Source organism: Papaver somniferum, chromosome 7 (assembly GCF_003573695.1).
Source record: "Papaver somniferum cultivar HN1 chromosome 7, ASM357369v1, whole genome shotgun sequence".
NCBI classification, from domain to species: Eukaryota; Viridiplantae; Streptophyta; class Magnoliopsida; order Ranunculales; family Papaveraceae; genus Papaver; species Papaver somniferum.
In genome coordinates this window covers 2772272-2844360 of record NC_039364.1, presented here as the reverse complement: position 1 = coordinate 2844360, position 72089 = coordinate 2772272, and the positions used below count along the sequence as shown (strand labels likewise).

The 72089-nt window shown below is 35.6% G+C and overlaps 3 protein-coding genes and 2 pseudogenes across 3 annotated transcripts; 1 reads left to right on the top strand and 4 right to left on the bottom strand.

The window, feature by feature from the left end:
• Positions 1-22833: 22833 nt before the first annotated feature.
• Positions 22834-24417, bottom strand: LOC113293899 (ankyrin repeat-containing protein BDA1-like). The gene is made up of 2 exons (XM_026542343.1): positions 23827-24417; positions 22834-23736 (listed from the first exon to the last, which is right to left on the bottom strand). The coding sequence occupies exons 1-2, from the start codon at positions 24415-24417 to the stop codon at positions 23587-23589; spliced, it is 741 nt and encodes a 246-aa protein (XP_026398128.1). The 3' UTR covers positions 22834-23586.
• Positions 24418-28840: 4423 nt separating this feature from the next.
• Positions 28841-31621, bottom strand: LOC113300473 (E3 ubiquitin-protein ligase AIP2-like). Its single transcript, XM_026549677.1, has 5 exons — positions 31496-31621; positions 30908-31171; positions 30436-30636; positions 30197-30316; positions 28841-29279 (listed from the first exon to the last, which is right to left on the bottom strand). Exons 2-5 carry the CDS (start codon positions 31124-31126, stop codon positions 29199-29201), a joined length of 621 nt encoding a protein of 206 aa, XP_026405462.1. The 5' UTR covers positions 31127-31171; positions 31496-31621; the 3' UTR covers positions 28841-29198.
• A 962-nt stretch (positions 31622-32583) lies between these two features.
• On the bottom strand, positions 32584-33806 carry LOC113292933 (B3 domain-containing protein Os01g0234100-like). The gene is made up of 2 exons (XM_026541741.1): positions 33317-33806; positions 32584-33218 (listed from the first exon to the last, which is right to left on the bottom strand). The coding sequence occupies exons 1-2, from the start codon at positions 33414-33416 to the stop codon at positions 32683-32685; spliced, it is 636 nt and encodes a 211-aa protein (XP_026397526.1). The 5' UTR covers positions 33417-33806; the 3' UTR covers positions 32584-32682.
• Positions 33807-34434: 628 nt separating this feature from the next.
• LOC113300574 lies at positions 34435-44941 on the bottom strand (annotated as a pseudogene).
• An 11806-nt stretch (positions 44942-56747) lies between these two features.
• Positions 56748-60669, top strand: LOC113293898 (annotated as a pseudogene).
• The last annotated feature ends 11420 nt before the right edge of the window (positions 60670-72089 follow it).

The window sequence follows — 72089 nt, the reverse complement described above, 5'->3', positions numbered from 1 at the left end:
CAGCTTTATGTTTCACTCTAAACACCCATTTGAAGGCTACCACATTCTGACTTGGGTGAGGAGCTACTAAGGACCAAGTGTCTGCTAAATTATGAGCAGTGATCTCATGTGCCATAGATAATCTCCACTTTTTCTTCTTATTTTCCTGACTGAAGCATGTTGGTGTTGGATCTGAAATATCGCTTAAGAAATCTCTTGAAAATACATATTTAGAAGCATAATATTTCTATGGTTTAAACACGCCTCGTTTAGCTCTAGTAATCATGTTATGTGCATTAGTAGTGTTGCTAGGTACAGGAACAAACTTAGTAGGAAAGGCAGAAACAAATACTCTAGTGATATCAGAGTCTGGAACAATAGGACAAGAAGAAGAATCTGTTATGGGACATGAAATAGCGTATGTATGTTTAAGTTACTGAAAAGCATCAGTAAGCACTACAGTAGAGGTGGAAAGTGAGAGATATTTAAAGGGGAGAGAACTCTCATCAAAAATAACATGTCTTGAGATATATATTCTGCATGTGGAGGGGTCTATACATTGATATCCTTTTTGAAAAGAGTTGTATCCTAAAAACACACAATGCTTAGTTGGAGTTTCAAGCTAGTGTATTGTCGTAGCGAAGGAAAGCAAGCACATGCAAAATATTTGAGAAAGTTGTAGTCAGGTTTAACATGAAATAAAACTTCAAGAGGAGTGGAAAAAGATATAAATTTGGTTGGAAGTCTATTTATTAAGAAATTGGCAGTATTAAAAGCATAGACCCAGTAAGCATGGGGGAGACCAGATGGAAGTCCAAGAGTTCTATTAAGGTTAATAATGTGTTTATGCTTAGACTCAGCAACTCCATTTTGTTCAGGAGTGTGAGGACAAGTTGATTCATGAAAAATTCCTTTATGAGTTAAGGACTCTTTCAGATATTCATTAAAGAATTCACCCCCTCCGTCTATTCTAATAACTTTGACGGGACATTGAAGAAAAGTCTCTATTTCGTTCACAAAAGATATAAAAAGATTCTTAAAGTCACACTTGAGAGAAAAAAATATTTAGAAAAATCATCTATAATAGCAGCATAATATAAAGATCCATCAACTGATTTAACATTACATGGTCCCCATAGATCCATATGAAGTAAAGCTAAAGGAGTAGAACTAACAATGGAAGATAATTGGAAAGGTTGTTTGTGACTACAACTTAACTGAAAATCATTATAAAGAAGAGGTTTATTCTGAAAATTAGTAAGAGCAAAGCTCTTATTTATGCGTTGAAGTGATTGAAAAGATGGATGTCCAAGCCATCGATGCCAAACTTCAGCAGCGGAGAAGGCTAAGGGTGATGAAGATGTGGGAGAGGAGAGACTGTAGTTGAAGTGGAGAGGATAAAGACCATTACTCTGATATCCCTTGTACAGAATCCTCCTAGTGGAGAGATACTGAAATGTAAAACCATCACAAGTGAAGTTCAAAGAAAATTTATTTTCGGAAGTAAATATATGGACAGATAATAGGTTCTGAGTAGATTTAGGGACTAACGACACATTATTTAGCACATAAGCATGATTATCTAAGTATTTAGTACTAGAGCAATAGTGAGAAATCTTAAGACCTTCCCCATTTGAAGTGGAGATCATCCCTGAACCAGTGAAAGGAGAATGAACAGTTAAGGAACCTTCTTCAGCAGTGATGTGGTTGTTAGCACCAGAATCTACAAACCATGGATTTTCACCAAAAACATTAGCATTAGCAAGCATATCTGATATATTTGAAGTTGTTGCTCTTCCTTAATAAGCAAAGTTGAATCGCTGATAACAAGTGGGTGCCAAGTGCCCTGGTTTGAGACAAAGCTGACACGGTTCCTTATATAGGGAAGTAGAGGCTTGAGCAAATATTGGTGGTCTTTGAGCTGTGGGAATAGGTGACCAACCTTGTTGTGGATGTAACCAACCTTGTGGTGGAGGTTGTCTTGGAGAATAATATGAAGGAGGTACATACTGTGAATGAAAAGAGTTGTATGACTTGGTAAATGAAGGTTTCCAACCACGACTTCTACCACGATGTCCTCTAGAATGAGATGGTGAAAAGGCGCTAGGTGCAGAATAATAGCTATAAGGTGCATATTGAAAATCAGAGATAGCAACAAAAATTTTCTCAGAAGATATCTTTAAGGCATTCAATCTGTCTGTAACTATTATCTCTTCACTAAGCAATAGATTATGAATTTCCCTACTGGTAACGGTGGAGAACGAACTCGAATAGAGGTATCCAAAGCATCATAGTCAGGATGAAGACCATTTAAGATAGTTACCAGAATTTCAGAATTCGAAACAACACATCCAGCAGCAACCAAAGCATCAGTAAGTTTCTTCAATTCAGATAGAAATTGAGAGATAGTGAGACTACCTTGACGAAGAGTCTGAAGCTTAGTGCGAAGTTGAATCACATGTGTAGATGAAGTCTGTGCAAACTTCTCCTCAATAAGTCTCCAAAGATCAAAAGCAGTAGAAGCACCAGCCATATGACCAAATACAGTGTCTGAAATAGTAGAGTTTATCCATAGAATAATCGTTTGATCTTCCTCATTCCACTTGGTATAAGCAGGATTAATTACTTGATTACGTTCATTAACGTGAGTGAGATATTGAGGAGGGAAAACCAGTACCATCAATATAAGAAAGGGCATTGTAACGTTTTAATAAAGGAAGAGAAACAGATTTCCAGATCAAAAAATTATCATCGTGAAGTTTAACATGAGTGATATTACCTATTTGATTTAAAATTGTGAAGTAATCAGAGACATAGGGTTTTGTTCCATAATTGAACAATTTCAAAAGAGGATAAACAACGAAATTGAATTGAATAAATTTTGGAAAAGAGAAATTAAATTTATAAGAAAGTATGAACAATTACCAGATTTAAAACCTAAAAATCAATCGATTTGAGAAGGAGGATCGAATAGATTTTGGAAAAGAGAAATTAAATTGATAAGAAAGTATGAACAATTACCAGATTTAAAACCTAAAAATCAATCGATTTGAGAAGGAGGATCGACACTAACGCTGTGAGGCTCCCTGCTCGAATGATACCATGATTAACCTAACAACAATCTTCAATGTAAAGTGAAAATTATTAATCAATCAATGAAATCTGGTAACATTGTGTATCTCTGACTTAAGAACAGGTGAGAGAAAATAAATCTCACAAAAGAAAAAAATAACCTCTGGCCTACTCATTCACCGACACACCTTAGAGACCATAAAAGGGAAATATCACGTGCGACAAATACACACAGGTAACTCACACAATTACAGTTACAGCAGTTACTGCTAAGTACATTTCACTACACTGAACCGGCCTACTGGTTTGCAGTAGTTGTATTTTTAATTAATGGATTCTATTTTATGTTCAGAGTTGAAGCCTTACATGCATAATATTGAATATGAAACCGATATTGAAGAGATAGAAGTGAAGATAAAGGCCATTGAGGAAATTCCACGTAGGAGACCCATGAGTGAAGAGCAACACGTGGATAAGCTCCTGCAACTTACTTTTCTATTTGGTGTTGGCTCAAGAGATACTACTGCTAAATCTAAGACCATACTGAAAGGCATTGTTAAATATTTTAACAATATAGGTGTTTCTAGAACTGAGAAAAAACAGGCTAAGATCTTTTGGCCGGGAGTTTCGTGCAACAAAAAGCTTGGAAGAGGGAAAAAGACCCTTGCAAAGAAAACCAAATAGAAGGCAAGCTGATTGGGTGTTTTCTGTTTCTCCTTGTTTGTTCCATCTTTTTTCCTCGAACTTTGTTTTCCTTTGTGTCTGGGTTGCTCTTGCAACCCCTCTTGTATGTGCTTTGACGCCTCCTTTCTTTGTATCTTTTTTTCATTTTCAATAAAATTTTAACTTTTTTATTTCACTAAAAGGTATTTTAAGTAATAGATTCTATTTTATATTTAGAGTTGAAGCTTACATGCATAATATTGATATTATTTCTCTCAATAAAATATTACCTAATTAACAGTCAATTAGGTAATATTTTACTATTTTTTAAAGTTTAACATTCAATTTAAAATATTACCTAATTAACGTAGTATCTTTCTCTTAATAAAATAGTACTTTTTCCTTTTTTTTCCTTTTTACCTAGAAATAGACCCAAATAAAAAGTTAAAGTATCATGGTATTTTAGTGACAAATCCTGCACTGCGACGTTAAGAACACTTTCTATGTATATACCCACGTTACCAAAAATATGAGTTTTGGTTCTCGACCTATAAACCTTTAAATAGACGTCTTAAAATTAATATTAAGCACATCCTTCTCATTAACTCATTAACAAGTCATGGCTGGTTCTAACACCGCAAGATTGGTTCTTCTCTTTCTCGTTGTCACCGCTATGTTCTCCCTTCACCAAGGTATGCATGTCACTAGTAATTATGGATTTGTATTTTGCTTGTTTTGTTTTTGTTTTTAATGGTTTTAAAATTTGACAACAGGAAGCAGCAGCGTCATGGCAGCAGATGCATCAGCTCCAGAGGTTGTAAGCAGTGCCATTATTTCTGGGGATCGAAAGTTAAAAATTTATCCATGCATAAGGTGTGGTGGTTTATTTGCGAGAGATTGTTGGTGTTGTCAGAATGCATCATCCGTAGACTTTTGTTATAAGTTCAAGGCTGGCTGTCTTGCTGAATGCAAGTTGAATTAACTGATTCTGTGGCACGAGACTATTATTATTAAGCTCAAGGGTACCATAGTAGTTTTATCTAATTACTTCTTTGTAATTTTTATATTTCTTTTAAGTTTTGATTAGTTTATTTTTCTTTCAATAATTTATTTGGCATTATCATTTATATTGTGATGAAATCGTTTGAGCATATCTCATCAAAACTCCCAAGCAGCCGACTTGATCAAGTTGTTATTCTGAGATTTTGTCCACCGCCACCACCCCTCCTTACCAGCTAACCGATCGAGCTGGTTTACACTGAACTTATCTAAATATCCATAATATGTTTACGGAAAACAATTTCAGAAGACTATACTCGGATCCTTATGCCAAAACTAGATGAAGGGAATGTATTTTTCATTGAAACTTCAAAATAGGACGACCCTTTGGATTTCAAAGAAAGGTATAAATTCACATTCATGGAGTTTGAAGAAATCAAAGTAACCAGAGGATCAAATGTTGTGTGGGTTATGTAAGGGTTTAACACAATTTTTATGATAAAAGAATAATTTTTCTTTATTCAAACTTATCAACCAAAAAATAAAGTGGAATAATAATTTTGGGGAAGGAGAGACCATTATGCTTCATAGATGTCAATAGTAGATGATGACTCATGAGACTATTTTAACCAAACCGAAGAAAAGGTAAATAATGAGTAATACAAACAAACAAACATCACTGCCACTGTTGCGAATCTAAGACTCTTGTTTTTATATGGGAACAACTACGCGGTCTCAATATTTGGCGGTGCTTCAAAGAAAATCAATGAGTAATTTGCTGTGACAACGATAATAAAATTTTCAACCACAGTCAGCATGTTTGAGAAAATTTGCAGGTTCTTATCATGTGGCCGCAACAAATCCAACACATCACTTTTGAAATATAAATTCTTTCACTATCAAGATGCAACCCCATGCATGTGCATACTTATGGTTGCACATGTAACTCGTAGTGGCCAGGACATTGAAAAATGGGCTAGCAAGAGATGCCAATTCTGTGATATAACCTAGTTACCTAATTGCAATTAATACTTGCAGTTATGTTTTATGTACAGCCATAATCTTCCCCTGTCTCTCTTGCAGAGTAACACCTTCAAGGAACCACAGTGCCATCATCTGATCATGGTGGCCTGCACTTAGAGAATCCTTTCGTTATTATTTTTGTATTTAGATTCAAGTTTCTTTATTTCTTTTCTTCTTTACGCATTGATTTTTCTCGCTTACTCATTTTCACTTGGATTACTACGTTAGACTCATAATATCTTTTCATTAATGCAATGGTTGAGTTCATGATTCAAAGCCTTTGTTATTGTTGACTAACTTGCTCAGATATGCTACGTCTAAAATTAATGAGGAAAGCATAGAAGAATTGGATTTGACAGGAATTAACTTCCTATCAATCTACTCAACTAATTTGTGTATCCATCCATTAAAGGTTTATCCTTACTAGGTCAGCATTGTTTTGGATCTTAAAGAATTTGGTCTGAAACCTGAGTCTCAAAACGGTACAGCCGAACATCTTGATGATGAAAAACTAGTCTGGTAGATTACATCTTAATGAAACATGTCGTTTTCACTTTTTTCCTTTGTATTCTAAACTCCATTTATCCATATTATTCCAGTTCATACACAAAAGTAAATTACAACAGAAGATTTTCACTTTCTGAGTTGCATTTGAAACTGTTTTCTCTCGGAATCTTGATTATGTGTAAAGGCAACACAGCTAGGGAAAGGAGGTTTGAATTTTTTTTATCTTATTGTCATAGTCTACCACTTAATTCAGAAATTTCTGGGAAATGTTGATGAGAGTGACTTCTAAGTTATTTTCATTTGATCACTCCTTCTTGACCCTTACCCTTGTACCTGTTCATTTTGGTCATATTTTGCTTTGATTAATTCATCATGGAGTTTTTAGGGAACATCGCCGGCATCATCCTCGGAAGCCTGCTCAATCGTTTTACTAATAATGCACCTCATTTCCTTGATCTGAAAGAAAATGCAAGAGCTTTGGAGATTTCACTACATCCGTAAGAAGTATTCAATGAAGGTGATAAGCTTTAAGTTGTTATTCAAAGATGATGATAGAGACCTTACAAGGGAGGCATATAAAGGACTCTACTAGACAAACTCTAAAAGGATAAACCATCGAATATCCTGTGAGCTAGAAAACAACAGGAACAAATAGAGATGATATGAAAGAAAGGCTTATTAACGAAGAGTCGAACTCTACACAACCGGAGATTCGTACTCATGAAGGATTATTTAAGGAAAGGATTATTAACGAAGAGTATAGACGAGAAACGGGAGGAACATATATACTAGTTATTTAACTAATTCCTTATAATTTAGTGTTACTATGATGACCGTATCATCGAGTGAAGCATTGCTCAAACTTTGTTTCCAAGACTAAACAAAGATTAAAAGTCACAAAATCTCTATATATACCGAGAGAAAATCACATCTTGTTAAACTCCAAATAAACCCATGCAAATGGATATCATGTGGAACCTCACAGCGATGAGAATGTAATTGATTGCATCTTTTATAGTCGCTAATGTATTTAGAAGGAAACATATTTTAGAGAAACTAATGAGTTATAAATCACCATAGTATTTGGAATATTGAATCTATATTGACTCCAGGTATGAAATATTGGGAATTGACTCATACAGGCTTTGACATAACCACAAAGGCACTTTGGTTGTGACATGATGTTTCGTTTTTGAAAGGACTAATATGTACATCACTTTATTTGAGTGAACGAGACAATGGGAAAAAGATTGACAGAATGCGAAGTGACGGCATATATATCTCTCAGTAAGTGTTTTCGAAAGTACTAAATGCACAACCCCCCTTCCCATTATACTTTTAAATAAGAAAACATATCACTTATTTTACAAAGCATACCAATAAGTAAAGCAGGATCGAGACCATCCTACGATGAAAATGGTAAACAATCCATATTACAAAGAAAACGAGGTGATATTTAGAAAAATATCCATGCAGAATGCGGACCATTAAACTGACTTATGACTCTCGTGGATTTTTTTTTTTTTTGGACTAGTTATAGTTCACAAGTAATGTTGTGTTTGGAAAACTACTATCAAATGTTATAATTTAAGAACTCACCACCCCTTGTAAATGCTAGAGAGTATACATCAAAAGGACTTGATGGTTATTTCATATTTAATAAGATCAATGTAGAGCATCATATATCCCATAGTCTCGCAAAGGCTGTCATCAAAGGTTACAGATGATTCCTAAGGAATGGTTATGCATACAAACTTACCTTTAATTGCTTTGGGAATATGCAATATTACACACATCTTCACTTATTCGTTTTAGACCCATAATTGGTCAACCATTCTTTGTGTACCAGTTGGTAACGAGATATAATCCTAACATTTTGTGTTACGCATTTTTGGTTGCACTATATATGTGCCCTTACGACTCCACATCGTACTATGTTGGGTCATCAAAATGATTAAGTAACTATGTTGGACAAGAATTTCCAACAATTATCCGGAGTTTTAAACCTTTTGACAGGCGATCTATCAACTGTTGATTTGCGGATAGTCACTCTTATGGGATAGTCTTCCCGTCGTTAGGGGCAGACAGGAGAAAGTATTTTCCGAGGGAACGACGGGGAATATCACGGTGTGTTCCTATTTTTTCTCATATAGACTCACATACACCACAAATGGAAATGTGAAGTGAAAAAAGGATTATCGATTTTCGAAATGTACACTGATATATCTAAACTAACGATATCACAGATACCAACTGCAAATGGGCCTGTAACGAGATCACATATATTATGGTATTACAACTACACTTTGTGGAAGTGTGATTGAGGTCGTGGCTCCATAAAGGAAGATGGAGAGATCACTAGGTTCGATCAGTGCTCACCTAGAAAGAAAATAGGTGAGTTAAGCACAACCTAATTATATCATCTGAAATCATCTCATAGGATTGTATCTAAATATGTCAATGAATCAAACGAGAGGACGCTCCGAAGTTGTAAATGATTCTAAAGAACAATAAAATCCTGACGGATTATAAGAATGCACATGAGTCAATGGAAAAATCATGCGTGCACAATGATGATATAATCCATAAATAGTTTCTCCAGAAGTATAGCACAATGAGATCAAACCATGCTTTATTTTGATTAATTTCAAATAAATAGCATATTTGGCTTACGCAATCCATGTAGAACTTAGTTCTTCGACAAATATATAGGTATTTTGTGTGGTAGTGCTAACCAAACAAGTGTAAATCCTGTGGGACATATGTGGTTATTTTTCACAAAGTGTAGTGTGAAGAATGAGGTCTTAAGGTATCAAGAATAACCTTGTGGCGCGAGGTTTCTCACAAACCCCTGAATCACTGGTGTGATTTCAAAGTTGTTGTAGTAAAAGATTCGTTGAGACTTGTGAAAGAAATAGATTTTAGACTTACTAAAGCTAAAGAAAACTCAATTCAAAGTTGATTTCAGGATTTCAAATAGACCAAGGCTCCGGATTCCACTATTCTTTCTAATTTATTGGTTAACAATATTATTTCTAGAATTATTGTTAAGCTCTTTTTTTCATTAATTCACTATTGATCTATAAGATGTCCAAATATTAAATTGTAATACCTAAGTATGATTAACAACTAATTAAGAAAACCATCTTTTTTTGTTGATCTTAGTGAATTAAATAAAATAAATAATTAAAGAAATTATAAAAAAAAATTACCAATCATGCATGAATGAATAGTTTCCTCCGTTGCCTCGATAACCGGGTACTTAGCCTCTCATCATGTTGAAAACCTCTCAAAAGAATTCATTGATATTCACAAGTGTTTTACAATTGATGAAAAGGATAAAAAATGGTGAAAATCGAGTTTTGTAACAATTACATTTGTTACGAACCTTTGTTACAGAGAACGATAATTGCAAAGTGTTGTTGTTACTGTAGTATATAAGACTGTCATACAACTGTCGCATTCGCTGTAGCAGTTACGAAAATTCCTTGGTGTCTTATGTTCTTCGTGTTCTTGGACAGCAGCAGCAGCAGAAATTTCTGCAACTTGACTTTCTCGACCCCCTGATGTGTTCTAAACATCTCCAAAGCTCTATCTCCCCCTTTGTATATCCACCAACACCTATTTATACCTAACAGGTGGATGTCTCTCGAGTTAATCACCATGTATCTCCACAATAACTCCTGTATACTCTTCTTTCCTTTTTCAAACCACCGAGACTTCTTTTCTTCTCTTCTTACATGTGAATGAGCTGTAAAAATCTCTCTCAATAAATGGTATAAAATCCAGAGAATATATCCTCCCTAAACTGCACGAAACTTCCACGAATATTCAAATCAAATCCGTAACTTTCCACTTCTCCGTTTTCCCGAGATTACGTTAAAATCTTGTTTATTTCTAAATGTAACTTGATTACCAACCCTGTATTGTAATAAAAGGTCAATACAAATCCTAATCGAACAAGAAATCCCCGGAAATCTCGTACGACAATCTTCCAGAATGTTAGGTAATTAACGACAGCTGTGAAGAATATTTTCCCGCCAAAATTTGATTTCAACTGAAGAAGAAGGTCAGCCCTTATCCAACAGCCGGGGATGTGAATATCAAGTGGGTGCCCCTTAGTAATTTAGGTGTCCCTTAACCAACATTGAGAGTCCGAATAACACGTGTCCTCTGGGTGTTTCGAGCCAATTCTCCACAAGAGCTTATTTTCCGAAAAACAACTAAAACGAATTTATTAGAGAAATAATGAGTCCTAACTAATGTATTTATGGGTTAAAATGCGTCGCACTTTCGTGCTTATCAATCACATACTCTTTTGAAAATCATAATGTTCAGTTAATTAGTTTGCTTATTAGTTTCCAAAGAACTTAAAACATATTAGATGTGGTTATATCTCTGGAGATTTATACTCAAAGATATTTGCAAAAGTGCATGATGGCTTTTTGCTTCCCAAGTCGAATGACTCTAAACTACGGAGTGTGTTTGATGTTACACAGGAATATTCACTTATTGATTTAAACAAGTAAGTTTTTGTGCCATGCGTATTAAAAAAAGTTACTGATTCATAATTATAGTTATCTATGTCGATGGTACGGACATGATAAGTACTCTTAATGCAATCAGAGATCTTATAATTTATTTAAATTATGAATTTGAGATGAAAATCCTGGGAAATTTCAATCTTATCTATGTTCTGAATTAGAAGACCGAGCTTGTGGTATATTATTCCACCAGTTTTCATATGTCAATTGCCATGAAATTTAACAAGGACAAGCATCTTGCTAGCATTCCCATGATTAGTCGAGTTTCAAAGGTACATAAATGACCAATTCGTCTAAAGGAAGGTGACGAAGATGCTTCGGGAGATGAATTTACCCTATCCAAGTATGATACACGCATTATTATACTCAGCACAATATACTCGACCAAATATTACATCCTCAGTGAACTTGTTAGTTAGATATACAACGTCATTGGAATGGTACAGTGACTGTAATCATGTACTTAAAGGCAACCATTGACATAAATTTTATTTAACCCTGCAAAGACATAAAAAGGAATGCTAACGAAAGTGCAATCCAAAGGTTCTTGATTATGAAAGAACAATAATATTTTCTCCAACGAAAATAAACAGGGGGAGATATGGTAAACTATTTCTAAGTCATTACCGATATTCAATTCGAAAATTACATGACAAAAGGAACTGTCTGGAACAACTCTGAAAGTAATCAGGGGGAGATATCGACATATTTTACTTCGAAATTGAAGTTGTGTTCTACTTTTTTCCCCTGTGATCGAGAATAGTTTTTCCCAAAGGGTTTTTTTGTTACTCGACAATGTTTTTAGCGAGACAACACTAAAAACATCAAGTATGTTGAATGTTGAAAACATAAAGATCGCGTTGATATGAATAAAAGAAATGAAACGCGATAGTCTGTTAAGCAACGTAACTTCCAGAATCAATACAAGATCTTATAAAATTCAAGTCACCAAAGTAAAGTGTGTAAAATCCTTTTTCCTGCATTAGACTAATGAAAATTGTCTGACATCAGAGGGAGCATCTAATGGACTGTTGAACTATTTTCCTTCATCGAGGTTGCTTTTTTCCACAGGGTTTTTTTAATCGACAAGGTTTGAATGAGGCAACATATTTGAGCCCAACTATGTTCTAAGTTTGCTTAATATTGTACTCTTTTTCTTTAGTTCCGTTTTTGTTCCTCTGGGTTTTTTCCTGACGAAGTTTTAACGAGGAAATTAACTTAGAATCATAGGTCTTTGAAGATCATATTGCATGTGATGAACTACATGTAAAGTACGAGACAACATGTGAAGTACTACATGTGAAGAGTTGTACCAAGGTTTTTTCCCACTAGGTTTTTTCCTTGTCAAAGTTTTAATGAGGCAATGGACTTCGGCACAAGTCATCAAGGAGAACGACATTTGAAGAACTATATTTGAAGCATTACGTATAAAGTTTTATTATTGAACCGCACAAGGGGGAGTGTTACAGGGCCTACGGCCCATGGATATGTGCGGTCCAACTAGATTCCTGGGGTTGTATATAAAGGAAACTATGTAATGCTTCTACCCTAATATTCCAATAAGATTATTATTTTCATTCCTCTTATCTCTGCTTGTTTCATCTATATTTCTCCTTAAACACTAGCTATATATTCGAATTAATCCATGCATGCATGGTTTAAAGTAAGGATCCAGATCATCAGTGCCAGAGATAGGGTTGTCAATGGATAGATGAATATTCCATATCCGTCCGAGCCCGTTCGAATCGTTAGGATATTATCCGAAATTTCGGATAACGGATAACTATACGCATACGTTGTCGGATATTCTTACTTTAAAGAAACGAATATGGAAAAGGTACTATCTTATAGGATAATATCTGTTATCCGTTAAAGAACGCATATGCAATTTTTTTATTATTTTTTTGAGGAATATATTTAGTTGTTAACTTGGTAGTATATGAAAACTTAGAAATAAAAACATTATGGAAGAAAAAAAGGCAACTAGTTTTGTTGGTTGTGAGAAAAGGGTGTGATGGAGAAGATTAAAAATTTGAGTTTTGTTTGAATATAATTTAATATAATAATTTTAAAGTCAATTTTTTTACATTTGATCAAGGTATTTGGTTTTATTTAGTTGAATTTCCTTAGAGTTTCTTTGATTTATTTACAACTTACCAAATGTACAGAAAGGTTATAGAAAAATTTAAATTATTTTTATTATAATGAATTATTATCGGATGCGATAATATCTGACACTGTTATCGGAAAGGATACGAATTTTTTTTAATATCCGTCGGATATTATCGGATATCGTATATCCGGTAATCTTATTGGTAACAGAGAGGTAGAGGCCATATCCGTTTCGATAGTACCTTGACATCCCTAGCCAAAGACTCTTATGTGTCCTTTGTACTTGCATATAGATGAATGACACCTGTCTATTTAGTTGACAATAACTAACTATTACCATAAACCAACTGGGACTAGCTCAGTTGGCTAGGGACGAACTCTCGAGTTGTTAGGTCAGAGGTTCAAATCCCGCTTGATATAATAATAATAATAAACTAACTATTACCATACTTATCTGTTACTAAAAAGAGGAAGCAAGTTAATAAAATTAAAGAGAATATAAAGGATTATAAAGGATTTATATTTATCACGTTTGTTTGCATAATCTACTCATCTTAATTGTAATTGTACTCCTAAGTACAAGTACAATCAAGATGCATAATATTGGTATCATTCTTCTTCATGAAACACTAATCGCGGGAACAATTATATTTAATTTGTAACTTTCATCTTAAAAATCAATTTAAAATAAATATTACTTATAATAATACTTTGTTTTTTTCCATTTTACCTAGAAATAGACCGAAATAAAAGTGAAAGTATTATGGATGGTATTTCAGGGCTCTGGATCGTCTGCACCGAAAATTCCCCGACACCTCTGCGCTGGCCAATGAAAGGACGCCACGTGTTCGTCTTTCACCAAAATAAGATTTTCTCGGTATATTAATACTGTTAAAACGAAAATATTTTCATAGAAATAAAAATGGAAAATGTTATGGACTTCCTTAATTATCTCTTCTTACTTATACCATATCAGATTTATCGTTATGGACTTCTCTGGGAATTAAAAATGGTCGAGTGCGTCAAACTCAAGGAGTCTATACGCGATGATCTCAAGACATAACTCTCATTTCTTAAATTATCCTTTCTTAAATCACTCAAGTTTGATGTTACTGAATCTGAAAACGAAAAGAGCAGCTACGTAATATGTTTGCTAAAACTCATTCTTCCAATATTATAAACAAAAAAAACAAGAGTTCCGAAACATCGCTTAATTGGGGCCGAAACAATTAGGGGCTTCGGCTATTTTATTCCCACCCCAAAATATAGTGAAGATATCATTTTACCCTTCACTAAACCTAAAACTTAAAATTCTATCAACTCTTAATTTTAAACCCCAACTCATTTTTATTTTTAAACCCAAAAAAATAATCAGTCCTCTCTTCCCCTCTTTCTTGATTCTTCATCGCAATTCCATTAACGACTCAGGCCGAATCGAAATAAGATATGGCCCCAATTAGAAAGTAAGTGAACTAAAATTTACGAATCTACTTCCTATTTGCGTTTAATTGATGTTTTGTTTGCGAAATTCTCTTTTTAACTGAAAAATAGCAGTTATAGAATAAGAATCGTCAACCTCGATAGTTATATACCTTAACGATTTTTCATCTGCATGTTATTTGTATGAAAAATCATTGATGTCTAAGGTGTAGGAGATAACGACCCTTTTTCTCGGTTTTATAATTTTAGTCCCCATAATAGAGTCCTCAATGTATTATAAAACCAATTGACGATCCTACTCCGACGATCCATTTTTATACACTAACGACTTTATATGGCCAAAAACTATCTCTCTGACCAAAAAAATGGAAGGGTCGTCATCTTAATTCAGTAGAATCATCACTGTGTATTTGAGAATCGTCACCAGTATAACAATGAGTCGTCGTTTGGTAGAGTCGGCTATGTATAAAGAAAAAATTATAATGATCCCTTTCTTCTTTGACAAAATGATAACGACCCCTTTCGTTATACATTTGCACTCTTTTTTTCAAGTTTGTTATGCAAAGACCCTTTCTTCTTTGACAAAATGACAAAATGATAACGACCCCTTTGTTTACATATAGATATAAAATGATAATTAGAGTCATTATGGTATAAAATAATACCTTGACAATTTTTCATAACCTGCAATTTTTATAGGTTTGAATCGTCAACTTTTATGACAATACATTGACGTCAACTTTTATAAAATAATACCTTGACGATCCTGATATTAACGACTCTTTCTCTAAGTTGTAATAAGTGTATATGATCCATCTAAAACCTCCTCTTCTTCTTCTCAACTCAAAAAAAACACAAAATTGTTTTTTTCCCCAAATTTTAATTTTAAAGTCTGATTTTAATCTAGCCATACTATTAACTTAATTAAATTACCTATTAAGACTAATCATTTAAGGGCAGTTTAGAAATTTAATTTTTTTTTGAAAAAGGTTTGACTCAAGTTAGTTTTTAATGACTTTCTTTTTCTTTTAGTGTCATGCCCCTAATTTTTTTGGGGGGCCCAATTAATCCATGTTCCAAAAGTCTTTCGGCTGCAATAAAAGACTACCAGCCAAGAGATAAAGAACAAATATGGATAGCGATGAAAAATTTATGAGTGTTGGTTATATAGTGGTAGTAGTTGTTTCGGTCTTCCTTCCACTTGTGGAGTGATTTGAACTGAATCTGATTCCAAGTTTAAATAGTGAGATGGATGAAATGGAATCATAGAATTCATTATTAGAGTATTATCATTGCGACTGCTTTAAGTGCTGCTAGTGAATTATATTTGTCACTGTAGTTTGTAATATATATGTATCATGATCAACCATTTTCCCACTGTAGTTTGTAATAAACAGAAAAGGTTGATTTATATCACCATTTTCCCACTGTATCATGATCAATAAAAAGAAAATGATTTATATCACCATTTTCCCACTGTAGTTTGTAAATATCTGTATCATGGTGAACTATGAAAAAAACAGGGCATATGTTGGCCATTTTATTATGGGGGGGCTTGAGGTAAATGGCTCTTGGCTATTAACTAGAGCCTGTGAGATCAACCATTTTCTGCATGCTACCATCACTATAAAACATCCGAAGCTCATGCCGTCACAAAAGAGAGGAGTTCATACTGCATGCTAAAGGTTAATTGTTTACAGAGAATTAAAGAAAATCTTCGTTATGATGATAAAAGACGGAATGTATTCATGTCCATGCCTAAACAACTCTTGTTATTAAGCTGTGTTAGATAAACTAGAGCAAAATTAAAGTTCAAAGGTAATTAGTAGTTCATGCATACCCTGGTAAACCTTCCACTGATTCCGGAGCTCGTAGTGCTCTAGTGAATCGAATCTATATGAAGGATGTTATCAGTAAACAGTCCTAAACTCCAAATCATGGTTAATGCAAAAATTACGCAACAGACTTTGCATATGGTGATATGTCAAGACAATGATACCTGTTTGGTAGTCAGTGCTGGCTGCCCCTTAAGGCGCTCGAGACGATACTTGTATACAATGTATTCACGTTGACCTATTTCTTCCGAATACTTGACAACCTGTAAATTACGATATTCAAAATCAAACAAAAGTGTGAGGTTGCAAATAAGTCAGTTATTTAACAAAGACTTTAAAAAAAAAAAACGCTGCACAGGTACAATAATCTCCCAAATGCATCCTAAAACATGGTTAATTAATGTTAAGCCTGAAGTACTCACCGTGTAGAGCCCGTCATAGGTATACACCCTTCCGCACAAACTACCAGTACATTCCTCTCCGCGAATGACTCTGACAGGAATTTTATTATCTATGTTATTCTGCAATGCCAAAATGGAGTATTGCATAGGCATCAAGTTAAGCTCCCATTTCAGTTGAGTATTCTTCAAGATGTAAGGTAAAACAGGAAAGAACCATGAAAAATATGAGATTGTTAAAAGATGAAAATCACGTACCGCAAGTGCCAAATTGCCGCGTTTCATCTCTTGATCAGCTATTTGAAGTTTATCGCCCCCTAAATTATTACCCCCTTGGCCAGTATAAGTAATCACATCAGAATTATCTTAATCATCTTCATATTGTCCGGACAACACAATTGAAACTGCCATGGGGAATTTATAGTTAGAGTTCTTACATTGAAAAGGAAAACTTGATAAATGGCAAGGACATTCGAAGCGAGGATTAATCACATATGCGCAAAAATAAAAATTACTAACTCAAAATAAAAAGGCATTACCATTTTTTCATATTTGACACCCATGTAATCAATTCCACCTGACGGCTGTCCGTGAAGACCCAGGACATACATTTCGGCATGTGAATGAAATTCGTCCCCCACATCAATACCTATATGAAAAGTAGAATCATCCTACTTTAATCAAATTTATTAACAGAGAAACAAATATGTATTAAAAGTAGTACAAGGGTATTCCATTGACACAAAATAGTAGGAGAAAGAAATGGTGTTGTGTGTGAGGGGAAGCAAGTCTGGAAGATGACCAGCTCTTTTCCGACGGTATATAGTAGTATTGGTGTTTATCATCTGACGAAGAATCAAAATAACAAGTTAGAAGACATTTGGATCAGATGACGTATATATAAACGATCTCCATGTTGGAATTCTAGATTAAACCCAACCTACAAAGATAAGCAAGATTTTAACTTAGTCATAAGTAAGAACTAGTCACTCACTAATCTGTTAGTGGGACTACGGAACAGGTCAGTTGTCCTTGTCCTAGTAATTAGGAGTTATATGTGCAACGTGCACTTGTTAGTCGAGTCCAGATAGGGAGTTCTGTTAAGGTTTGTAGCCTATGAAAGGCATAGTTCTTCATTGATTAAATTACATCAAGTTTACAGAAATGTAGTCTTTAAATTCTTCTGTGTATGTATCCTCTCTGCTCTCTCTCTATGTCAAATTCTACATTCCAATGGGGTTGATAATAAACGAAAATCTCGATCAGGTGACGTATATATAATATGGCTAATGATAAAATTTATAAAGAAATGATCAGATATACGTACCTTGGTCATTGCCTTCAAATCTGGGCATTTCAAAGGGTTTTTTGCACCTGTCTGCATATTTGCAATATAGTAAAGAAGTTTTAACTTAGTAAAGTAGAAGTAACTGATCAGCTAGATTCACATTTGCAGCTAACTTAATATAGCTTAATAATATCCCACAAATTTCCTATTTCAGCAGGTATCAATTTGATTCATTGTTTCAGGATCATCTGTTTGTTCTATAAGGGATCCCCTCGCGTAAGTGCGTTACAACCTAAATTATTCTATAAGGGATAAGTAAACTGAAAGAATGTACCATCATGAGACACAATCAAGAGATATGGCATTCACTTAGAATGCACATCATCTGAGGTAGGGTTGTAAATGATAACGGTTATCCGCTAAAACCGAATTGAACCTAACCGATTAGAAGAAAACCGAATCGAGCCATTTATTAATGGTTGGTTTTGGTTTAAAAAGTTAAAAGAAATTGTATAAAACTAATGAGCAAATCATGCTAAATTCAAGCATATAATTATAGCATCTTCGTCGGTTTTGATCCCTAGTACAAGTTTTAGAAAATTTTCACACAAAAATCAACCTAATTAACTAAAGATACTTGAAATGCATCCAATGCTCCATGATAATAATAATATAGAGATCAAATTATTTTTTTGTAACACCCCGAGTTCCGGACCATGATCAAACCCATATGGAGATCCAAACTTGAAACGTTATGGGTCGGAAAGAGACTTATGCATATATTTTTCTTACTTAATTTTTTTATTAAACATGATAAAAGCTTTATGAAACATGAATTGATGAATTTTAATTTAATTTAAATCTTTGACAACGTTTTAGTTTAAATTTACATTTCAAACAATTACAAGACAACAACAAAATCACTAAGCTACTCATTCCTAACTTCCGCTGCGCAACTCTGATAAATCTGTAAGGATGTCAATTGGGGTGAGATTATAGCACAATAGGATGCATTCCCAATTCTCTAAAGATGCGCAAACGTAATCATTTTATCAAGGAAAAACATACGATAAGAAAGACAGTGCAACTTCAACGTATATATTCAACCAACAACATTACCTCACAAATATTATTTTCACTAAATCATCTAATCCATTTGTTCAACCGTGAATTCAAAATACCACTTTTGTTTCTAACAAATCATTTAATTAAGATTTCAAAAAAGACTTCACAATAACACATCAACAAGTCATTCATCAATGGTTCAACGCATCTATTCACGTATTAATATAGTCACAGAGAAACCACGAGTTCACGGTACGAAAACCTTGGTTCGTACACCCACCTATCATTTATCGGCACGGAAAACCTCCATCAATAGTCAGTAACAGAAGTTCCTATGGGGATCATACCGATCTGCTCTCGGGGACCATTACCCATCTCATTCACGATACCAAAACCTTGGTTCGTACATCCACATATCGTTTACCAGCACGGAGACCCGCCATCGATGATCGGGAAACACAAGTTCACATGAGGATCATTACCCGCTGTTAGCATGAAACCATATTTCATCTAACGGTAAAACATAAACTCATTTTAATTTTTGAAATCATTTTTACAAGCAACCATGGCTTAACAACATGAATTTCTTTCAAACATTTATGCAAACAAATTAACCGCTGTCATAATACATTATATGTTCCAAGGTAATAACTTCATCTGATCCTCTTCAAACTTTACAGGAAGATTTTTCGCACATTCATATATCACATATCCAAAATTCACACCAAACCAATGGTTCAAACAAAATATATTCATTTTATATGATCATTCTAAAAGATGGGTAGATAACATCATATAAGAAAAATATTCACAGTAAATTCATATTAATCTCAAATAAAGCAAATCCAAAACAAAAGGAAACATAAGATATTTATGTATAACTTTAGTTAAGACCTCAAAGCATTTTAACATCAGTGAGAATTCCTAAGAACATCAAAACCACAATAAAATCAAACTGTCCAGAATTTCAGAAACTATCACCCATATTAAAACAAATATTCAACGGTGAATTAACGGTGGATTAGTCTCAAATGTTAACCATAGATACCTAATAATTTTATAAATAGATATTAAAAGGATGATCATCAATCGGGTGAATAGAACTACACAGGTGAATTTCAGAAACCTAATGATACAAGATTAAGCGAAATGAAAATCAAGTATAACGAATAAAGACAAAGAGAAAAGGGATTAAACATTATACCTTTTAGTAGATATAATCTCCTCTAAGTTCTCCATAGAATTCTTCTCTAAAAACCTAGCTTCACCTCATTCTCCTTCTCTTTCTTTCTAGCATTTCTTTTTTAAATTATTTTATTTATCTTTCCGTTTTCCTAAATTAATTAATTCATCTAACAATAATTAGGTGATTATATTTACACCCTAACTTCTTAATAAGTGATAAGAGAATGTCTTCTAGAAAACGACTTAACAAAAGCCCAAATCACAAGGTTAGCTATTTAGTCGGTAAAATTCTATCCAAAACCGTACATAAAAATACCGGGTATTACAATAATAATACCTTGTTCTTTGAAGCTTCCTTGGTTCTTTTGGATCTCAATTCTTCTTTCTGTACCAAAAAAAAAAAGTTTATAGTTTGATTGTATAGTTTGCAGTTTATACATACATTATTAACGTACTGTACTATTTCTTATGTTCTGATTTTATAGTTTTAGATGAGATGTTTTAATACTTACTTGCACGAAATGAAAATAGTGCTTATTAGAAGCACTAATTGTATCTTCAACTTTGGCATAATAATCATTATTATTCTTCCTGGAATAAATCTGGTTTGTGGTTTTTTAGATTTTCTTGTTCTTAACTACTCTCTGTTGTTCTTCATAATCATCATTGTATCTGATCTTTTTCTTCATGGATAGTATTTGGATCCTTGAAATTCTTCGTCTTCCATCTCCCTCCTTCAATTCCATTGCCATTATAAGAATCTGAAAAAATTTCATCCTTATGGTTTATAAAGATTTTAGTTCCCATGAATATACCCGTTTGAACTGAAGTTCAAGGTAACCTATTAGTGGGAATAGACGATCGTAGCAGGAATACGATGGGAAACTTTTGAAATTCAGAACGCAATTTGGGCAAATTTTGCATAACTGCTAATGGGATGCCAATTTTCTAATGGGTAAACACAATCCCTAGGGATGTACATCGGGTCGAGCAGGCCAGCCCAAGCCCGATTGTAGTACATGTCGGGCCAGACGAGCTTGTAGTCTTTACTACCCATTAAATTTGACAAGCCAGGCTAGGCCGGGCAGTAGCAAAAATTTAGTCCCCATTACCCGTCCATACCCATAAAACAATACATGTCAGGACAGGTAGGGCCGGACAGGCCTCGGCCCAAGTGATAATTCAAAAATTAAAAAAGAATATAGTTTTTTTTAGCTTGATGAATGATGATACATCTCTAAGTTGTTCAAATGATAGTTCAAACAATTCATATTCATTACTGTGAAATGTAAGTCAAAATTTTCTTCAACCTCGATAATTTTCCACACTTGAAATTTAATTCATAGTGAAATCCATCACACTACTAGAAAACTTTATTTCATGTTATCGGACAGTCAGGTCGGGCAAATAAACAGGCTACCTGACAAGCAAACAGGTCGGGCTCCAATTTTTTTAATAAATATCCAGGTCCGCCCACTTATAATTATCAGACAGGTCGGGTAAGCCCATGACCGGCTGTCGGACGCCCATGAACTCCTTCGGACCCGGTCGGTACACAACAGGTCGCAGGCTTCCGGATATTTTGTACAACCCCAGTGTTGGATTGGTGCACCCCCAAAAACATTTATACCCTCAATTAGCAACGTTGAATTTTTTGATTGTGTTTTTATATTTTTAATTTGAAAATAAAATGATATTCAAAATTTGGTTTGAAGTTCCGAAAAATTTGGAATTTCAATTCGTTGAGCTGCCGCATTTTTCCATAAATATATATGAGTCATATGGAAATTCCTATGATTTAGGCAATTCCAAAGATTAGCATTATCTTTCTTGGCAACGGGTCTTTTCTGTTTGGAGGATGGAAGAGTAGTGGGGTAATGCCACTACCGGAAAATCGCGTGAAGTAGTGGGATAATCGGAAGTTATGCCGTTTGGGTGGAAAAAAAGTTTCCACTAAAACGGCGTAACTTTCTCCCACAATTGGAAAAAGAACAATATTCGACTACATACATGTACATTCTTCAAACCATCGATGGACCTACGAGGGTGTTCAAGTATGGATTAGCCTTCTAGTGCACCAAGTCACCAACTAAATTTTATAGCTTAGAGGTAAATGATAGGCTTCTCATTTTTAGCTTAGAGTTTCGCTCAATGTAGTCCATTTTCCGATTTCGTGTAATTAATACTGTTAAATGATCATCAACATAGTCTCTTCTTAATTACATATGAAACAAACAAGATGCAATAAATTATTCTTAGCTGAGGCAAAAAATGAAGGCTATGGCAGTGGAGAAACAAGAAAGAGCTGAGAAAGCAGGAAAGACTATGGCATTCCTTCCAGAACAATATTAGGTGGAAAAGGGAAGAGACGGAGATGACTCCGAAACTGCTTATTTGATGTCACAATTAGTCTATATATACAATGCTGGAGAGCACCTACTTTGAGTTTAAAATGTTTGTAACTGGAGGTGACGACTGAACAATAACTCTTACATTGGAAGTCAAATAAATGAATAATAGTAGCACTAAAATAAAAATAAAATAGAAGCTCTAATACTTTGGATTTCGTTATTCGAAATCTGGCCCTTGATTACCAGCTAACAAACCTAGCACGAATACAATTATAACTAAAGTTATATATGAAAGAAATATAAATGTAATCCCTTTCAGCGAATCCCTTGCATCTGCATTGAAAACCAGTTTAAGGTATTGAATGACTCCAACTGGGCATTTCCTTCGTGCAGTAGCTATGTTATACATCAAAGTCCACATGAAAAAAACGACTGTGATGGCGCACCAGCCCCAAAGTATATTATGATTGTATAACCAAAAGGGTAATCTTGAAAGAAACCCGGCCTCAAATCATGGAGTACTGTTAAATAACCAATGATAATACATCCGATTGAAATGCTCATCAAAATAGCAAGAAGTCGAACTTGAGCACGACTGGTATCCTTCACCAACCCACAGATGACCATAACAATTATGGATAGAGATACTAGGAAAGCAACTATGTTACTATTCATGTAAATCATGTAGTGATCTGGATACTTACTAGCTAATATAGGGGTTCCAGCGTAATGCATCAGGTAGAGAGATGAAGCATTAGTATCATTGTAATACGAAACGTTACTCATACGCTCGTCATCGTTCATAATCACATCACTGGAATATGGGGCACCTCCTCTTGGTAATTCATTGATAACATGATTCAGAAAAATGTTCTCTTTGATAACAGTTTCATTATTAAAGTATTTGTAACCAGAGTAATTATAGATGGCACCAAGATAATAAGAAAATGTAATAGGGTCTGTACCATATTCAACCTTAGTGTCTTCTTGCCAAACACCCCCTGGTGGATTCATAGCACCTTGAAAAGCAATTCCTGCTATCAATGTTGCTACTACCATCAGCGCATTCACCCTCTCTTTCAGCCATTTACGGTCATCTTTTTTCGACAATTTTGCCTTCTTATGTTAATTAGCACTTCCATAGCTATCAGAAACCCCAAATTCTAGATCATTCCTTTCAGTTTGTGATAACATATCGAAGGCTTTGTCGCTGTTGTTGTTGAAGGCATTTATCTCAACTTTTATGTGTTTATTGCTAACTAAGTATCCCATAATCTGCAAAAGTAAAGTAGTAATTAAGTATTAATCTCGATAAACATTTATGAAGATGAACGCTAAATGGATCAGTTTTGGTGATGTATATACCTTCATGTTCCTCGTTTCTGCAGCAATGTGCAATATTGTGTTGCCAGCATCATCCCGAGAGTTGACAGACATAACATTCCTGTCTGTAGGTTGTGCACCTATCTGGTATTCGAGCAAAAACTTCAGGGCCTCAAAACTTCTATTTTTAACACAATAGTGTAGTACTGTCTCATTTCGATCAGTCATTAAGTGAACAGCTTCTGGTCTTCTTTCGATTAACAATTTCAGGATGCTAACCTCGTCTTTCATTGCTGCCAGATGCATAGGTGTTCTTCCATCCTGATCTTGAATTGTACAAGCATCCACGTTTGCCTTTAACAACAGCTTCACCATCTCAGTTTCTCCAGTTGCTGAAGCCAAGTGAAGAGGAGTAAGTCCTTGGGAGTCTCTTACAGTTGTGAGAACTTTCTTCATATCCAGAATTGCTTTCGCAAATTTGATATGACCATGCACAGCTGCTATGTGTAAAGGAGTTCTAAGGAAACTAGTTAAAGCTACATCTTCAAGACGAAGGCGCCGATCTAGATTAAGTATCTTTTTAAGGGATTTAACATCACCTTTCAGCGATACCTCATAAAGCAGCTTCTCCATTCTCCTTAATTTTCCTAAGCTGAACCTACCGGTTTGCAGTAGCAGTAGGTATTTATATATGGTTTGAGATTAATCCTGAACTTCAAATTGTTGGATATTTTCATTTATTTTTTCAACGGAAAATTTTATTAGAAAAGGAAGAAGAAAAATATAGGAAAATAATAAGAAGGGGACATTAAGCAAAACCTTGAGGGAGTTTTAGAACCTAAAACGATACTCACTCGGTACCTATTATACAGGAGGAATATTGTATTTTTCTTGTACCATTAGATAGGCGGAGTGGTAGTTTCAAGATGACTTTTAACCATTTTATCCCTATTTATATTATTTTGTTATCCTCATAATTAAATTTATGTCTCTAACATAGGAAATATAACAAAGGATAAAACAGGAAAAGTCATGAATATTTATGAAATCAAAAAAAAAAATCTTAATCCAAAAGAATTGGTCCCTCCAACTATATATGTGGTATGGAGGGAGTAGAATGGAAGCCCTACACGGTCTTCCCCTATATTTCTCAAGTCAAAGATATTTTCATTTCCAATATACCTAAAACCCTTTACAAATTGTTGCGAAGGCTTTCTCCCATTTCAACACAAAATTCTCCGATTTCTTTCTCTCTAAGCATATCATCAAAATCTAATTATTGTGTGTTCTTGATATGGTCAGACAATTCTTCAATCCAACAAAGTTGTTAGAGTTTTATTATACCCTGATAGCATTATTTCACTGATATTATACTCCCCAATTATTTGAGAAGAATCGAAATAATTGTTGAAAAGAATTGCAGGGCCTTAAAGTCGGTGTTACAACAATCTTTTATGTTCGTTGAATTTCATTCTCTGGTACCCAACTTTCCAAGACTCAATGCAAATGCTGCTAAAGAATAACTAGAAGTGTCTTACCACATACTCGTACGCTCTTCTGTTCCAAACTCGTTAGCTAAATTGTACGTGAAGTTTTTAATAGATCAACAAATTATCTCATGTTGGGGAATTTGAACCTCCAATCACGCTTAGGACGTGACGTCCCAATAACTAATCACTTAACATAGAAGTTGTTTTCATGATTGCGGATAATTTTCCAATTGCGGATAATTGTCAGTATACGGAGAAGTCGTAGGTCCGAGTCAATAAAAAAGTAAGCACGATCATAGTTTTCTCGGCTTGTCCCATACTCTCCTCTTCTTAGTACAATAATTGAATTATGGAGCATTTTGTGATAACATTTTAACGACTCACTTGAATCTTCAAGTTCCCATCAAGCATATATAATAAGGGACCCATATTGACTTGTAGACTTGGAATTTTCGTCCGCTTGACTAGTTTTTTTTTTTTCTTTTTAAGAATAGAGAATTTTATACAGAGAAAAGAATATACTAGAGATCGATGCTACGAGATAGAATACTTGTAGACTAGGTAAAATATAATCACAAAATAATGCAAAAACTGAATCCCAATTAAAGATAGAACTTGTAAATTGAAATGAACCCAACGACCACGCACCAGCTTTAGCCCAAGCAACATCCAAGGACTTGGCCTTAATACCGAGATCTTTGTCAGCTTTGAAGATGAAATTCTAATGGTATGAAGAAGAGATGTAGGTGGAGAGTCAAGTGCGTGTCACACATGGTTTTGTTCAAGTCTACCAAGGACATAATTCTTTCACACAGGGTTTCTACTTTGCAGTCTTTGGAAAAGCAAGTGTCAAAACAGAATCATATACCAGATATATATCAATTGCAAGAGAAGATTATCATTTGCTAACTAAGTTGATAAAAATGACAGTGCATGAGTATCACTCGACTGTGCCAATTACTTGGGCAAGAAAAGGCTCGAGGCTTTCAAACTGTGTTAAATCCGAAATTTAAGGACAGGTACTTACCACTCAATCAAAAGGACAACAAAAACAATGACCAAAAAAGAAAGCCAAATAATCCTAAAACGTAAGCTTCCTGCAGTCAAGTGCACCACAATAGCACAGCATATGCTGAATTTTACCCTCTTCGTCCCCAATTTCATGCTTCTCGCAGAAATATGCTTGACGGAAACTGACCCATATTTTGACACAAGTTTATGCCATCGAAATCTGCTCAACGTCTGTAGTTGCAGGAAATCCCACAACTAATACCCCTTAACAATTTCTATAGATCTAAACATATTAGACATGAAAATGAAGATGAAATGCTAAAAAATGTAAAATGGGCACAAGGATTTTTTACATGGTTCGATCAATATGATCTACATCCATGGTTTTCACTATGAGTGTTGAAATTATATGAGTATTACATTTAAAATCTCCACTACTGGGTTTTTTTGGTAGAGCTCTAGATCTAGTTTTAGGTGATGGAGGAATAAGATGGTGTGCCTCTATACCACTACAACAAAACATGGTTTTTTCAATGAAGAATATCGTCACAAATATTTTATTTTACGTCACAAATATATTTTTCTGACGTTTTTTTTGCTGTCGGGCAGTGCGTTATAAAAACAGGTGTGCAAATAATCCAACCGACGCTAAAAGCGTCACTTATTTCGAAGGTTTTTTTCAGTAGTTTTTTGTGTCACAAATATGTTTCTTCGTCGCAAATAGCTTATGCGTTACAAATACTGTTTTTTTTTTTTTTATACTGAAAATTCCTTTATGTGACATTCGTGTATGTAACAAAAAGTTTGTATTTATAACTGATTGAAGGTGCCACAAACAATCCTTATTTTCAAGGCATTAATGCGTATAAAATTGGCACATACGCAACGGATACATCCGTCTGCAAGACTTGCATGGAAGTTACACCAAGATTTCAAAAGAAAGAAACAACTTTATAGAGAAGACTTGCAGAATTTGAAATGGCAGTCTGCAAGACTTGCATGGAAGTTACACCAAGATTTCAGATGAGAAACTGATTTGTTATGGTATCCTTGCATAAATAGGGTTCCAAGATTTGCACGGATGTTATACCAGAGTTCAATTGCGGAGAGACATTGGAAATTGGAACCCATTTCTGCAGTGATATCATATCACGTCGGGTTTTACATAGTTGGGAGCGCCTTGCGTGAATCTTCTAATCTTCTACTCTTCTTTGCGTGAATAACCAGCCACGGCATCAAACAGAGAGTTGAAGAGTTGAAGTTTTCTACTGTTGTGTTTGTTAAAGAGTTTTTGCTCTTAGGGGAGGTGTCTTGACCCTCATTTTCTTCACTTTTATGTCTTTGGATCTCTCAGTTGCCGACAGCTTGTAGCACTGCAAGTGCTTTAACTTCAACAACAACAACAACAACAACAACAAAAAAATCGTCAATTTTTTCTTCAGATAGAGTTCATCCTGGAGGAGGGCAAGAAGGCATGCTTCTGATTCAACTGGCTGATAAGACTAACTGGAGAACATGACCTTGATAACATGCCTAGATTACAGCTGGAAAGAGACATTAGAACCCGTTTACGCAGAGATATCATATCAGGTCAGGTGTAAGATCGCTGGGAGAATGCCTTGCGTGAATCTGCACTTTTTCCTTCAGAAAAAATTCAGCATAGAGGAGGCCGCAGGGGATGAAGAATACTTGCTACTTATTCAACTTGCTGAGAAGAATAAATGGAGAAAAGATGGAGGTTGCAAATAATACGTGGAAAAGACGATAACTTGCAGGTACGTAAGATGATCAACTATTGCTTAATTAAGGGTTTTCTAGTTCTAACTTCTATGAATTAACTCCTTTGCTAATGTTAATTTTGCTCGGAGGTGTAGATCATAATTTTGCTATGGCTGTGGAGCCGACTGGAGTGACACTCATGAAGCTATCTGTTAAGAGAGTCTAAGATTCCAAATGTCAAAATTGGTTGGACTATAAGTGCTTTAGTGTCTCTGCTGTTGAAGAGAACTATGTCAATAGATTAGTTGTTTATGTTATCCTGAAATTTACATTTTAAGAGATATCTGATTGTACTAGTATTTTAGGTCTCCTATCAGCTATTGTAATAGGTTTCGAAAATTCAGTAGATTAACTGCTATACCAAAAAAATTACGATACGACCTACAATAAGAACGATAAGAGCAAGCAAATGTAAAATTCAGTATTTGTTAACGAAGTGCGACTCCATGCCAAAATAGTCATTGGTGCAGCAACAATAACAATGGCAGTCCAACCTGCAGGATTAACATAAACTGCTACCCAAGGTTGTTCCAACAAGATTCGCAGATGTAGGACAAATTCTGCTACCAAACAATGCAAATGAATGATGGATGGCAATCAGCATCATTCTCCACTGTCAGATAGTCTAGTAACTCTAGTCTGGCTGTATTAAGTCAGTGAGATTCATACATTGTGAGAGTGAAAGTAAAAGTAAAAGTCCTTGTCATGAATATTCTAGTAGGTAGACAGAATTTAAGCATTTTCTTCTCCTTAAATAAATTCTAAACATTTTCTTCCTAGATCTCTGCATTGGGAAAAGGTTTCTTAATTAAATCCAGTTTTCCTTCCCAAGAATTCAATTAAATATAAATTGCATACAATGAATCTTATACAGATGACCTTTCATTATCCAGCAACTCAACAGATTGGTTCTCATTGTGTCTTTTCAGTATATAAAGATGTCTCAGTTTAAAGAAGTTATAACCCAAAAGAAATAAAAAACTTAAAGAAAATACTTATAGGGTCTGTAATGGCAGAAGGCAGCAGCAGTAGTGATGATGATCAGTGTTCTTCTGGAATGAGCTTTTGTGATATTTGTATCGAATCTAAAGCAAGGTGTGAGACAAGGCACAGTACTAGCGAATGGTCACACATTTATTGTTCTGTATGCATCACCAAACACATCACAGCTAAGATACAAGAAAACATCAGCATGATTACATGCCCAGATTCCACCTGCAACGAGACATTAGAACCTCATTTATGCAGAGATATCATATCAGGTCAGGTGTTAGATCGCTGGGAATATGCATTATGCGAGTTTTCAGTTCTTGCTTCGCAGAAAATTTACTGCCCATTCAAGGACTGTTCAGTGATGCTGGTGAACGATGATGATGGGGTGATCGTAAGGTCGACAGAGTGTCCTCACTGCAATAGGCTGTTCTGTGCACACTGTCAAGTCCCATGGCATTCTGATTTGACATGTGATGACTTTCAGGAGATAAAAAGAGGAGGGAAAGATGCAATGCTGTTGATTAACCTAGCTAAGGATCAAAAGTGGACAAGATGTCCAAGTTGCAGGTTTTACGTTGAAAAGGTAGAGGGTTGTCCACAAATAACCTGCAGGTATGAAACAATCACTATTGCAGAGTAATGCTACAATAAAGCTTCTCTAGTTCTGATAACTAACTTCTGCGTTTTTGGAATGCTCTGTTCACAGGCGTCCATTTCAATTTTGCTATAAATGTGGACGGAGGCTGTTAGTTAGGGAGTCTGAGATTGCAATGTCTGACGGTCGTAAAAAATAGTACGGCTAAGGGGATTTTAATGGGTTATTTATGTAATGCGTTAACTTATGCTTTTTCTGCTAAATCTTTGTATAAACTAAATTTTGATGCTTAACGGAAGTTCAAATTTAAGAGGGTGTTGGTTTTTGATGCATCATTTTGTTCACAGTGCAAAGAGAACAGAAAAAGATGTAGTTAAATTCGGAAAGGCTCATAAGTTATGCAATCTTAAGATTTTATGTAAATAAGAGTAAACTCCAATACTAACACAATTCTTGGCTCTGCTACATCTATTGTAATTTCTTTCGAAAAATTCAGTAAACTTCTATACAAAGATCATCTAAAGTTAATTGAGTCTCAACATACAGAATTTGCAGCATCCCTTCGTGCTTTTTCAGCCTCTTTCTCACTCTTTTTCCAGCTCTCATATGCTTCATTATCCGTAGGAAGTTCGTGTCTGCAAATCGGGCATGAGTTATGTTTGTCCTGTAGCCATTACACGAAAGTAGATCTTAGAGTCTGGTAAACCACCAAAGTACTGAAAACTTCAAAATTTACAAGAGGATCAAGTAAAGTTCATAATGTGATTAAAGGGGACTAATTACCAGCCATGGCGTCAAACAGAGAGGGTGAAACAAGTGCTTGCAAGGCAATTCCTGCATCTTATCATTTATAACCAAGTTATCGCTGCAAACAGCACATTCTGCACACCTCATTAACGTTTCTTCTGTCACGATGATTGTTGGAAGGTTCGCGACCACTTCCTTACTTGCTGGTGGCACTCTCAGAGGACGAGAACCGAGACTCTATATCATCAGACAAAATAACGAGGTTACATAAGAAACCTCCAAATATATTGACACAGGACAACAATGCAGTGCAGATTAAGCTCCTTATCCTACACCACTGAATTAGCTTAACCTGCACTGCACTTTCAGACCAACTTAGACATAAGAAACTCAAACCAAACCAATTCCTAGTCTGTTAAAGACGAAGGGAATTACTTCCATCAATACCAAATCCATATCAACGGAACACAAAAGAGAGAAACATTTCAGCAAGAGATCAATACAATACCTGCAATGAAGCTTCTACAGCTTGATTAAGTTCTTGCAAGCGAGGGAATCCTTCTATGTCACGAACAAACTCATCCAACAATTGAGATGCTCTCTCCGACACACTTCTATTCTGACCAGTTGGTGCTAAACGCAAGAGAGTATCAAGAAGCTCTTGTGCGTTAAGCAATGATTGTCGTACTTCAGAAATCCGAATTGACCTATTATCAATATCCTCCATGACACGAAAACCCTAACAATGTCTTCAGAATTTTGTTTTGGGTACCTGTAAAAGCACAGAATCAGACACACAATTAGGTTTTTCTTTCAAAAGAATAAATTTATTGTACAAAAAAGAAGAGGTGGACATAAAACAATGAAACAACTACAGTCCACAGAAAACCCTTAAAACCTAAGAAATCGAAGATCAAAGCAAAGCCCCAGATATCAAAATTAAATTGGAAGGAGAAATTGTGTTTTTTCTTAATGTGGGTTTCTAGTATTAGATGAGAATTAATAATCAAATGCTCTAAACAACAATAAACCCAGTATCAAATTCAGCAAAAATCAAAATCATAATTGAAAACTTAACAAAATTGAGACCACTTACAGAGATCCGAGCTGATCAGAGAACGTAAGATGAGAGAGGGGTTTTGTGTTGTTTTAAAAACCCCAGAGGAATTGCAAAATCTCTTGTTTGATTCTCAGAGTCAGAGCTGAAAAAGATTTCTTTTTTATAGAAGAAGAAGAAGAAGAGGAGTAGAAATATAGAAACTCCTTCTTAAAAAGAAAAACCTGTCGGTTCCCTAAATCCGGCCAACATGTACCTGTCGATTCTACATATCCGACAACTGGGACCATACTGGAGAATTGTACTGTGTAGTTTGCAGCCCTACAGATGAAACCTAGGTGGCAACTGAATGGGAGATGACAAAGGGATTTTTATGGATGATTGAGCTCTAAAACTTCGAGAAGGTCACCTGATGCTATAACGGGGTTCTGTGTACATTGTGAAAATAGAAACTGGGAAGGTGATTAATTCTCTGGTTTCTCACACTGGCTTGGTTGACTGCATTGGACTTTCAGCTTCTAGGTTTTGTTTAGTTGCAACGTCTGGCATTGATGATACGCTCATCATTTGGGACCTGACATATTGAACTGCGCGCTTCACTTGTGAGCATGATGGTGGCGTAACCTGCTTGGTATGGCTGGGTGAGTCTCCTTATGTAGTTAAGACATTGAGCTGCCATTGCGATGTCATTCAGTCTGAAATAGATTGTAACAATTGCATGCACAGACAATGTACAACTGATTTTAGACATATGTATGCTTCGAGTATTATTAATGGCAACAGAATCGATTTAATGGTTATTTTTTGTTAATGATGATATGAATTCATGTTACTAGTTCAAGTTTTTGACAGTCAGCGTTGCGCTACTAAATTTCTACAGAAGTTGGCTAATTTGCAGGTGCATGAGTTCTGTAATCTATGTTGTGTGAGGTGCTAGGCGAGGCGCCAAGCCCGTGACCTCGCCTCACCTAGGCTCGCAGAAAACAAAAAAAAACTGTAATAATGACTCACATTGTGCGCCTTGGGCATTTTATTTTATTTTGCTAGGCTAGCCTTTCACAACATAGTCTGGAATCATAGATTTCCTTTGCATTGCTCTGTCTAAAACACAAAATTTACGCCTTCTGGTCAAGAAACAAAGGTTTACCATGTGGAGTCATTTCAAGTATTTTATCAAACATCAAAAAGTCTTGCAATACAGGGAAGAAAAAGAGAGAAGAAAAAGATCAAACAAACATGTAAGCTACAAAATTGCATCGTTCCTGGTAAATTTGCTGATATGGAAGCCTTCTCACAGCCCTTTCGGATAGTTTCTGAAGTTCGTTTAATCTGGGAAATACAAAACCCACGCTCATGCCAAGCTTCTCAAAGGCTTCCAATTTATGTCTCCACACTGTCAACTCACCATTGAAAGTGTTCCAGAGTTTGCAAGACCTGATGCCATGAACAGTTTCGATAATCATACCCGCAACTAAATTAGAATTGTGGCCGGGACGAATATTTGTATGAAGGATCGAGTTATGGGTGTAGCAGAGCTCGTAATATTTAGCCATTACGCCCTCGGGCATTTCAGAGTCTCCAACTAAATCGTTAACGATTTTCGTGAAACTCTCAAAATCTGCAACCACTGAATCTACCACATCACCGTTGTCATCAGGTTGCTGCTGACTTCCATTTTCATCCCGAAAAGCAGCTGAAGGAACACGCCTTTGGCGTTTCGCTGCAGGATTTTCCTCCGGCTTCAAATTCTTACCAGCATCATCTAGTTTAAACACCAGCAAAAAAATGCGCGTCAGTACACTAAATTAAGAAAATTTTATTTTCAGCACCAAGATTTTTCATTGGACTTAAAATTCGTACCGAAGCATCGAGCATCAGCTGAAGGAATACGCTTTTGGCTCTTCACAACACTTTTTCTCTCCCGCTTCAAATTATTATCAGCATCGCCTAGTTTAAACATAGCACCACAAGGCGTAAGTAACTAAACTCCAAGGCACCACAATCTAAATCTAATGCATTACACAAACTGAAAAAACCGAATACAAAAAAAATCTGACAAAAATAACTTGAGTACTTTCCTGCGCCTGCGCTTTCAGTTCCAGGAGGCTTATATCACCATCAGTATCTTCTGTACCATCAGTGTCTGCTCCGCCATAGTGTCTGCTACACCATTTTCCCTTACAATAAAAACCTTAAATGTCTTAAGGTTAACCAGTTGGAATAGCACTGCATCTCCCATTCTTAAATTGTGATCCTCAGCAAACCCTTTCCATCCACCACTCAGGGCTGTACGTTCAGCAATGTAAGTTACGTTATACATTTCTCCTTTCTGATCCACCAGTGTCATTGAAATCTTAGCTTTCGACATAAAAGATGTACTGAAATCCTTCGGGATCCCCTGTTAACGAAGTAAAGTAAATAACAATTAACGCGAGAAAACTGTTAAATTTAAAAAACACATAAAAATCAGACTCAAACTTACTAGCCAGAAACATCCACTAACATGCGAACGCTGCATAAGATTTTTCTAGATCTAAAAGTTTATAACCAGTTTCTTTTTTTTTTTGAAATATAAATAAGATTTCCGTTTTTGTAGTGGCATGAATGCACGATATCCTGGTTCATATACCGGTGATTGTGGGATATATACCACTATCTTCGTGTACCATATCTCAAGTACTGGCCTTAAAATGTGTGGGTTGACTGGTTTCTCCCAGGATCTCCACTGGTTAATATTTGTTTACAGTCTTCCAGCACTCATTGTATGTAGATGCTACCGTACTACTTTCGTTTCAGAAAAAAGGGATATTTTCTCAAAAATTTGGAAAAAGCGAAGATATCACTTTTCCCGAAACAGAGGGACTACCATTTTCTGTAAGGAGAAACAAAGACTTTCGACAGTTCATCAAAATAATTTTGCTAACAGTAGTAAGATAACTGCTAAAGGTTTTTACATATCTGCAGCCTAAAAGGGAAATCTGAAAACAAGCTACTTGAACATCTAAACTTTTACTAGAACACTTCAAAATGTTATTTTCACATCTTTAAAGACTGGAAAAATATAAAAGATGACACCCTGAGCAAATTTCCTACACCCTGAAACCACGACTGTTTCTCTTTCCTCTAGCTTTCTCAAACTTACGGCCCTTGGAGCGGACGTACAGTTTGCTGTGGCTGTGAGGTACTCCGGGAGCTCCAAAGTGCTTAACTGCCTCTCTTGAGTTCTTGGGTCCTCTCAAAAGATCCTGATGATAAGAAAACAACAGCACCTAATATTCATCTCAAGTTTGTTACGAGGTTTCTGTTTGTTGTTAGCCGCTTTCTGTTTGATGCATTTCACACTCAAACTACGTGCAGACTTTGAGGAATAACTACACAAAAAACACAGAAGAAAACCGAAATGGAATATAAGAATACATACTGTGTGCTGTCCAAGGGGTGCCCTGAGAGCAAGTTGATCAAATGTCAAACATTTACCACTGCCTTTCTCAATTCGAGCTCTTGCTGTCTCTGTAAACCTCAGAGCAGCAACCTTCATTGCAGGTACCTCATAAACCCGTGTATCATCAGTAATTGTACCAAGAAGTACGGCAATCTTATCACCCTATAAAAAAAACAAGCCATGATTATCAGCACATAGAATCTAGAGAAGAAATCCAGATAATTAGGTCTATCAATAAAGATGTTGGCCTAGCACTACTATTAGGCATTCGCACATTTCGCATCCACCAGGCATCAAATTGATAACAAAGCAAATAGTCCAAGTGCTATAAAGCCAAAAGAAAAACAATATTTGTGTATCAACAACACAACACATTGTTGGAAGATATTAAAGATTAGATTTATCTTTTACGTCTTAAGGTTTTCTCTGAGTTGTGTTTAATGTGTGTATGGATAGTGGCAGAATGCCTACTTACTCTGTAGGATGTTAGCAAACACACGCTAACCAACTCAAACTAAGCTCTAGGAAATAACAACTAAGCTTACAACACTCCCAACTCTAGCGAAAACCATTTTGCTGTTACAAATAATGAGAACATTTTACATCACACTGGTTTCAAGAAATGCAATACCATATATTAGTTTGAGCCAAAATTCTGGATCCAAGACCTCAATTGCCATTCTTCGACGGTTAGTGGGTACCAAGGTCAAGAGATTCAAGATAAATTCAGAACTTTCTATCATAAGTTCTTTACAGCTCCAAGGAAAAAAATACAGTGGTCCTAGAAAGACAATAGAAAAAACAACACCAAAACCGATTCCCATCGGGAAATGGGGAACTCTTTTTGGGTGTGGTGAGTCCTACCTGAACAGCCATGAGACCCACTATTCCATGTGAGAATGGATTTTGGTGATGTTTTTTCCATTGTTTGTTAGGAATTATTGAAAGAATTAAAAAAAATATTCCCCAAAAGAACTTTTAAATGGACATACTAGATCCAACCCTTATGACCCATGAACATTCACACCCTCTAGGGTTAATCAAGTTCAGAGTTTCCCCAAATGGTTGGTCAACCTTAGAAGGTACTAATGTCACATGTCATAGGGATAAGTTCTGGCTGACCCAACCAAAGCTTTCACAAATTAAATATGCAAGGCACCTAACCACTACAGTTAACGGCAAAACTAACAATCATGGGAAGCACATAAACAGAATTTGACTGTTAATATTATCACCCTGTTTAAAAACAATGAGGCATCATTTATCAACACACAGAGTCTACCGAAAAACTGAGAATAATTAGGTGTTCATAATAAAGATCCTAGACAAGCAATAAGAATATCACATTTCTCACCCACTGTAGACCAAATAATCTCAGCGCAATATAAGCTACAAAAACAACATTTGCGAAGCAGTCAAACAACATATGGACTAATACGAATCCCAATCCACATTTACAACTAGTGTCATAATAGTTCATTACTAAGTACATAACAAGGATTCATGAACATTTTTCTATTTGACCAAGTTTCTTTTTTCGAAAAAAAGGTTAAAATGATAACACTGCTAAGAAAGCACAAAGAACTTGTGATGCTATTATTAGTTTAAGCTAAAAATCAATTCTACTGACTTGCACGAGAACATAGCTATCCAAGAAGACAACCCAGAATGCAAACCTACCTGCAAGCAAGCTGAACTGACTCCTACGTAGAAGCCCTAAACCTAGGAAATGGTGAACCTTTCAAACTTCATGAAAATAATCCAATAAAACTGCTTTATTCCCCTTTAGATTTTCCATTAACGTTAAAAGAATCCACCATTCCCCAGATTTTAGACCTATACACAGGACAGGAGCAACCCAGAACAGCTGTAACTTGCAAGTTGACCTTCATAATGGCTCACTACAAGCACTAAGTACTTAATCTATCTTCTTCAAAATTGCGTGACACTATATCCACTGACTAATTCCTTTTGATTTGTGTAATGTAAGCTTTAGCTCAAGATTCTCACTTCGCAAATAGATAATTCAGTCCTCTTGATTAAAAATCATATCAACAGCTTAAATGTATTATTATCAAATCAAATGTTACCTTGTTGTCCATGAAAAGAATCAACCGAGAGAGTGACAATAGTGCACAAGGTAATTCTTCGATGGTTATCCAGAACTTCTTACCAGAAATTCTTTACAACTCAAAAAGAAAACATTCCTAGAAAAGCTTTCTGAATGCACAAGAACCAACCATTGACCAATGGCATTCACATCCTATAGGGTTAATCAAGTTTAGAGTGTCCTCAAATTGTTAGGCCTTAGTCACCAGATGCGTAAAAGCCTCACAAATTTCCCTGAGACTTGCGAATTTGCATAAAGCGCGCTCCTAACTAGAGAAAAACGCATTCCTAACAAGGGAGTACAACTTCCAAGTTCTGTATTAATGTCTTTTGTTTGCAGAAAACAAATTTTGACTTCTGTTAATCAACCTAGAAGTTTTAAAGACATCTAAAACTCTATGTATATAACCCATCAAAAGTTCACGTGCATCTGAAACTAGAAAGTAGTCATTTTATTAAGATTTTCTATATCTATTTTGTTCATTTATTATGAAGATGACTTTCTAAAATGAAATATGAGACGGGCAAAAATAACAGTCATGGTAAGCACATAAACCGCATTTGGCGGCTAATATTATTGAATGATTCTAGATTCACCGAGAGAAAATTCCGTAAGATTTACCGAGTGAGAGAAAAATGTGTCCCCCACCCCAGTGATTAGTAGGGTGTGTTTTAAATGCAAGTGGGCCCACTTTTTTCTCTCACTCCCGAGGGATTTTCGTTCGGAAATGTGCCATCATTTATCAACCTACAGAAGCCTACGAAAAAAACTAAGATAGAGATCGTAGCTCAGCAATAAGCAAATCACATTTCTGATCCACAAACATCAAATTGATGACCGAGCACATAATCTCAGAGCAAAAGAAGCTAAAAAAATATATGTGAAGCAGTCAAAAAAGGGCTTTTTACAAAAATAGGCCTGTTTTTTTGGTGCTTTTCAAATCTATGCCACTTTTTTTATTTATTACTAGACTAGGCAAGCTTTGACCAAAAGTGATGGATGGTACGTTAGCACCGTTAGGTGTAACTAAAAAGACCCAAAAGTCCTTTGTATCACTGATTTAATGTTATATCATTGATTTAACTCAGTTAAATCAACATGAGAACTGTACACGTGGGCTCGGATATGCCATGTGGATTGCTTACGTCATCGCCGGAATCTGCAGTGAGTTAAGCCAGCCAAGTCAGGTTGAGTCAGAGAGCTTGTCAGCTAAGTTAGGCCAAGGCCTAACCAGTGCTGCACCTTTCATTCCACCTGAATCAGCTTCATCTGTACTACCACATTAAACATCGCCACACTCATTCTTGCAGCCACTGCATTTTCTGTTCAACACCTCCATTTCATAACACTGCACACATTCTTTGCAACCTGAGCTCATTCTCACTGCCTCAAAGCCATAACTGCCATTATTAGCTCAAGCCACCTCATTCACAACAACACCACTAATCCCTTCTTTTCATTGCAGTAGCTTCTTGAACCCATATTGCTCAACATTTCTTCTACGTTGCAGCTACCACTGCCATTTTGTAGCTTCATCTCTTATTCCACCTGCTGATCTTGTAATTCTCAGCTGCACTTCAATTTCATCACATTCCCAGGCAGTACAAGCATTCACAAATCCATTCATCAGTGCCAGTTAACTCCAACTGTATATGCACCCGCAACTTCAGCCGTAGCTCAGACAGCTTCTTCTTGTACCACCAGGGCAGCCAACACCACACCAAGCACTCAGCTTCACCTCGAGCCACTATCTATCCACTTGAGCACCACCAGATTGCAATCACAACTCCTCTTGTAACAGTTTCAACCATCGCTGCCACAACCAATACTTTATAACAACTCCATCCTTCTCTGTAATGCATCTACTGAGCTCCATCCACTTGCAACAGTTCATACACAACCTTCTGTAGCAGCAACTCCAACTGCCTGCACTTCACTTCTTCCATCTTGTTCTCAGGTTCTAATTAAGTTCAGCATACACCTGCACTGCAACTCCAGACATCTTAACGCACTGTCACAAATTCACCTCCCTTGAGTAACTTGATAACCACCAGGACTGCCACCACCATATATTCAAATCCACCAGCTCAATCGACTGCCAGAAGCATCAACACCTCAAGAGCACTGCAAACCCATCTTATTTTGAGCAAATCACAGCACCAAAAATATGAACCACCTTCTTGTGTACCAAACACAACACCTTACTGCTCCAATTCTATTAATCTGCTCCTCTCCAGGCCAACCAACACTGTCCCCTTGCTGCCAAACTCAAATCCCTGCATCTCCTAGCTCAACTGCAACCTCAGGCATCACCTAAACCTTCTCTGAGTTCACCCTTGGCAACATCAGCACCATTAATCCTTGGAGCACAACAACCCAAATGCTCTTTTCTCAGCTTCATTGCAACTCAACACATGACCACCACAGCATCCATCACCAGCAGCTCAGCTCATTTCCAACAACAGTGACACCTTTCTCGCAATTCATATACCACCAACAAACCATCTGGCACTCAACTGCAGCTGCAACCAAACCATTAACCTCAACTGAAATCACCACCTGCAAATCTCTACATTTCAGTTCATGTCACACTACAATGAGTAGCAGCATCAGATTCCTCTTAATCCACATTAACAGTATCTTCTCCTTCTTCGATTGACCTGACATTGAATCACACACACAGAACTTCAATTTCTTCCATTCAATCCCAACGGTATCCACCAAATCAACAGTACCCAGTTCTTCATTTACTGCTCAGCTTCTCAATCCAAACCCTAACTTCATATTCTGTCAATCCATCTCCAATTCGAACAATCAACACAAGCAGAATCATTCAAAACCAGCACCAAGAACCCAATTTTAGTTCGAATTCAACCCTAGTCTTCAATTATCGAAACCATCACTGCCAAACACCATCAATACTTTCTTCACAAACTGAACCTTAATCTACTTTGCTTCTCAATTTCTATCAAACTCTTTTTCTCGAATTCCCATGTTCAATCAATTTCAGAACCATCATCAATTTCTTCCTACAAATCTTTTCAGTGAAACCCTAATTTAATTCCAAATCCTCTCTTCACTAATTTGAGCAGAAGAAAGAAAACGGAAGGAGAAGAAAACAAAGAAGAAGAAGATAAGAAGAAGAAGAATGAATGAGATCGAACACGTGACTGACACACACGTGTGAAGGAAATTTCAGTAATCTTACCACATGTATGAGATCTCCCTATATGATATTTTGGCGAGATATTGACAAGTCAACGCGATAAATTGACCGAAATGGTTAAAGTGGATGGAATCCGTTTAACTTTCCTAGTTTTGCAAGAAATAAAAAAAGTGGCCTAAAAATGAAAGTGAGGGTCCAGACCAGACCTACTTCTGCATATAATCCGTCAAAAAACTACATTTGGAATTTCGGATTGACACAACTCCCATTTCTCATTGACAACAAGTGTCATAAATCTTTCATTACTGAGTACATAACAAGGATTCATGAACTTGTGTCACTTTTTATTAGTTAAAGCTAAAACTCAGTTTCAATGACTTGCACGAAAACACAGAAATCCAAAAAGACAACTTCTGTTCACTATATTTATATCACAAGTTCAATCAATGGTTAGTCCAAACCTAACTGCAAGCAAGCTGAACTAACTCCTACGTAGAAGCCCTAAATCTAGGGAATGGTGAACCCTTTTGAGCTTAATGAAAATAATCCAATGAAACTGCTTGGCAAACTTGTTGCTAGCAAGCGGACGCGGCAATCTGATGCTGTATTCATCTTTATAATTTCCATTAACGTCACAAGAATCCAACACTCCACAGACTTAAGGCCAATACATAATAGAGGCAACCCCATAACAGCTGTAACTTGCACGTTAACTTCCATGTTGGCTCACTATTAAATCAAAATACTTCATATATCTTTCCAAATAAGCAATAAGGCAAATCAAGTGACAATAGTGCTCAAGGACAGTCTACGACGGCTAGTGGGCACAAGGTCAAGATACATCCAGAACCTTCTGGCAGAAGTTCTTTATAATTCCAAAATAAACATTCCCGAGAAAGCTTTTTTAATGGACACACAAGAACCGACCCATATGACTCACACCATATAGAGTTGATCAAGTTTAGAGTTTCCTCAAATGGTTGGTCAACCTTAGAAGGTGCTCACATGTCATAGGATAGATCCTAGCTGACCCAACCAAAAACTCTCTCAAATCAAATATGCTAGGCACCTAACCACTACAGTTGACAGGCTAAACCAACTAACAGTCATGGTAAGCACATAAACCGAATTTGATGCCCAATATTATTCCCTGTTTAAAAAAAATGTGACATCATCTACCAACCTACAGAATCCTATGAAAAACTAAGATAATTAGGTGTTCAAAGTACGGAATGTAGCTCGGGAATAAGGAAATCACCCAACATCAAATTGATGAACCGAGCAAATAATCTTAGAGCAACAGAAGCTAACACAACAATATATGTGCAAGTAGTCAATGTGAAGTAGTCAGAAAACAACATATGGACTGACACAACTCCCATTTCGAAAAGACTGATGATTCTTTCATTACTGAGTACATAAGGACTGATGAACTTGCATGAAAACATCTATATCCGAAAACACAACGTCTCTTCACTATAATCATATCAAGAGTTAAATCAATGGTTGGTGCCAACCTAACTGCAAGCAAGCTGAACTAACTCCTGCGTAGAAGCCATAAATCTGAGGAAGGATAAACCCTTTTGGGCTTAATGAAAATAATCAAATGAAACTGCTTAGCACACTTGTTGCTAGCGAGCTCACGGAAACATTGATACTTTATTTGTCTTTAAATTTTCCATTAACATCAAAAGAGCTCTTTATTCCCAAGATTTAAGGCCAATATATAGGAGCAACCCAGCACAGCTGTAACTTGCAAATTAACTTCCATGTTCGCTCACTATTAAATCTAAGATATTTCATTGGTCTTCATCAAACGAGCGATAAGACTAGAGCTGGCAAACAAGCCCAAAACCCGCGGGTTCACCCGGCCCGACCCATAAAAACCCGACACGGTTGGTTTCTAAACAACAACAACAATGGTTTGCGACTAGCGGCAAGTAAGTAAATTCGCTGATTTTGATGTTTGTATGCCACTTTGTTGTTTTTTTGTTCATCTTAATCGTGTATCATTCATGTATGGTTTGTGGTTTGACCGTTTGATGTTCAAATGTTTGTTATCTAGTGTTTTCGGAAGTGGGTTTTACTTAGTTTGGTAGTTAATGTTGTGCATTTGTAGATCTGTGTTCTTTTGAATCTTTTGAGATGATGACTGATTTGGGGTTTTAAATTTTAATTGAGGTTATCTGATTTTGATGCGAAATTGTGAATCATGAGATACAACTTGAGTTATTGTATGTTTGTTCAGAATCAAGATGATTCTTATTTTGGTTCTTATTTGGACAACTTGATGTGAACTCTTTAATCTTTAGTCAGAGTGTATGGTTGTCCAAATAAGAACCAAAACCGGAATCAGCTTGATTCTGAACAAACATATAATAACCCAAGTTGTATCTCATGATTCTCAATTTCTCATCAAAATCAGATAACTCCAATTAAAATTTAAAACCCTAAATCAGTCATCATCTCAAAAGATTCAAAAGAACACAAATCTACAAATACACAACATTAACTACCAAACTAAGTAAAACCCAATTCTGAAAACACTAGATAACAAACATTTGAACATCAAACGGTCAAACCACAAACCATACATGAATGATACACGATTAAAATGAACAAAAAAACAAAAAAGTGACATACAAACATCAAAATCAGCGAATTTACTTATGCGGATGGCGAAGTAAGTTCTTATGCGTCTAATTAGTATGCGTAGATGCATACTTCTTCAATATAAAGCGTGGTAAATATGCAAATTCCATGTTTTTGATTTGTTTCTTTTTTTTGTTTGATTTATTTTTGCTTGAAATGACAGATTCATAATGATTAGTTTGAGCAACTCAAAGATAGACATGGAAAATAAGAATGTTTCTTGGACAAACAGTTATCACAATGTCTCCAAATTTTGTATAGAAAAGAGACTGGAGATGTTTTTTGGACAGTTATCAATTTTTGGTTTAACCACAATATATATTTTTTGAAGTTAATATGGTATGGTAAAATGGTAATATGGTATTACTAGTTACTACGGTCTCGATTCTCAAAGGGTATTTTTCTTTGTTGAACTATGTAACTGTGTTCCTTTTAAGGTGCCACACTGCCACTGCCAAATTATTAAACCGTTGTTAAGTTTTTCAATTTTCTTGATCATTTTGTTTCATTAAATTTTTAAATTTTGGTAACGTCAGTGTGTCACAGACTCACAGTCACTAGTGAATCTGTTGATTAAAATGAATCCAAATATCAAACGAGTTAGATGAATGTTAGGTTGCAGTCTTGCAGAGAAAGTGCTTTAAATAGACCAGAAATAAGTGTAAACTCTGTCCAGAGCTGGCAAACGGGCGGGCAAACCCGTGAACCTGCAAGTTTAGCCCGTTAAGGGTACGGGTTGAAGAAATGACAATCCGTGAAGAATTTTCACCCGCGGGTTTCGACCCGTATTAACCCGAACCCGTAGAACCCGCAACGGGCGAGCCCCGGCCCGCCCGGTTGCCAGCTCTAGATAACACAAAAATTGTGAACATAGTTCAAGATTATCCCTTAAATTACTCATTCCTCATTTACAACTACTGTCATAAATCTTTCATTACTGAGCATGTAACAAGGATTCATGAACTTGCGCCACATTTATTAGTTTAAGCTAAAACTCAGTTCAAATCATATCCACAGTTAAATTAATGGTGAATGCAAACCTAACTGCAAGCAAGCTGAACTGACTCCTACGTAGAAACCATTAAAAATTAGGGATGGTGAACTCTTTGGGGCTTAATGAAAAGTAATCCAATGAAACTGCTCCGCAAACTTGTTGCTGGTGAGCTGAAGCGGCAATTGATATTTAAGTATCTTTAGATTTTACATTAACGTCAAAAGAACTCACCACTCCCTAGACTTAAGGACAATATATAGGAGCAACCACAACACAGCTGTAACTTGCAAGTTAAATTCCATATTGGCTCACTATAAAATCTAAATACTTCATTTATATTCTTCTAACAAGCAATAAGGAAAATTACGTGAACATACGGAACGTGACAATATACCCGTCAACTGATTCCTTTTGTTTTGCATAACGGTAAGCTTCAGTCTAGATTATTGCATCGCAAACAGAAATAAGCACATGCATAGTTCAATCCTCATAAATTTTGATCAAAAATCATATTCATAGCTCATAAGTGTAAATGCTCAAGAATTAAGAGGCTATTACTGTCAAATCATAAGTTACCTTGTTCTCCATGAAACGAATCAATCGAGAGAGTGACAATGGTTCCTTGTTAACCTTACTCATAAACAATCTCTTCAATATAACTGCACTAAATTACTCCCAGTCCTCCTCACCAAAAACCTGTAATAGCTGAATCCAAATACACAACAATCATTAAAATAGACCAAATTCAATACACGGAACAGGGTCATTACCAGTAAAACCAGGCGATTCAATTCATGAGTCAAATCGTCCGATTCAATCAGAAAATGCATCGTCATAGATTATAAATCAATTAATCAACCAACCATAATAGCTAACCTTGACGAGAAGCTTGAGATAGATATCATCTGATTTAGGAACTGTTCTCTTTGTTTTCTTGCTCTTGCCTCCAGCAATTAGATCTATGCCCTGCAAAAAAAAAAACACAATTTCAGAAACAAAATTAACAATCAACCAATCGAAATCTAGAAAACGAATGAAGTGTATTTGGGTTTGCTTACCATTTTGGACTACTTCTTCTCTGAGAATGAGAAAATGCTAGGGCTTTTTTATCAGGGAAGCAGAAAAAGGAAAAGAAGAAACAAACTGGTAAAGGAAAGTGTAAACATCATTATTTAACTCAGACATCGTTGCCTTTTTGGAGGAGACAAAGAGTGGTCCGGATGGATTGAGGGAATGACAAAGAGCGGTTAGGATGGTATAGTCCAACATGGAGGAGGTCTCCTCCGTCCGTTTCCTTTGGGTATTCAATGATCCACCGTCCTTTGTCTGCTAGAACCTGGATGCCTTTTCGCATCAAAATAAGAAAGGTAGGCCTGCCAATATATGTCCGATATCCGGAATCCGTTTTCTATTATTCGAGATCCTATAGGATTTTATCCGTTTTATCGGATGTCGGATAAAAATATTTATCGGATATTTCTTCCTTAACCTATCGATATCGGATTAGGCTATACCGTTTGGTTAATATCCGATATCCGATAGAATTAGGGGTATAATTGTAAGTTTTTCAATTCAATCGATTATCACTCGATTCAGTCGAGAACCGAGTCATTTCCTTTTCTTTTTTTCCTCTTCTCTTCTCAGTTCTCAGACCGTCAGTCAATCACTCTCTCAATCAATCATTCACTCAGTTGCTTTGCTTATCAATCACTCACTCGCTCAATCAGGTACTGATTATCTTCCATGTTCGATTTTTGTGTTCGATTGTCATGAAATTAGGGTTTATGTCTTGTAAAAAATTAGGGTTTGATATGACTTTCATCTATGGATGAAATTAGAGAAAGATTTGAGATGGGTTTATTCTTAAATAAGAATACGAGGCATTGAGGTTGAAGAATAACTCAATATTGATAGTTATTAGTTTTAGGGTTTGGTTCTGTTTATAAGGTGGTCATGAGGTTGAATAATAACTCTGTATTTATGAGTTACTGAACTGAATCAGATTAAAGAAGAGATTGAATTAATCTAACCCAAGGTTGAAAATTTTAAGCTCAACAGTTGTGTTTTTAAATTTTTCTTTTGTCTAAATTAGCTCATAGCTAGTGTTTAATTTTGTGTTGTAAACAAGGTTTGATCTTATTCTTGTGCAGGACATCATAAGAATGGAACTGAAAAAATGAAAAAGCATGACAAGTACAAAGAAGTGAAACCCGAAAAAACATTAGAAGCAACTGATGTTGTGAAACAAGAATTAGAAGATACTAAAGGTAAGTAAATGTGGCTATTTGATTGTCAATACTAGCCCCCTAAGTAAATGTGGTTGTTTGTTTTTTGTAACCTTTGGTTTGTATTTCCTATCTTCGAATTGTTGTTCTGTATGTCATTTATATGAATCATGTTGTCAACTTAGGCAGCATTTAGGTTCAGTTAGAACCTTAAGTTTGAATGCTAACCTGCTAGGTATTGTAATATAGAACAGTGACCACTCATAGGATGTTCTTGAACTGTATTTGATCTTAATTACTCAGTTTGAGATGAATGCTTTTTAGTATTTACTGTTGATAGTTATGAATGATTACTCTGTGTTTAATTTTAATATAAGCAATTGCAAAAATGTTTAAAAAACCAGCCAAGGGAAAGACAGTTGCAACCTCAAAGTCAACCCCTTTGCCTCAAACTCAATCAAATGCTGTCATTTCTAGGGATGGTTCACAATCAGAAAGTGTTCAAGCTTCAGCAATTGGATCAACACCTGGTACTAGTAACATTAGGAGATCAACAAAACCAGAAGAGAACCCAGCTGATGATAACATGCCAGGCTCTCATACAGGTGATGAAGATAGAGAAGCTGGTGAGGATCCACTGATAACTGCTCTGAAGAAAAATCTTAGATCAACAAGGTCATCAGTGTGGTATGAATTTGAAAGGGATTGTAAAGTAAGATACAACAATAAAAAGAATGTGAGGGAAGCTGTTGTACTAGGTACATGCCATCATTGCAAGAAGATAATTGATGCTGGTAGTATCAGTGGTACTGCAAGGTTGTCAAATCATCTAAAAATTTTCCGAGATAGACCACAGAACAAGGCTGGACAACAACAGATTTCTACTTCACTGAAAACAGCAGGTAACAAAGCTTTAAAACTAGCTAATTGGAAGTATGATCCTGCAATTTCTAGGGAATACATGATTAAAATGATTGCTAAGCATGATTACCCTCTAAACATGGCTCAACATTTTTACTTTAGAATGTATTGCAAGTCTTTGAACCCTGCTGCTAAGATCATGAGTAGAAACACAACTAGAAGTGATTTGATGAAGTTTTTTCATGAACAGAAAAAGAATTACAGTTAGTATTGGATAAGTTGACTTCTATATGTAGTCTTACAACTGATATGTGGACTGCTAAGCATACTAAAGATGGGTATTGTTGTGTGACATGCCACTACATAGATGATGAATGGAATTTGGTTAAGAAAACATTAGCTTATATTCTAGTGCCATCACCACACACAGGAGATGTTCTCACAGAATGTATCAAAACTTATACTCTTGAATAGAACATAGATAGGAAATTCCTTGCTTTAACTGCTGATAATGCTGCTTCCAATGGTGTTATGATGAGAAATTTGATTTCGTGGCTAAAGAGTAAGGATTGTCTAGTTCTTGATGGGGAATTGTTTCAAATGAGGTGTGCCAACCACATTTTTCATTTGGTTGTCCTAGATGGTATGAAAGTCGCTGCTAAGTTTTTTCAATCAATTAGAGATTGTGTTAAGTATGTTAAAGCTTCACAAGCTAGGAAAGAGAGGTTTGAATTGGCAGTGCCACAGGTTAGGTTATCTGGAAAGGCAGTTAGTCTAGACGTGGACACTCGATGGAACTCAGTTTTTGTTATGCTTAAGAATGCAATCGAGTTGAAAAAAGGATTTGAAAGATTAGTTGTCCTTGATCATGAATTCGACTGTATACCAAGTGAAGATGAGTGGGAACAAGGGGTAGTTATTTGTAGGTGTTTAATGATGTTTCTACCAGGTTTGCAGGGATGAAGTATCCAACTGCAAATCTGTATTATAATGGGGTCTATGAAGTTAACAAGTGCATCAAACAATGGGAAGACAGTGATTATGAGTATATCAGAAAAATGGGGTTGAAGATGAGGGAGAGGTTCGATGCGTATTGGCTTGAAAGTAATTTAGTTATGGGCATCGGAGTTGTGTTAGATCCTAGATACAAGGCAAGATGGGTAGAGTTTCGTTATAAGAAGTTGTATGGAACTGGCTTCGCAGTTGAGTATAACAAATTCAAAACACAATTGACATCTCTTTTCAATGCGTATGATTCACAAAACTCAAATGCAGATGAACACTATTTTGGCGGCCGCAGCTCTGTCTCTAGCTCAAGTATGATGGATTCAGACAATCCAGATGAAGTATGTGATTCTGAATATGTTGAGTTTATGATGGAGAACATTGACTTTGAGGTGCAGAAATCTGAGTTGGACAAGTATTTAGAAGAACCAATGCTTATCAAAGGCTCACCAAAATATGAGTATTTGTTTGAAATCTTGAGTTGGTGGAAGCTAAATGCACCTAAGTACCCAGCTCTTGCAAAGATGGCAAGAGATGTCTTGGCTATCCCAGTCACCAGTATGGCATCCGAATCAATGTCCAGTGCAGGTGGTAGAGTGCTTACAACACACAGAGCTTCATTAGATCCAGAGGTTGTTGAAGCATTGTTATGCTTAACCGATTGGTTGCCAAATTTCATTTGTGATGAAGGTAACATTTTTTTATTCTTAAACTCAGTGCATATTTTAATCTATTATTCTTCTTAGTTCCTATTATTACTAGTTAGGCAATTGTTGTGTATCTTATTCTTATTCGAATGTTGACTTGTTATAATGCAGATATGGAAAATTTGGAAACCGAAGACGAATGAAGACAAGAGAGTCAGAAGCTGGAGATGAGAGAGACAGAGACACGGAGTAGTACTTATCATACTTTGAGAGTACTTATCATACTTTGTGTTTCCAAGTTTTTACTTTCTTTAGCATTTTCTTGTGCCTATTTGCATGTATGTGTGTGAGTAAGAGACTTACTTAGAGACATAACTACTTAAGTGTAACGTTTTAAGACTGTTTATGTGTTTGAAGACAATTCGGACGGTATGTATGAGAATTTTTCCTCAGATTAAAGATTACACATTACAGTGTAACTTGAATTTCACCTCTGATTACAGATTTTTTTGTCACTACAGGATATTATCGGATAAATATACGATATCCGATAGCTTAACCTATCGGATATCGATATCTGATTTTGATATCCTATAGGATATTCTCGGATATCGAATATCCGATAGTGCTTAACCTGTCGGATATCGGATATCCAAATATCCGACGGATATTCTTCCATTGACAGCCCTAAAGAAAGGTCACGATTAATTAGAGAAGCAGATGAAGAATGGCTGGGATGTATTTTGAAGTCTAAACTCTCAAGTTATCTAGGTTTATCCTAAAAACTGGAGTACGGTTTCTTTAACTTTCAAAACCAACCCCTGAACTACAATAACTACAATCTTCACCTTTCTTATAAATTCACTAACCGCTTTCTTTCATCCCCGTTGCACTATATTTTTTGAAATAAAAACATGAAAACATCCTTCATCTTCCCATTCACTGGATTCCTTCTCTATCGGTATGTTTTTTGTTTTTGGGTGTCGTTGAACCTCAGTTTAACAATCTCATGTCGTTCTTATCTTTCTTTGGTTATGACACAGATTGATATGAAGGAACTTAAATTTTACTTATTTTTCTTCATCATCTGTGAGTGTTTTCTAATTCTGACTATTAGGTGGTTTCCTTCGTTGCAGGTTCGTTTATTGGGATTTTGGGTTTCTTCACTTATCTGTACTTTTACGTTCTCTAATTCATTAAAAGTTCCATAACTATCAATCAAATCTTTTACTTCCGTGTTTTTTATTTTTTTGGGTACCATTGTACTTCCGTTTCGCTTGGTTGTGTTTATGTATTTCATTGATTAATTCATTGTTGTGTTTATGTATGGAGCGCAGCGGAAAAAAAGAAGCTTCACGTGAAGAGGCTAAAAAAACAGATGACAAGAAGTTGGAGGTAAATCTGTAACTCCAACTGCTATATATCTTACAAGCAATAATTTGTTGTTCCTTAAGGAAAGATATTCAAAGACATTATATTTTGTTTAACATGTGCTGATTTTTCTTAGTAGCAGACAGTAATCTCCGTTACTTTTAGTTCAAAAACTTGATTTATAATTAACGGAAAATGGGTTATTTGTCCAAATATTTTTAAATCACGGTTCAAATGGACGGGTAAAAAATAGTTTGGGTGAAATGGCCAAAGAAAAAAAATAGTAAGGATGAAACTGGTTTCATCTTAGCTCAAATTTAAAAAATAGCAAGGATGAAACTAGATACATCCTGTGTAAATTAAAAATAAGAAAAAATATTTGAAAATGGGCACGATGAAACTGGTTACATCCTGCCTATTTTTACATTTTTGTCCATTTAAACAGTATCAAAATCTAACTATCCATTTCACCCAGGAATTGTTGATTTTGGTCTTTTTAACCAATTTTGTGTATAATTAAGTCCCAGTTTATATGAAGTTTTGTTTTTGTAGATCATTTTGATAGAACAGGTTAATCGTTCTATTCTTCATGTGGTTTTACTTCTAATTTATTCTTCATTTTGATAGAACAGGTTAATCGTTGTCTTTTAGCTCTTAAATTTCTTTCTTTGAGTCAAATACATGTACAATTGCATCTACCGAAGACCAGAGTACAAAGAGATGGTGTTAAGAGTGTGCCCGTCACTCAGTGATAGCATAATAAAATTTCTGGTGGTGAAATATATGCAGAGTTCCGTCTACAAAATCTAAAGCACAAGAACCTGTGGTAGTGAATTGTAGAGGCACTTACTCTTTTTTTTCGATGCAGACATACACTGGCAGGGTCGGTCAAATCATCCGCATATACATAAACTGCTTGAATAGAAGTTATAGACCCCTCTTTGGTAAGTCATATGAATAGAAAGCATTATGAATTTCCTGTGGAGAGCAAAATCTTTTTATGCTTTGTAAGGGCAGATAAATGTTTACGTTCGACTTTTTTTCCCCTGTTTGAGCTTGCTGCTTTTATGTTTCACTTTAATCATTTAGCGGTACGTGATAATGTCTTATTTATGAGCTCTACGTATGACTAATTGTTGATCCCTTAAGCGGAACGCATCCAGACGCGCCGAAGGCGCACGAGCGGTTGAGCCCAGGCCGAAGGCCTGTGTGATACCCTAGTAAAAGACAACGCTAGGATTTTGCCCCACTTTGGTGTTTTGAGAAACTGACATGTGCTAGAAAAAAAATGAGTGGGTACAGTTGTTACGGGGCAATTGCCTCCGAACCTCCATAGGCCATTAACTTAGATTTAGATTTATATTCTTCCAATCTAGCATCTAGATTGTCAGTCCAGGTTAGTTAGAATACCCACAAAAATTTTATGGTCATACCAATCTAGTATCTAAATGTAAGGAACCATTCCGTGAAAAGTAGGATTTGGTCGCGCTGAATGGAACAGCGCAACCATTTCAGCCGTCGGATCAAAAAATAAAACAATCTCGCTGAATAATTCCGCGAAAAGTAAAATTTTGGTTGCGCTGAAGCGTAACTATCTGGCTACTAGTTAGCTTTAAGAATGTTGTGTTAGATATTATGCCACACTAGACAAAGGTTGTGAAAGAAATTATAACAATATAAATAAGAGTTTTGCAGGATTTTCCAACTACTCTAACAAGTGCAGTAGTAGTGCTATTCACAACCATTAGGAAATTTGTGTTATAGAAGTTTACTACACAGATTAAATGTTGTGAAATCAAGTTTTACAATGTAAATAAGAGTTTTGTTAGGCTTCCAAACATGAACCACAACTATGTTTACGACTCTTAACTCGAAGTCGTTGTAAATCGGGGACATTCTACAACCCCAACCCCCCTCCACAACCCATTGAAAAGAGTCGTCGTAGGTCTACCACAATACCTGACAGGGGTTGTCAAAGTATGTTTTTCCCGTAGTGTATCCATCCTGAAAAGTCATGCCCGCACCAGATATCGACATGGTATTCATCCTAAAAATCATGTCGGGATTAGTATCGGCATGGTATTTATCCTGAAAAACCATGCCGGCACCAGATATCGGCATGATATTTATCCTAAAAACCATGTCGTCACAAAAAACAGTAGGGTATTCATCATGAACACAAGCTAGGAGTGGATTGAAAAGTTTCAGTTTATGATTCTAACCCAAATGAAGTTTTAAGACAACAACAACACTTTAAATATGATTGGGTATCATGTACCTTCTCAATGAAACCATTTCTTCTTCTTCTTGCTCAATTTAACATATCTTTAAGAACTTGTTAGGATTTGTTTTTTATTTTGATTTTTAGTTTTAAATTTTAATTTAGATGAAAGGGTATTTTAGTATTTTCCGCCCCCCAAAAACATCCCTTAGCTGACACTATTGGATGGGGTTACTAATTCATATCCCGCAATTAATATAAGTATCCTCAATCGCACGTTCTTTTAAAGATCTGTTTGGTTAGATAAGATACTTATTTTAAATGGGTTATGGTTAATAAAAGCATGGGCTATATTTAAGAGAAGCCAAAAAAAAAATCAAAAGTTCAAAACTCTAGCTACAAGTCATCAAAAAAAAAAAATCAAAAGTTCAAAACTCTAGCTACAAGTCATCATAAACTTGCACGAGAATACATTCCATCACAAATTCGGTTTTGATTCTTGCTTGAATCAATTTTTAAAGATTAATTAAGAACAGAAAATGACTCAATTAACTAATAAAGTACTTAAAAAAGGTTAAAGGAGTTTAAAAAAGTGAGAATCTTTTAGATTGCTCTTGTTGTTAAGAAAAAGATCATATTCTTTGATTAACTATTGTATGTACGTATCTTGTTTGCTTCATATGTAATTAAGAAGAGACTACTGTTTATGATAATATAACCATAATTATCTATCAAATATGAAGAGCACCATAGGAAATCGGAAATGGACGACGTAGAACGGGATTCCGACGGCATAAACTTGTGTCAATATTTTTCACTTACGAGGTGTTGTTTCTTTCTTCTGTGTACAGTTCTAGCCGGAATTGTTGCACTCGTTGTTATCTTTGTTGTAAAGCCTAAAAAACCCATCTTCGCGCTCCGCTCAATAAGATTGGATACGCTCGATTTCAATTCTAGCAGCTCGAACATTATTTATGCAGCATCAAATATTTCCCTGAACTTGAAAGCTCAAAACTCGAATAAGGTCATGGGTTTGAGCTCTCAACGTTCGAGTTTTTATGTTCTTTACGAGGGAATTCCAATTGGAAACATCGAGGTTTCTAAATTTTACCAACCTCCTCGCAGCACAAATGTGATTAAATGTTACGCATATAATCGCTAATCTTCTCCCTTTAAATAAGAATTCCTCGAAGAAAAACAGCAGTATGATTACTAGCCTTGTTAAGTTGCGCAGCCGCATCATTGAGTTGCGAATCGTTGGTTATATTGCTGCTCATGTACACCTCTGGCACATTACGTTTCCGAAGATTAAGGTTTAATCTCCACTCCATAGAGTTCAAGACTGAGATGTCTCAAATGGTTAGTTAGCATTTGATAAACATGAGCTTACTTTATTATATGCGTTCGACCATGCAGGTTGCCCTTGATTGCCAGATGAGTATTGATTACAAAAGACTTATATCAAACCATGGAATTCGCTCAACCATGAAACAGAAGAAGGTATATACTCAAGAACTCCAAACTAATGTATACGTTAGAACAACTGGGTCTAGTGAAATGCTTATATGAGGTTGTTACTCGGATTTTGTAATAAATTTTTTTGTTAAATATTTATAAATGTTCTTTCTTTTGCAGGGTGTAGCTTCGAAAAGCAAGACGAGTTTTCCATCTTTCACCAAGAAGTGTTCTTTAGCTATTAATCTATAGTTAAACAAGTCCAAATTGAGATCAGCAAGAGGTTTTTTAAACGGAAATTGGGTCAATTATCCAAATATTTTTTAAATATTGTTATAATGGACGAGTAAAAATTAACATAGCTGAAACGGACACAAAAAATAGCAAAAATGAATCTGGATTCATCCTGGCTTAAACTTAAGAAATAAGGAGGGTGAAACTGGATGCATTTTGATGTAAATTAAAAATAACAAAAAATATTTGAAAATGGATAGGATGAAACTGTTTACATCCTAACTATTTTTACATTCTCGTCCATTTAAACAGTATCAAATTTTACATTCTTTTTCATCCAGGAATTATCGTTATTGGGTTAATCGATCAATTTCGTGTTTTTTAAATACTTAAAGATGGGACGGACTCACGAAGGGGCTTACGAGGCTATAGCTTATCCCTGATTTTGGCCCGCTTAATTTAACTCATTTTTTTTTTTTGCTAAGGAAAAGAGATATAACATCGCGGGACGAAGGATTACTAGTTTTGGCTACATTCATCCTTCTCTATACTACTAATTATTCAACTTTAAACCCCCTGTAATCAGAGGACTAGTCCTTCAACCTTGTTTAAATATGAACATAGGTCTGTTTCTCTTCTATAAACTATAATTTATTTTTCCTGATCTCCATTCGGGCATCAAAGGTAGCTTGGACTTGGAGGGTATTCAGAAGCTCCTACGGGTCAAGAAAATAAATTTGGAATAAAACATCAGTGGCGGAGCCAAGTTTTAAGGTAAGGGGAATAAAATTTTTTTTACGAAATGGGTGGTCTAACCTCTAAGAATTAAGGTAATAGGGGGCTAAACACACGAAATACTATAAAGCATGAGGACTATGAAGCATGTTGGTTTTCCGCTGAGGTTTCTCGATGGATCTAGGCATCTGACTTACGCTACAGAACGGTTACTCGTTTCTCTAAGGAAACGACTTGACCTTGGTACGTTTTCCAAGTTTTAGTTCCTTGCTAATTTTCCCTTGAAAGAATCTGCAGTCTGTGTGTTGGCTAGAAAATTTTGATGTACGGACGAGAGTGTCGGTGATGGAATTGATATGCTTGTCCACGTTTTGAAGCTTATCCAACCATGGAATTGATATGCTTAATCAACTTTTTAACTTCTTATCCACTTACTTGACTGTGTGCAAGATTTTTTTCAAAGCTTATCAACTAGGCAGATTCTTTTATACAAATCAAAGGAAAAACAAGAAAATTTCTGTAAAAAAAAAATCTAGCAAAGAAAATAATTTGTGATCCATTGAAGACCGTAACTAAGTAATTGTTCCCAGGCTTCTTGTGCACTCTAATTTTATCAGATAACCCCAAACTCTTAGCACCAGATTCATTAAGATATTGCCATAAACAAGACCATACCAAAAATTTTTTTGTATAAACTATATAAATTCGTAGCCCCAGTTAATGTAAAGTAATACTTCTGATATTAGAATGTAAAATTGTAACAAAACACCGTGAAACAAGTAGAAAAGAATCTTTACATCTTAAGTACAAGTAAAAGAAGTTCTCAAAAAACATAAAAGACGACCTAATATTGTAAGTTCTCATCTTCTGATCTCTTATTGCTAATCAATCAGAACACTTCTTCTTCTTCGGCATTGTTAACACGCTCACATTCATCAATCCATTCGTTGTAGATGTCAATAGGCTCAGTTAACCTATTGATTTTGGTGCTGTAATGCGCATCACAGATATAACATACTGCTGAACCAATTCTAAGGTTCATATCGATGACACTTTCAAAACCATACATATGATTGCAGAACGGACAACTGAATACTTTATCAAGCTTCTCCAATAATCTCTTCTTTGGTGCTGGTTTCGACCTTGATTTCCTTCTTGCCATTCTTCTCAAACCTCTCAGATATATTATTTTTCTTCTACAATTTTCTCTGGTCGCTCTCTCGAGATAGAAAAAGAAAAGCCCTTACTTTGCTTGTGTAAAAATTACTAGATGTGTGTTTGGCATATGAGCCTAGGCCTGTGATTATATAGGCTAAAATTACTTGGAACTCATCGCAATATAGAAACTGGTACCGATTCCTACTAAAACATGGAAAACGTACCAAGATCCATAACCAAACAAAGATCAACGGTTCTCGTAACTTCAAAACCCTAAATTCATAGTTGCCCACTAACTACATAACTCTTTCCACTTCCAACAAAGAAATTTTCCACGACCTACGATCAGTAACGTTCCAGTATTTCCTGAAATTCTGGCTTGACAATATTTTTTTACGAACCTCTTAAAACTTCTAAGAGAAACACCCCTATAAAAATATTTGGGTTTTTTTTTCATTCCAAAAATAAACAAATAGAGAAAATATTCTTTAAAGATTATATGCTCAGGAAAATGGTAGATTGACAAGAGAGAAAATCTCTGAGGGTTTTCACGTTAGAGAAAGTGGTGGGATTAGTTATCCCATTTCTCCACTACTCAAATACTCCCAAAAATATTTTTTTTCTTATTTCGCCAAAATTACGTTTGAATTTCAAAATTTCCCCTACGTATTCCTGCGAATCCTGCCCAGTTACCTATAATTTCGGTTAAAGAACGGCGTGTTTAAGGTAAGTAAAACCTAAAACCTTTATAATCCCTTTAGAACTACTTACTCGTATCATTTATCATCTTCTTCTTCTTTACTTTTAACCCAAAAAAAAGAAGAACAACTCAGGCGGTGGAAATGGAAATGGAAGAGGGAGAAAGGAGGAGAAGTAGTAGAATAAAAAATCAAGTTAAGAAAAAAACCTACAGAGATGATTTGTATGATGAAGAAGATGAACATAGAATGGTGAAAAAGAAGAAAAAAACCTGCAGTTCTAAAAACAATATATTAAAAAGAAATCTAAAGAGGAGATGAAATCTATAGATCTACTCAATGTATCTGATGATGGTGATTTAGGTGATGAAATTATTAATGTTGTTGATGCTGAAAGTGAAGTGAAGGTTGGTGGTAGTGAAAATGGTTTAGAATGTATCTGGAAGAAGAACGATTGTGATAAAGTCCGTGAAACTATTAAGGATTTCTATAAACATTACCGTTGCTTTGTTAAGGTAATAAGTCACACATTCATTTTTAACACTTTAATTTATATTTGATTACGAAATACTTTTTGCTGATATATGTTTATTTTTGTTGTGCAGAAAGAAAAGCTCGGGGTTCAGAATATCCAAAATAGATCAAAGAACAAGGTACGTATATTTTTATTATTATTAATTTATTTTTATCATTTGTTAATTTTCATTCATCCAATGCACATGAAAGATGTTATTTTTGTATATATATGCTTGAACCTAACATGATTTGTTTTTTGGTTTTTAAACAATTAACTTTTGGTTAATAGCTTGACTGCAGTCATAAAAACATATGTAGTCCTACCTGGGATGTTGCCGTAGATATCAAAGTGAATCCATAGCATAAGCATGCCATCCTGATTGTGTCCCATGAGCGTGCATAGTCATGTTACATATCCCTCTTAGAATAAACTGGATTTTGGTGCACTTATGCTCGGCTTGTTGCTCTGCAAGATGTCTAGATTTCCCGAAGTGAGGAAATTTGTGGGATCTTATGTTTGATAATCTTTATCAAATTAGTTGCTTTTACTTCTACTTTATGCATTCCCCTATGATTAAACTAATTTACTATAATGACAAACGTGCAGAAAGTCACTGGAAAAAAACCTTCAAAACGTCCGGATTTGAAGGCACTGACCAAGGCATGTAACTCTCACTTCAATCGCCATCTGAGATGTCCATTTATTATCAAGTCCGAACTGGAAACCAGCGGAATCCAAATGTCTTCTAACTTGTTATTTTCATTTCTTTGTCAGATGTCAGACACAAAAACCATCTTATACCCTGAAAAAAGACCTGGTCCTCTTGCAGGTTTGCTTACAATCATACACATACTATTCCCGCTCCTACTTTTTTGTGTCAATTGAATAAGTACTGCCTTTAATACACAGGTGTTGCATTGGGGCACAAATTCTTTTCACGTGCTGAAATGGTTGTAGTGGGCCTTCACAGCCATTGGCTAAATGGAATCGGTTATATGGGTGAAAAATTCAGAAAAATGGTAATGCATTTTAAGTTTCGGTTAGTCACTTTTTGCGTATCTATGGTGTAGTGGATATAATATGTGATCAATCCTCGCTTTCGAATATCCTAGCAATTTATCAAGTTTTGCTTTTCAATTGCTGAGTGCAGGCACAATATAAGAAGTACACCGCCTTCCCCATTGCAGTTTCAATTGTGTTGCCAGGAGAATATGAAGATGATGAAGATAATTATGATGTAATTACTTATACTGGACAAGGGGGTAACGATTTGCTTGGCAATAAACGTCAAAAAGCTCATCAAGAAATGAAACGCGGCAATTTGGCTCTTATGGTTTGTGATTTTTTTCTTCTTTTAACAAAAACTAAATTTTAATTATCTCATATTTTTCGTGTTTCTTTTCTGTTTTAGATATTAAATAATGATGTCGTTATTCTTCTTTTTGCATTGCAGAATAATATAGAGCAAAAAGTTCCTGTCAGACTCATCCGTAGGAAAGAAATGTCGTGGTAGTTACTGCGGGAAGATGTATACCTACTCTGGACTCTACAGTGTGGGTACTTCAGGCTTAACATTCACCTTCATATACTCAAGAAAGCTTTTCTAGTCGTCAATTTCGATTTGATTTTTTTATTGTCAAATGTACTGCAATGCTGGTCTAAGAAAGTTGACTCAATATGACAGAAAACCACTGAATGCTAATGAATAACATTCACCTTATTTGCAGGTTATTGAGTGTTTGCCCGACATAGGTGATTCTGGATATAGAATCTATAGGTATACACTTGAGCGCCTTGAGGGTCAGCCACCACTAGCGACCAATCAGGTATCTTTGTCTAGACATATAAACATGGAAAAATTGCGTTATTATTGTATGTAACCATGATTAGGAATTTACGATTGTTTATTGCTATTATCCTCTATAGGTTCGATTCAGTAGAGCACAAGGTTGCGAATCTGTACCTGGATATGTACTAGTAGTAAATTCAAATTTTAATTTTACTCTAGTTTATCTAACGTACAAAGCTTTATAACATGAGTTTATTGGATTTTCCAAAAAGTTGGTCTGTCAAGACATAAGTGGTGGGAATGAAAACTTTCCTATTCGAGCCATTAATTTGGTTGATAACCCACCTTTCGCTCCTGCTTGTAAGATCAAGTTAATGATTATTTGGGAAGGATATTGAGTAACCACTGTGCCCTTGTATCTTGAATCTAATGGGTTTCAATTGTGTAGGTTTGACGTATGTCACCACTAACCAAATTTCTGCAAATGTGACAATGCCTAAAGCTCCCACTGATGCAAGTGCAAAGGAGCATGTACCGATCCAAGGACATGTGCCTGTGCAAGGCTTAATGGTTCAGACTTCCCTTATGAATCTTTTTAAAGATGGCGGCAGGTGAAAAAATTCACCTTTCTTACTAACATGAGCTTATTTTTAATCATTTTTTTTTGATTCCGTGAGTAATCTTACCTTCTTCGTTCTCTGATTGACCGAAACGAAGGATGTCGTATATGAATGTGGGCCCCATAGTGGTTGTGGACCTTCCTGTGTAAACCAAGTATCTCAGAATTGACTGAAATACAGTCTTGCAGTTGCCTTATTACTGCGTATTTGATGCAATTTTCTCTTAATCTTCCCAGTTATCTTTATATTTAGGAAATTATATATGAAGTAGCCTGAAAATGGTGTCATTTGGTGTCTCTTTGAAGGTATTTCGTACCCCAACAAAGGATGGGGGGTAAGGTCGAGGGATTTCATTCCTGTTGGAGCTTTCATCTGCGAATACATTGGGGAGATAAAGAGGAGTGATGAGACACGTGATCCCGAAAATTTCTATATAATGGATATTTATTGCCTTCAATCAATGAAGGGACTTGGAGGAAGAGAGGTACTGCAAGCAAGACATTGCTATTTTGTTTATATTGTTAGTTCTTCATATATTTATGTACATGCTGGCTGGTGTATCTTGATAAGTTTGGATTATGAACTACTTTAAACCTTAACAGCGATCGATCCTTAACCTAAATCAACTGAACTTGCAAAGTATACTTAGATAAACTATTATACTAGATGGATGACTAGTATTTTGTCCAAACTGTACGTCTCCGAACTCTCGACTTATCTTTAGATATCAGAGGGCAGACAGTACTGCAACTAGTCTACTACTACTCTATCATATGGAATTATCTGTAATGTGCATATATACTTGTTATGCGAAGTAATTCATATAGATGCTCATAATAATTTAATTTCCTTGGTCTGTATTACAGAAGAGATTCAAAGAAGTAGCCATAAATGAAACTGCTTTGTTGGATAAAGAAGATGATAAAGTAGACATCTGTATAGAGATTCCAGAACTACCGGTAACATTACCAGGTATATAAATCATAGTTGCGCGCCAATCTCTATGTTCAGTGTGTGTTGAGCGACCATCATGATCCAGGATTTGCTCGGATTGTACTTTTTACAAATGACAATATAGCTCCTTACCAGGTAATATGCTTGCTTTGTCTTTATAATGTTCACCAATTTTCAAGAGATTATTCTAACATTTACCATTGCTATCTTAGTTATTGATATCCATGTTATGTCTTTTGTAGGAGTTATCTTATGACTATGGGTACAGCGCTAATAGTGTGGTGCACAAAAATGGAGAGTTATATGAGCAGATTCGGTGCTCTTGTGATGCACCTGACTGCAAAAAGCACATGTACTAGCTAGGCTTATTTGGGTTTCTTTATGGATCATATCTTTTTGTTGTCCTTTTGACTGAGTGGTGCATACTTGTCCTAAAATTTTGGGTTTACCACAGTTTGAGTAACTCGAGGTTGCACGTAGAAACTCTTTTAATTAATACTCGTTAAATTAATTATTTTTTTAAAATAATAACATTTGATGATCCTATCTAGGCTTGCACAAGCTAAAATTTAACTCGCTAAATTAATAATTTCTTTAGATTAATAGATTTCTCTGGTCACAGGGCTATTAATTTAAAGAGTTTCTACTGTATATTGCAATGACAAATTTCTTATTTTAGCCTATAATAAATAGTTAATTAGATTACAATAAACTTTCTAAATAAAAAAAATACATTACCATTAATGTTTGAAAAGGTTAATTATAAGTAAAAACAACTATATATTTTATTTTTCTAGATACACAATTGACAATTATAAAATGGTAACTTGTAAGTCTTTTTAAGAGAATACTAAATGATTGAAGGCATAAAGAAGGCTTTCAGGACGGGTATCAAGTCGGGCATCATAATTAATTGCATTGCCCGAACCCGTCCAATAAACTAATCCAGGCCAGACCAGGCAACCCCTGACGGACCATAACAGGCTTTAATCTACTTCGGGTACATGCAGGCTCAGACGGGTACAGGCATGCGGAATATTTTCGCCCGGGTATTATTTATACTTACTATTTCCTAACAAGTCTCCACAATGCCTCCGCATTCATCGTTTTGTTATAGAGAAGCTATAGACTTCGTGATGACCCCATGTGCATGGATGGTGCATAGATGCTTGATTGATTTTTTTGATAATTATCGCATGTTTATTTGATTGGATGTTAGGGCTTCGTATGTGAAGGAAGCTCTACCTGGAGTGATTGAATTTGGCGCACTCTCGAATACAAGGCAAGTTTATCTTTGTTCTTCTGGTTCTGGGTACATATAAAGGGTTTAAACACATGGCTAAAAAGTCACAACTATAATCCACGTCCTAGGTGGTCTAGTATTTTTTATATGGTTGGTCTCATTGTTAATTAGATTTTTTGTCGTCGGTTTATTAATCTGCTTGATTTCCTTTCTGCTGTGATTGTTATATTGCTTTTGAAGTTTATAAAAATGGTTTAGCTTCAGTATGATTTGTCGATGGACAAGGTTTCACATGTGTTTTCTCAATGGTCATGACCCTTGAAAAATGACATGCGAATCCTAATTCTTTTTAGTTATTTATATTTTCCCATGACGAAGTGGAATTGCTTGAAGTTTAACCCCCTTGATAATTTTTAGGTTTTATTAGGAGTTGTGATTTGTTCTTGTTTCTAGCGGATGTTTGGAAGATATCGATCCGAGTGTGGATATTTATACTTCTTGGTTTTGTATTTTCCTGAAATTATAGTTACGATGCAATAGGGATATTTTTTTAAGTAATTTATTTTCGGGAATTCAAAGCATTTGCGAGTAATTATACCGACTTTGAAATTAAGATCATTTTCAAAAATTTTAATACCTTTTTATCATAAACGCTTTTCCTTCCACATAAAACCCTATAACGGGATCAGATCCCTTAATCTCTTGTGGTTGCATACATTACTAAAAAAATGGCATATTTTCAACGTAATCATTGACCGTGGTTACGTGGGAAGTAGGGTCGTTACGTTGACATTGTCTTTATCCAATGGAAAATTATTCGGTAAACATAGACAACTTTTGTGTTCACTGCTTGTAAACTCGACACTGTAGTTTTTGGATCAGATCACTTGGAAACTGCACCTAGTCATTTATTATATTTAGTGTAAATAGGCTTGAGTTTCTGTAATTGGTAATGCGTGGCACAAGGTTGACAAAAGACATTCACACCTTCACTGTCACATGCTTGGGTTTTGTTAGTAATAACCAAGTATTCAAAAACTTTCAAGATCGTGAATGAATTAGGTGGGATTTTTCGAACAGGTTTCTTACATCTTGTGCCCAACTAAATGATGAGGAGTATAAGTACGTGAGACATAGATCGGATGTGTGCACATTACTTGAAGAAAGCGAAAAAGATCAGAAGTTCTATGATGGTGTCATTAAATCTGTGAGTTTATTTTTTTTATTTTCTCCATATATATGTTTTTTATAGTTATAGTGTGGTTTAGGGTTTTAGTGGTCAATAAGTTTTATTTATGTATTGAAATTGCTCTCAGTCCTCCTCACCAAAAACCTATAAACCTGAATCAACATGCACAACATTATAAAGATGGACCACGTTCAACCTATACACAAATTAAAATCACTTGACTCGGCCGGTTCCATTTGAGATCATAAATCAACGAACACTAATAACTAACCTCGAAGAGAAGCTTGAGGTAGATATCATCTGATTTAGGATCTGTCTATTTGTTTTCTTGCTCTTACCTTCAGTAATTAGGTCTATACACATTTTTAACACAAACAAACATAAGATTAAAAACCAATCAAGATACAGAAGACTGAATGAAATTATTTAAGAGAAAGTAGGGTTTTACTTACCATTTTGATCCACTTTCCTCTGAAAGTGAGAAAATACTAGGGTTTTTACAGGGAGGAGGCGAAAAGAAGAAGCAAAACTGGGAAGGAAAGCTAGGGTTTTTTCCAGACGTGTGATGTTTTGAAACGACTGGCCCGTGTCAAGGAACTCAGTGAGGGAAGTTGTTATCAATGTTATGGAGCCATTGCCTCAAACCTCCATGGCTTATGTACTTCATTTGGCAATTGTTTCACTAGCTACTGATATAGCTAGGTACCACTATACTGAGCAAATCCAACCAGTTGGACCAACACCTAGCGAGTGTTTGCATAGTATTTAAGAGGTAATTTTTGGACTACAGTGTAGACTGATTTTTTAACGTAACTATTTATATCTTTTTTTGTGAAGTAAACAAATTTGGCCTTTAATTTATATAAAATACTTCTGCATCGGGTTTCCAAACATACTTTTATCTCATGTGGCCATTTTATATATGAAAAGTCTTCTTCAGCCCGCAAATTTTTTTTTAAAATAAAATAAAAAATTAACAACAAAACTATGATTACAGGTCAGAACAAGCTTTCACGTGACTTACCTCATCGCAATATTGGTTTGATTCTTGCTTGAATCAATTTCAAAATTAAGGAAAAAAAATGATTGATTAATAAATGGTAATAACAAATTAAAGTACATCAAAGACGTAAGTAGAAGTGATAACCTTTTATTAGGAAATAATATGGGAAAGTCCATATTTAGGAGATATACATATTTAAGTTGTGAGAGTTATATTAGGAATGAATTATCTTGAGAACCAAGTCTTGTGCCTTGAGAGCCAAGTCTTGTGATTGTATAAATATCTAGAGAATTAATGAGAAAGATATACCGAATTATTATCAATGTAGTCTTCTATTGCTTCCGCGCGTTTATGCTCTCCTCTCTCTTGCTCGATCCTTAACATGGTATCAGAGCAAGGTGAGAGGGAGAGAGGAGAAGAAGAGAAGGAGGAAAAACTAGATGTTATTTCTTAAAGAAAAAGAAAAAAAAAGTCTGATGCTGCGGTGTTGAAGAATGCAGCTGGTTGGCTTGGGTAAAGGCTGTTGAGTACAATGATGGATGCAATCTATTTTTGGTAAAGGTTCGGAGAAAAGAAGGTGAATGTGGTTCTTAAGTTTAGAACAAACTGGTGATGACTAATAAGGGTTTCTGAAACCAAGTTGTCTGCCAGGTTCAGGAGAACTATAAACACGAGATAAAAGGGTGTTGTCTGCCATCGGTTAGGACCTGAAGTATGTGAACAAAAGATGGGTTTAACGAAAACTGAGATTCAGAGAGATTCCGGAGCTCATGATGGAGGTTACTTTATTACCATGTAAAGCTGGAGATGGGTTGACGGATAGCTGAAGGAGAAGAATGTTTTTCCATGGAGGAGGTGATGTTGTTCCTCGTGATCGGAAGAGATCATGACTGTCGGTGATGAGGTTAATCGTGGGGTGATGTTTTGTCTCAAGAGTTTGCTGCTCCATTCACGACCGATTAAACCTAGGATGGTCGAGATAATTTAAAAAAAAAAAAAAATCAACAGCAAAAGAAGGAGAGTGAAGTGGTATTTAATAAGGAGTTCGCATTGGATATATAGACGTGAGTTAGTACCAGAGTTTTATGAGTAAGAAAACAACACGAAGAAGGTTTACTGCTGTTGTTCAAATTGAAAACGAAGAAGAGGATTAATGTATCCATGGTCAGATCTTGGTGATTAAGAAGAGATGATGTTAATGGAGATATGGAGATTAAAGAGGTGTTCGACAAACAACCAATGGTGCTGTCATTGGCATCGGTATCCAGTTATTGATGGAATTGAGGTTAAGATTCTTGATTGAGGATTGATGGGTTCTGCTGGTTGACGGGAAAAATAAAAACAAAAACCGTTGTTGTCATTATGACAATAACCTTAAGACCGAGAAGAACAAGTGAGAAGAAGAGAAGATGTCTGTTCAAATGCAAGAATGATCAGAGAAACACAAGTGTGACAATTATGTCTCAGTGTTGCAAATCTATCACAAATTCAGAAATGTGGCATCTGAATAGCGTGACAAATTTGTAACAGAAAATTAAAGAGAAGAACTGTTAGAGCTTGTGGCAGAAGCGTGATGAAAAGATTGTGAGAGAATCTTGAAAAGCAAAGAAGTGTAACGGTTTTCGCAAAAATAGCGTGACTAGAACAAGAGAAGAAGAAACAACATTCATGTTGTGAAGAAAGAAAAAAAAAAGAGAAGAAAACAATCACCAAGAGGTGATGAGAAAAAGAACAACAATAATAGGTTGAAATCCTATGAGTTGTCGAGAGAGTACAAAAAGTATTCTATCGAAGAAACCAAGAAACCAAGAGTACAAGAAGTATTCTTCAGAAGATGGGACCGAAATGTCCCTAAACTACGAAGGGGACCGAAACGTCCTTAAACTACGAAGATGGCACCGAAATCGTCCTAAAACTAGGATGGAACCTGTATGTTCTAAAACTACAAAGGGGACCGGAATCGTCCTAAAACTAGGATGGAACCTGTATGTTCTAAAACTACAAAGGGGACCGAAATTGTCCTAAAACTATGAAGGGGACCGTAATGTCCTTAAACTACGAAGAGGACCGCAACGTCCCTAAACTAAGAAGGGGACCGTAATGTCTTTAAACTTCCGAAGGGGACCGTAATGTCCTAAAACTATGAAGAGGACCGAAATGTCCCTAAACTACGAAGATGGGACCGAAATGTCCTTAAACTACGAAGAGGACCGTAATGTCCCTAAACTACGAAGGGGACCGCAATGCCCTTAAACTTCCGAAGAAGACCGAAACGTCCATAAACTACGAAGAGGGCCGTAATGTCCTTAAACTTTCGAAAATGACCGAAATGTCCCTAAACTACGAAGGGGACCGAAACTTCCTTAAACTACGAAGGGGAACGAAATGTCCAAAAACTACGATGAAGACCAAAGTTGGAAGATTTTTTTTTAAAAAAAAACAGTGCTAGGAAAAGCTAAGTTTAAATTTCTTTTGTCCAAGATGGGCATTCGTGATCTACATGCTCCATCTTGAGGAAGGGTATTAGGAAATAATATGGGAAAGTCCATATTTAGGAGATATACATATTTAAGTTGTGAGAGTTATATTAGGAATGAATTATCTTGAGAACCAAATCTTGTGCCTTGAGAGCCAAGTCTTGTGATTGTATAAATAGCTACAGAATTAATGAGAAAGATATACTGAATTATTATCAACGTAGTCTTCTATTGCTTCCGCGCGTTTATGCTCTCCTCTCTCTTGCTCGATCCTTAACACCTTTTAATTAGATTGTTAAGAAAAAGATCATATTCTTTGGTTAAGCATTGTATCTTGTTTTCTTCATATGTATTTAAGAAGCGATTACTGTTTATGATCATATAACCATAATCATCTATAGATGAATAGCTACTACTGTATTGCACAAATCGGAAATGGATGACGTGGAGCGGGATTTCGACGGCTTAAACTTGTGTCAAAATTATTCGCACAAGTGGTGTGATTTCTCTCTTATTGTGTTCTTTCTTCTTTGTACTGTTCTGACCGGAGTTGTTGTTATCATTTTTGTAAAGCCAAAAAAGGTAAAAAAAATCCCATTTGCGCTCTCTGTTCTAAAGACTGGATACGCTTGATTTCCACTTTAGCAGTTCGAACATTATCTATGCATCATCAAATGTTTGAATGACTTTGACAGCTCAAAACTGAATAAGGTTATAGGTTTGAGCTATCAGCATTCGAGGTTTTATGTTCTTTACATATAAGTTTAAAAAATTTGCCAACCTCCTCGCAGCATAAATATGAGTGGAGAGATACATGTTCTACGCATATAATTACTAATCTTCTCCCTCGAATAAGAACTCAAAATATAATCACTAATCTTCTCCCTCGAATAAGAACTCCTCAAAGAAAAACAGCCGTGTTACTGCTAGCCTAGTTAAGGTGAGCAGCATCGTTGAGTTGCGACTTATTGTTGGTGATATTGCTTCTCATGTACACCTCTGGCACATTACCTTGTGAATATTATGGTATAATCTCCACTTTCAGGATTCATGACTGACGTATTGTTCTCAAATAGTCAAATGTATTGCTAGTTAGTTAGCCTTTGATTAACACTAACTTAACGTTATGCGTTTGTGCAGGTTTCCATTGATTGCCAGATGGAATTCGCTCAACCATGAAAGAGCAGAAGGTATGTACAAACTCCAGTATGCACGGTAGAACGATATGGAACTGGCTCTAACGAAGGCTATATGTTCTTGCTTTTGCAGGTTGTAACTTCGAAAAGCATGAGCTATCCATGTTTCACCAACAAGTGTTCTTTAGCTGTTTTTCTATAGCAAAACAAGTCCAAAATATGGGCTTGATGTTTTTTGAATACACGAAGCATGGATAACGAACGCAGGAGGGCTTAAAAAGCAGTTCTTGCCTGGGCTAAATTATCTCTAGTTAAACTATAAAGTTAAACTAGTACGATCGTTGCCACGGTGGGAACCGACGGGCGAAGAATACGAAGATGGGGTTTGCATTGATTATTTTCGTCCCGTTTTTAGACAAAGTGATATTTTCGTTCCGTTTCAGAAAAAGTGATATTTTCACCTTGTTTCAGAAAAGTGATACTTTTGCTCAGTTTCAAAAAAAGTGACACGTTCGCTCTGTTTCAGAAAAAATAATACTTTCGCCCCGTTTCAGAAAAAGTGATACTTTCCCTGTTCCGGAAAAGTGATAACTTCGCTCTGTTTTCGGAAAAGTGATATTTTCGGTCCTTTTCAGAAAAAGTGATAGTCTAATTTTTAAAAATTGTGCCTAAAATGATAAATATCTCCGAATTTTTCGTAAAAACTCTAAATTGTGCTTAAAACTCTAAATTCCAAGGCATGAATTTTTAGATATATTGTATTAAAGTTTGGTTACCATTATACCCCTAAAAAATAGGATAATAAGAAATTATAATACTATATCTATTTTCTCTTCCTCTTTTTTTATTTACAAAAATGTCTAATACATATTGCCTTTCCTCTTCGGTTTATTTACGAAAGTGTCTAAAGGAAAAAAAGAAAAATATAATTTAGAGAGGATATTTTGACATTTCGTTGTTGATTGAAAATGGTTTGGGACACCAAATCCAATTTTTTTGTGTCAATTGATCACTTATTATTTATAGAAAAAATGATCATATAAAAATATTTCCTCAATTCGCTCGATCAACCCATCCATAAATTTAGTTGGTAATTTGCTTCAAGTATGCTAATTTGTAATTGGGATGGTGTGTGTGACATTTGCTGATTACTTCGATCCATTTAATTTCTTTGTAAGTACTCCACTCTGTCCTCTTCTTTCTTAATATAATTAGCTCTTTTCTCGCCAAAAAAATAAATAAAAAAAGTTGGTAATTTGATGGACCTGACTCCAGAGGGCTAAGCCGAACTTGAGCCTCGTTTCACCCTCTCACATGTTCATCAGTGACTTGAAGGATATACACATACGGTATATGTATGTTGATTTTCTTTTCCACAAAACAAAAAACAAATTGCTGGCGGAAGTTATGTCGTTTTTGTGGAAAAAAATTAACCAAAACGTGTAACTTCCGTTTACCCCCACTACTACACGATTTTGCGATAGTGGCACTACTATTCCACCACTACTCCAAAGAGAAAAGGCCCTTTGCCAAAAAAGATATTGTAATCTTTGGAATTGCCTTAATCACAGGGATTATTATTACCATGTAATAAATTTAATTTCCTTGGTCCGTCTTACAGAAGCGACTCGGAGCTTTAGCCATTAGCCAAACTGTTTTCTTGGATAAAGTATGACATTACATAGATTCGGCAACTACCAGGTACATCAACCATGGCTATGCACCCAATCTCTGTTGAGATATCAACACGGACTTCATTTGTAAGCCCAATCAAGCCCAAGTCCAGTTGATAATTCTCTAGAATTATCTAAGAGTACAATGGTCAGTAGATATATAGCTAGAATAATCTAGATTATGTAAACAAATAAAGTTAGTACCTAGAATTATCTAGGCTAAGCTACTGGTTTCCTAGAGAACTAGTTCTTGGTCGGTCAAGACCTACATAAATAGGAGGCACTGGTCCTCACTTGTAGTCACTCAAGTTAGTGAGATTGGGTCCTCAGTAAGCGAGAGGTGAGAGCTCTCTTACTTGAGTTTATGAGTCCTGTGAGATGAGTGGTGATGTGAGTTGTGGGTATGAGTGTTTTGTGAGATGTATGTCTAGAGTTTTAGTGCACAGGGATAATGTAATGGCTATTGGTACATAATTAATGAAATTATTATTGTATCGAAATTCTGCTGAAGTGATATATTACATATTTCTGTGTACCAACTCTTTTATGTTGACCCATTCTTTAGTATCAACAATGATTGTTGATCCTTTACGATAGTATCAACTATGATATATTTTTCCTCTTTTACGTGCATATCAACTATAATAGTTGATCCAACGTTTCTGTTTAGCTTACTTGCTTTGTAAGCTTTTTATCTTTCCTAGTTTACGTAGAGTTTCTTTTTCTTTTCTGTTTAGTCGGTTCTTGTGAATCTATTTAAAGGCTATGCCTTCTTTTTTAGAGATACATCTTGTTATCAATTTTATTATCAATTCAATTATCAATTTTACAATCCTTTGAATTTGTATCCTTGAATCAGTTTTTATCAAGTTTCTGACGAAACTCAACTACCTTCACAACCTCAGCAACTAGTTTGCTTCCATCCCTATCTGTGCTGCACTAGTTGGTGTCAGGTACAGAGTTTTTAGATTTTTATCTAGAAACAAATCCTTTCACAGCTTCCGCAACAACTCAAAACCCTAAAATTTCAAACGACCTTTCTTTCTGAAGTTTCAATGGGAGATCAGTTACTTACTAAGTTTGGAGAACTTTTGAAACCAATTACAACCTCTATTACAAATATCGAAAAAAAACTTGAAACAAGTGATTCAAACATCACAAATCTTACAGATAGTTTTGAAAAAAAGTTTGGAACTATGGAAAGAAGGTTATTGTTCCAAGGAGAATATATAGACAAATTATTGAAACACACTGGTTTCAAAAAGAAAGGCATTTCAAATTTAACTGATGATACAGAGGGCGAAAAAAAGACAACTGGAGGAAAAGAAGATGATGAAACGAAGAAATTTAAGACAAAATCTTTTGTCCAGAATACTTCTATTCCTGGCAATGTTTCGCGTATCCTTCAACACAAAGCACTGGTGGAAGGGTTTCTTAACAATCCAAAACAATCTGTTAATGTTATTACCAACAGTGATAACGAAGACAATGCTGAAGAGATCAGGGCACAACAGTGGATAGATGATAAACAATTAAAGTCTAATTTGAATCCTTATGGAACTCTACCAGAATATAAATTTAATCTGATATACCTAACTTTCACGGTGGTTTACAAATTGAAGACTTACTAGATTGGTTTTATGAAGTAGATTCCTTTTTCAACTTCATGGAAGTTCCTGAATCTTCTCAGATAAAACTAGTAGCTTATAAGTTAAAAGGTGGAGCTGTAGCTTGGTGGGAAACACTATGTGATGTTCGACTTGAGTATCACAAACTCCTATACTTACCTGGAATAGAATGAGAGGTTTATTAAGAGTTAAGTTTTTACCACAAGATTGTAAACAACAACTATTTATCAAACTCCAAAATTGTCGACTAGGAGCGAGAGTTGTTGAAGAATATGTAGCTGAATTCTATGGTTTTGTAGCTCATAACCAATTGAATGAAACTGAAGAGTAGTTAGTTGCGCATTTTATAGATGGTTTGAACAACAAGGGATGACACAATCTGTGTTTACAATGGTTGAAGCCATCTAACGAGCTATTAAAATTGAAAGGCGTGTACTAAGTACTTCTAGACAAGCAAATTCACGGCAAGCTCGTTATCAACATTTTTATAAAGCTGCCAGACCATATAATTCTTCTTATAATTACCAGGGTGACAAGGGATCAATGGTCGTTATTGATATATATTCAAAGGAAGAACGAATTTATGGTTCTTCTTATCAGTAACAGCAAGCACCAAATCTTTCCAGTCAATCATCTCTACATGCAGAAACTGCTCTGATGATGCATATTCCATCTGCTAAGCCACCTCAGGCTACTCAACAACGAGATGTTTCTCAGAATACTAGAGGTAATAAGTATCAACGACAATTTCTTCCCTTAACTAAATCGCATAATCCTTATTCAAAGGTTTCGAGGAGATAGATGCAACAACAACCAAACTGGCCATACTTCTAGTGATTTTCGCAAGTTTCATGCTTATATTAATGAGATTCCGAAATTTATGCAAGAAGAAGATGCACTAGGAGATGATGAATTTACTTATCTACAAGAACATGAGACTTATGATGCAGATTTTCTTAGAGTAATTCGACCTGTTTTGATCACTGAACCATGTCCTACTCAAAGACATAGTATTTTAAATTCTCATTGTCTCATTGAAGAGAAGCTTTGCAGCATGATCATTGACAATAGAAGTACAGAAAACTATGTTTCTGCAAAATTAGTTGAGAAACTTGGTTTACCTGTTACTTTTCATCCAATACCTTATTCAGTTGGTTGGATAAATATCTCTTCCACTCAACAAATCAATCATCAATGTTTGGTGAAATTTTGTTTCCCTGGATATTCAGAGTACATTTTATGTGATATTATTAACATGACTGCCACAAGTTTATTGTTGGGAATACCTTGGAAATATGACATTCGTGATGTTTATAATTGCTAAGAGAATACATATAATTTTATTCATGAAGGGTTTAATAAAGTTTTATGGCCTTTACAATCTTCTACTTCAATTAAGGAGCCAACAGATAAGAAGACAACTGTCTTGG

Coding starts and splice junctions, on each gene's coding strand:
- LOC113293899 (XM_026542343.1), bottom strand. CDS start 24,417: ATGGAGAAGCTGCTTTATGAGGTATCGCTGAAAGGTGATGTTAAATCC. Junction 23,737..23,826: donor CAGAAACGAGGAACATGAAG/GTATATACATCA, acceptor TTACTTTTGCAG/ATTATGGGATACTTAGTTAG.
- LOC113300473 (XM_026549677.1), bottom strand. CDS start 31,126: ATGGAGGATATTGATAATAGGTCAATTCGGATTTCTGAAGTACGACAA. Junction 30,637..30,907: donor CTGTAGAAGCTTCATTGCAG/GTATTGTATTGA, acceptor CTGATGATATAG/AGTCTCGGTTCTCGTCCTCT. Junction 29,280..30,196: donor GAAGGGATGCTGCAAATTCT/GTATGTTGAGAC, acceptor GTCTCGTTGCAG/GTGGAATCTGGGCATGTAAT.
- LOC113292933 (XM_026541741.1), bottom strand. CDS start 33,416: ATGTTTAAACTAGGCGATGCTGATAATAATTTGAAGCGGGAGAGAAAA. Junction 33,219..33,316: donor AGCTGATGCTCGATGCTTCG/GTACGAATTTTA, acceptor TGTTTAAACTAG/ATGATGCTGGTAAGAATTTG.